This window comes from Acinonyx jubatus, chromosome E4, assembly GCF_027475565.1.
Source record: "Acinonyx jubatus isolate Ajub_Pintada_27869175 chromosome E4, VMU_Ajub_asm_v1.0, whole genome shotgun sequence".
Classification (NCBI taxonomy): Eukaryota; Metazoa; Chordata; class Mammalia; order Carnivora; family Felidae; genus Acinonyx; species Acinonyx jubatus.
In genome coordinates, this window is record NC_069395.1 from 33,427,768 (window position 1) to 33,497,633 (window position 69,866).

Genomic DNA, 69,866 nt, shown 5'->3' on the forward strand with positions numbered 1-69,866 from the left:
AATGTGAGCCTGTGTCCTAAAAGGTATTTAACCTAATATAATGATACGTAAGCACATTCTAAATGTTCTTCTTACATAGTGTAGTATCTTTTTGCTTAAAATCTTTCTTCTGTGTTGTGAATTACCTCCTTAGGCTACTTTCCGAGATAACAACCTTTAAGGAAACCAATGGAAAATGAAACGTGAACAGTTTAAATATAACTTCTACTTAAGTGAGGATGAAACAGTTAAACAGCAAAACCTTAGCAAGGCATCAAAATGACTGTTTTCTAACCACACTGCTGCCCCTGAAGGACAACTGATAATGACTCTCGGGAAATAATCATAGCATAGAAAATATCTAAGGAAGCACAACTAGGGCTCATCATGAACGGCAGAGGCACACTCTAGTTATATCTATATTTGTGTGGTTTTATGTTGCACTTAAATGTATTTACATGTATCGACGCTTAAGTTAACTAGGAGTATGGACATCGTACATTCTGAAGTATGGTCGTTAATTTTTCTTAGTTCATCGTGTTGTTGTTTTAAATTTTTGAATTTATAGAAATGGTAGACGTTATTAAGAAGAGATACCGGAGCCGGTTAGCAGCACCTGGCTCTCATAGAGAAAATTCTGGTGCCAAGTAACCAGACTAGGTACGCAGCACCCTTTAATAGATGGTGCCTGTAGGGGTCGGCTCTGCTTTTTGCGGTATGTTGGAAGTGTGAGTGGCGAGCCGCGCAAATCACAAAATCTGCAGTCAGATGATTTGGGTTCAAGTTTCAGCCTGATCATTACCAGATGTACGACTGTGGACTAGTTAGGTAATCCTTGAAATTCACTTGGGAGATGGTCCTGATACCTACCTCACAGACTGGAGCTGCGGATCAACTGAGATGTCAGTGAAAAACACCCCAGGGGCAATAAAGTCCTGTGCATACCTAAATTGTTGCTGTCATTACTTCTGTCCTCTGCATCGTGCCAGCACAAGGTTTATGGGGACTGAGCAAGGGAGAGGTCATTGGGAAAAGAGCCAGAAACTCTCCTCACTAGCTCTGAAAATATACTCAGCTGGAGTGTTAAGAGCAGACGGGGGTTGAAACCATCTGGATCATGGAATCTCTTTGGTTCTTCTTTGGTGGAAATCACACTGGAAGGTCCCCTAGTTGTCCTGGCAACGGTGAGCATTCTGATCTGACCCTGTGCCTCTCAGAATATAGTTAACAACCAACATTATGCCATCCAAATCAAAAGGTTGATCTAACATGCTTGTAATTATTTTTAGGGGCACCCGGGTGGCTCAGTTGGTTAAGTGTCCAACTTTGGCTCAGATCAGGATTTCGCAGTTTGTGCGTTCGAGCCCCGCATCAGGCTCTCTGCTGACAGCTTGGAGCCCGGACCCTGCTTCAGATTCTGTGTCTCCTTCTCCTTCTGCCCCTCCTCCTCTTGCACTCTGTCTCTGTCTCTCTCTCTCTCAAAAACAAATAAACATAAAAAATTTAAAAAAAATAATTGTTTTTGTCCTATCAATTTCCTGGTATATATGTAACAATTCGGTTTTTTTGGAAGCCAGTAAAATGCACTAACATTGTTCCATATAGGCTAAGATTATTTCACAAGCAAGGTTAATACTACTTAAAACTGATCTACTAAATTAGGAGGCAAAAAGGGGAAAGGTATGTTTGTGCTATCCTTGGCATAATGGCTTATTTGGATCTTTGTAGCTAAAGCCCACAAACTCCAGAAGTGAAGTCTTTGATCTCATTTTATGGTTTTTAATCAACTTTAGGTGTAATTTACATGAAACAAATAGAAACATTAAAAACATACATTTTTTAACTCGAGTAGGGTTGACACACAATGTTAACATTAGTTTTAGGTGTGCAACACAGTGGTTCAAGAAGTTTATTCATTATGCTATGTTCACAAGTATGGCTATCATTTCTCACCATACAGCACTATGACAATATCATGGACTACATTCTTTATGGATTTTATTCCCACGACTTATTCGTTCCATAACTGGGAACCTGTATCTCCCACTCCTCACCCATGTTGCCCATCCCCCCCACTCCACCCCTCTAAGCAACCATCAGTTTGTTCTCTGCTTTTATAGTTCTGATTGTGCTTTTTGTTTGTTTGTGTTTATTTTAGATTCGACATATGAGTGAAATCACGTGATATTAGTCTTCCTCAGTCTGACATATTTCATTTAGCATAATACCCTCTAGGTCCATCCGTGTGACCACAAATGTCACGATCTCATCCTTTTTATGGCTGCATAATATTCCACTGTATATAGGTACCACATCTTCCTTATCCATTCATCTACCAATGGATGTTTAAAGTTTTCAGTTTGATGTGTTTTGATAAATTCATACACATGTAATGTAACCCAAACCTAGTCAATATAGAGAATATTTTTGTTGTCCCTAAAAGGTCCCTCTTGCCCTTTTGTAGTCATCCCTCCCACCCCCCTGAACTCCCTATTCTAGACAGCCACTAGTTTGATTTCTGCCATTGTAAATTGGTTTTGTCTGTTCTAGAACCTCACATAAATGGAACCCTATGGTATGTATTCTCATCTATTTAGCTTCTCTTGCTCAGCATGTTTTTAAGATCTGTCCATATTGTGTATGTAGCTAATTTGTTTCTTTTCAATGCTGAGTAGTTGTATGGAAATTTCAATGTATGGAAGCATCACAATTTGTTTATCCTTTCAGCTGCTGATGGACATTTGAATTGTTTCCACTTGTGGCCGTTCCACTTACGCACAAGTCTTTTGTAGACAGGTTTTCATTTCCCTGCATCAATCCTTAGAAATGGAATTGTTGGGTCATAAGGTATCTGTTTAATTTTATAAGAAGTCACCAAAGTGTTCTCCAAAGTGGTCGTATTTTCTTACATTCTTCCTAGCAATGCATGAGAGTTGTTTCCGCTGTTCTATATCCTTACCAACACCTAGATTTTTTTCAGGCTTCTTAATTTTTTTTAAACATTTATTTATTTTTGAGACAGAGAGAGACAGAGCATGAACGGGGGAGGGTCAGAGAGAGGGAGACACAGAATCCGAAGCAGGCTCCAGGCTCTGAGCCGTCAGCCCAGAGCCCGACGCGGGGCTCGAACTCATGGACCATGAGATCATGACCTGAGCCGAAGTCGGCCGCTTCACCGACTGAGCCACCCAGGCACTCCTTTTTCAGTCTTTTTAAATATTAGTTGTTCTAGGGGGTGTTCAGTAGAGTCTCATTGTGCTTTTGATTTGCATTTCCCTGATGAATAATCATGTTGAGGCTTTTTCTCCCCGCTGTGCTTCTTTTGGCCATTCCAATACCTTCTTTCGCAAAAGGTCTTCAGGCAACAGATGTGGAGACACCTAGGTGTGGGTGGAGAATGGTACCATTCTTTGAGGTAAAGCAGGTTTGAATTAGAGACAAAGAGGAAGAGAATATGGAAGTGAACTCACTTCCATATATTTCCTATATAAACTCAAAATCATCTTATCTAGGTCTTTTATTCTGGGAAACTGGTTCCTCTCTTTTCTACCTATTAAAATTCAGATCTGGTATAGAGGTCAGGGAGAGTTTACCTAAACCATAGAGAAAGAGACAAAAAGAGCCAAAGGTTGAAACAATGTTTTCAGTGCTAATGCAGGATCCTGTCTGCAGGATTTATTGAATGAGTGAGTAAGTTCTAGGGTCACAAAGAAGGCAGACCAATAACTACGATTTCACAAACATTTATTCAGGGCCTCCATTAGCCATGGTATTGCACTGGAGAGTAAAAGACACAAAGATAAAACTCAACATTACACTTGCCCTCAATAAATTCATATCTCCCTGGGATTTAGATTTGAGCCTCAGTTGGCCTAGATATGGCAGAACAAACTAAGAAAGTACCAAAGGAGAGTCCAAGTGCTCTGAAACACAAGGACTGGCATTCAGGAGAGGGCAATAAAGGGTATTGCAGAAGTCTTTGATTAGAGATGGAGGTGGTAATAGATGGGGACCTTGAAGAAGAGAGTAGCATTTTCAAGAGTAATTGCAACTATTGCGTTTTTTTTTTTTCAGGTAAATTGCCTTCTTTAAAGCAGACTAATTGGTTTTGTACAAGAAATTACAATTTATCCTAGGGAAGTGCTCATCATTTGGCTAAATGGCTTTGATTTGACAACTGAGAGAGAAGTGTTACGAGAATATTTACCCATTAATGAATACTCCAGAGAAATATCAAGGAAACGTTTACTTTTAATTATGCACTAACAACTATAAGGGGACGCATGTACTGGAAAGAGCATGATTTCAGAGCTACTTTGACCTGGGTTCAAATCTTGGCTTTGCTATCTATATCCTTTGGTCTGGTCACTTCCCCATCTGAACCTCTGTTTCATCAAGTGAAAATGGATGTGATAATAGTTTAAAAATGGCACTGATGTAATGGCTGAGCAGGAAGGGTTGGTCTCAAACTAAGAGCACATGGTATGTGATCCTTAAAGGCAAATTTCTTTCTTCTGTCCCCACCCTTATGCGATTCTCATGAGGGTAGTTCTTCTTAATCTGAAAGATCATAAGTCAAGGCAAACAAAATGCAGATGGACTGGAGGGAGGGAAAGAGGACAATGTGTAAACAAATCTGGACACTTTGCAAATCATCTAATCTTTTCCAAAGAACATATTCCATTGGGTGGGGAGAGAATGGAGATTAACCAAATGATCTCAACTCTATTAGCATCTCCTTTGGACATTTTCCATTTCTTTTATAGATTTTTTTTCAGATTCTGCATCACGACACGTCCCTTTTTATAGATTACATGAAAAGTGGGCAAGTTCTGGTATATGATGTGTTCATTCATGGCCATCATCGCCATCAATTATTGCTACTATTTCTTGGGTATTTACAGTGGGCCATGCCATGTACCAAATGCTTTACGTATATCATCGAATTTATCCTTCACGGAAACTCTATGAGGTGGGTAATACTATCACACCTGTTTTAAGAATGAGGAATGTGTGGTACGGAGCAGTTTGAAAACCAAGCCATACAGAAAGGAAGAGGGCAATGGAGTCAGTATTTCCACCTAAGTCAGGTAGACTCTCAAACCTGCCCATTCAGTCCCAGTGCTATGTTGTCACTCACCACACACACACACACACACACACACACACCATACGCTCACATTTACACACATACATACACAACACACACACACACAGACACACACACACACACACACTAATACATACACACACATACACCCCACGTAAGTTTTCTGGCTCCTGCCACCACTTCCTCCACTTTGGCAAAAATTCACTGCAATCTCAGAAAATTAGGGCTTGGCAAAGAAGTGTTTGCTCATGTGAGTCAGGCATTGCCCTTCCATTTGGCCCGTGAGCCTTTCCTCACATACCGGGAAGCCAGAGGGAAGGCAAGATGCCATCAAGTCAGGTAAAGGTATCACATGAGAGGAGGCCATTTTACTAGGTCCCGCTACCCCTTTACCTCATGAGGAAAAAAAAAAAATACTGTATTTGATGAAGTACACTGATAACTTGATTAGTGAATTCCTAGAGAATTAAACTTTCCTTACGAAAAATAGGAGTCTGCTAATTTGTTTTTCAAAAGTACACCACACTTATTCTGCAAAGTACAACTGCCCTCATTTGCAAACATACCTCGGTTAAAAGTTTTTTTTTGTTTGTTTGTTTTTCCTTGGCCATGTCAAGATTAGTTGGGAATAATTCTAGGCTGAGCTCTGAACGTGAGTATGAAACAGACGAATGTCTTAGACTGGAAGACGGACGGACGCATAGAGTACTTTGGGAGGGTAGAGGAAGGGACAGGGTCTGATGTCGTAAGCAGGGAGGCTTCCTGGAGGAGGCGATGCCTGAGCAATGTACCAGAAGGGGTAAGATCTTAAGCCTAGCTCCACCTCCACAAACCCTGTGGTTTGGGGCTAGTTACTTAACTTCCCTAAACACAAGTTGCCTCACCTATAACTGCAATGATAACATTTGGCTCACTATTTCATATCCCTGGGCTTTAAGGAAATTGCACTACCCTCCTTCCTTTTCCACTACCCTCTCCTTCTGCTTTATTGTCTGAACTCAGTTCCGTGTGGTTGTGGGGAGTACCCAAGGCTCACCCTTTGGGTCTCTTTGAGTTTTGGTTTACACTGTCTCCGTTGGTCACCCTGCCTGTAGCCGTATCTCATCCAGGCTCCAACTGAGTCTGCCCACGTGTCATCCCATGCTGTGCATCTGCACACAGACACCTGCCAAGCATTTTAAATTCAACAAGTGTGCGGCCAAATTTGCTATTCCTTCCCTAAATCCTTCCCTTGACTTTGGAATGGATAGTTCTTCTAAACAGGGCCCCTGGTCTCACAGACACCAAACTTCTGAGTCATCTTGAACACTTTCTCCCCCACTTGTTCCTTATCTAATCAGTCACCGAATTCTGTGAGTTCTTCCTTTGAAACTTCTTTGATCAGAACAGACGCAGACACTTCCATGGCTATAGTAATCGTGTCAGGGGTTTTATAGAGTAACAAGGCTATTTTGTCATTATAGATTTATTAGTTTGAAGACGAAAAGACATTTCTATTCTCCAATCTTAACAGCCTGAACTATTGCATAGTTAGTAAAATTGGGTCTTTGCTCACGGTCACCTTCGCTGCGGCATCTTGCACACAACGTCCAACCTGTCCTTGGACTCCTCTGCTGAAGGTGTTCAACAGTCCATCAACGCTTCTGAGTAGCAGAAGAGGAAGAAGCCTTGTGTTTAAGGCTCCCACGTGTCTTGCCAGACCATCTCTTGCCCTCTTCACCACTTCCTCCATGGTTGTAGTTCACTCCCCCATCTTCTCTGTAACCTTACTGTTCTTGGAAGCAACTAACCTTGTTCTGACTGCAAACATGTGCTCATACCATACTTATCACCTCTCATATTTTTTCCCCATTGCACTGATGATAGTCATTCGTCATATTTAGCTGAATCACTAGGCTGTTGGCCTCCTCCACCCTGGTGGCCATGGTCTTTTCTCTCTTTTTGATCCCGCCCCCCACTATACCAGCTCTGGCATTCTCATAGCACTTGTCTCATAACACCTCCGTCGTAGATCACAGAGTCATGAACACAAGTTTTGGCACTTTCTTAATGCGCTTCGGAATACTATGTGCACCTCAGTTTACTAAACGTCTTTGACTTAGTCATTGTATGGTTTCCGGGACAGAGTGACAGCCATGTTCCCTAACCTCTGCCAAAGTCATAGACTTATGTGCTATTTTTTAAAAATGTTGTCGACCTACTGACACAAACCTACCATTTTGGAATTGGAAAGCTCTGCAGAGACTATTTCATTTCCACTCCATGCTCTTTCTAAGTCAAAGTGGGGATGAGGCCTTAAGGGGCGGAGTGACTCATTGAGAACACACAGCTAGTTTCAGGAAGATCAGTTCTGAAGACTTGAGTCAACTGTTGACACCAGAAGCAGCTGGATTCCCTAAGCACCTCCCAAAGGTCCTAATTCAGCGTTCTCTCTTTAGAAGAAATCTTTGCCAACTGGTCCCAATAAAAAGAACGTTGTGTGGTAGAACTGGAGAAGTATAGGTTTTGGAATCAGACAAACCGGATGTAGATTCGGGCCTGGTCACTTGTTGGCTGCATGGATTCTGGAAACTTACTTAACTTTTCAGCATCTAAAAAAGTGGACAATGATTTCCACTTCTGGAAATGGTGTTAGTAAAATGGGGTAATGTGTATGAAGCGTCTGGAACACATTTATTTATTTATTTGTTTGTTTGTTTGTTTATTTATTTATTTATTTATGTAGGTATGTTTATTTATCTTTGAGAGGGAGAGACAGAGTGCTATCGCAGAAGGGACAGAGAGAGAGAGAGGGAGACACAGAATCCGGGGCAGGCTCCAGGCTGTCAGCACAAAACCCCCAAACTGTGAAATCATGACCTGGGCCAAAGTCAGATGCGTAACCAACTGAGCCTCCCAGGCACCCCTGAAGCCATTGTTTAAAAGAATCCTTGTAACTTACCAAATTGCATATTTCATTTTTCTCAATGCATAGGTTTTTATAGCATCTTTTTTCTAAGTTGAGTAAATGGGTACTGGATTCCTTTCTTTCCCTTTGCCCTCAAAATGTTGAAATTTTGGGTGGTCACAGTATTACCCAGTTGTTCTTGGAAAAGTTCCTTTTTTTTTTTCTTTTTTATCGAGAACAATATATTTTGGAAGGTGAGTGTAGCTAAACTGGGTGTTAAAGATCTTTTTTAGAAAACCCTTTTCAGAGCTCATTGTTTTCCTGGATAAAAAGGTATTACGTTCACTTAATAAACAGAAAGTTCTAACGGGCCTCAAAGTTTTCTGATAGGTCTTAAGGTAGTGGCCTTGACCTTCAGATCTTCTTATGATGCCACCTTGCCTTTCACACCAATTTGCCTATAAATGTAGGACAGAAGGGGATGGTGGTTAAGGTCACGGGAGCCTCTTAGGGAGAATACACAAAGATCTGGTATGAATTCCAGAACACTGCTGGGCCCTGATATACTTTGTTTTTATTTCACATATGGGAGTAAAACCAAGGTGTTTTAATATCAAGTATGAGGGTCACAGTAGATAATTTTAGGTGTCCCTGCCCAACTTTTAAACTCTACAATGTTTGGGCTTTTTTTTTTGTTTAAGTTTATTTATTTTGAGAGAGAGAGCGAGAGAGCGAGAGAGAGAGTGCAGAAACGGGGGAGGGACAGAGAGAAAGGGTGAAAGGGAGAATCCCAATCAGGCTCTGCATTGTCAGGACAGAACCTAACTCCAACTCAGGGCTTGAACTCACAAACCAAGAGATCAAGAGTGGACACTTAACTGACTAAGCCACCTGGGTGCCCCTAAACTCTAGAATGTTTTAATACTGATAGGTTTCCGTGAAAGCCTACAGGACTTCCTTTCCTGGAATGCCCATACAATTGGTTCTAGCACTGGGTGACACTGGGTTCATCCAGTTCACTACACTAAGCATGAGCCAGAGAAACTGGTATTGTCGAAACTGTTGTTTTCCTTCTTATAAATCTCGTACTAACATAAAAAGAGTGATCAAAAGCATTTAGGAAAGAGTATCATGACAGGATGCCACAAATACCCCCCCCCCCCAAGCTGGTCCACGGACCAAGGCACATTTCCAAGTCAAGGATTTCACCTAACAAGGTAAGATATTTGAGGGAATAGGAAAACCTAGGGTAGGCCTCTGCTAACCAGATCCAGGTGAATTACTAAAGGAAAATGTTCTTGGGGTTACTCTCCATGAAGAGGAGTAACCAGCCTTTCCATCAATGTCCTTTCCTGTTTCTGACAGGGACAGTGCTGGCCTGGCGAGGGTGGGAGTCCGGGGGGGATCATTACTCTGACCACCACCATGTAGATTTGTGTTTCTCAAACTGCTGCCCAGTGGAATCACCTGGAATGCTCTAAATCATCCTGCTGCCCCCTTCCGATCCCCAGACATTCTAATCTAGCTAGTCTGAGGTACAGTTTGAGCATCTGGAATTTTTAAAAGCTACCCACGTGATTCCAATGTGTAGCTAGTATCGCAAAGCACTGGCATATACGTAAAGTCTTCCAACAAACTTTCCTCTTAAAACCACCACCCTATCATTTCGTTTTCTGGCGTTTGGTTTCTGTTTCGGCATTTTTCTCCCCACCCAACACACACGCACACATACACACACACCCGCAGGATGGTGAATTTCTCCCAGCAGTCGGACTGAAATCGTCCCAAAGTGGAATTCATGAGCTGTCCTTGGTAAATGAGAACGCTGGCGAGGAAAGTGATTCCCGCCCAAGCATAGTATGCACAATGGCCACTCCTTGCTGTGCTGCTCGACCTTCCTTGGGCCATTTCCCACTTGCAGTTTTCAGATTAGGAACTGTCCTGGGAGACCACACAACTTTTTTTTTTTTTTTTTTTTTCTATTCTGGTTGGCATTTGACAGACCTCTAGTTGAAGGCACCAGGTCCCTGGGCAGGCACTCTCTCAGCCTCCAAGAGCTACCTCCGAATCCCAGGCACCTTCCTTTCCGCCTCAAGACCGCTTACTTTCCTGGTAACCTAACTGAGATTCCTGGGGAACCAAGCCAACGCCACTCGCTTCTCCTCCGTTCCCCCCAGTTTTTTACTTGGAAGGCAGATATTTACATTTGCAGATGGGAGCTCACCGCAGGCCCCACCCCAGCAAAGAGAAAAAGCGAGCCCCTCTCCCGGCCCCTTATCCGCCTTTCCAAGTCTGGGATCCCTGGGGGCGGGTGACGCGAGAGCCCTCGCCCTCGCCCTCGCCCTGCCCGGCACCTGGTGCAGCAAACTCCCCCACCCGTCTCTTTGCCCCACCCTTGGTGATTCAGAGCGCCAGCCCCGCCCAGGCGCTAATTTAACTCGCCCGGCGGAACCTTCGGGCGCTGCTGCTACTTACGGCTCCTTGCTGGAGCCGCTTGGACTCGCTCCGGGTCCCCGTCCCCGCGCGCCATGGGTCCCGCACGGCGGAGCGTCCCCGCAGCGCTGCGTTTCCTTGGCGGGCTGAGCGTGCCGCTGCTGTTGCTGTGTCCACCCGCCGCGCAGGGTGAGCGGGGGACCCGGGTGGGGGGGCAGGCCCCCTGGGTGAGCCCTTAGTCCGCGTGGGAGGGGCTGGATCCGTCTCCGCGGAGACCGGGAAGTCTGGGGACCCGGGGGAGGTGAGGAATGCGGGCACGGGTAATTGTTCCCGTAATCCTCTACCCTTGAGGCTCAGAGCTCCCACTAGCACGACCCCTTGGGGACAGGGAGAGGATCGCCGCTGCTAAACTGCAAGTTTTGGGGTCTTGCGGTGCCGGCCCCCAGCTCGCGTGGCTTTAGGAGTGAGGCGTGGACGGTTGAGGAAGCGCGGGCTGAGTCTGCGGAGCAGCGGAACACGGGGAACCCAAAGGGCAGGGCTCAAAGAGTGAATGCTCAGCCTCCCCCCCCCCCCCAAAACATCTCTTTAAGGGTGGGTGGCCAAAGAGTTGACCACTCTCACCTCTTACACAGTTGGGTGCTAGCTACAAGTTTGCGCGTCTTCTTTGGGTAGCAATGTCCGGAGGGGGCGTCTGTCTTCATTGTGCGCTTAGCAACTGTATGCGTGTTCTAAACCACTTTACAAACAAAATAATGAAGGGAAGGGGTTCCTTCCTTATTTTAGCACTGAATTAATTGACAAGAATGGCAGCCTAGCAAGTTCCTGGGTGGAACTTGGAAGTTCAGCGCTGGATGGAACTGTTACATGTGTATCAAAAGCCCTTGCCGCTTCCCTTACTCCTCTGGGAAAAGGTATGTTGCTGTGAATTGAAAAGTATTAATTCCTTCAGTGCTTTTTTTTTTTTTTTTTTCTCCCTAGGTGACTGCAGCTTGCCCCCAGAGGTACCTAATGCCCACCCAACTCTGAGTGATCATGATCTTAAGAGTTTTCCTGAAGGAACCACAGTAACATACAAATGTAATGAAGGCTTTGTAAAAGTCCCTGGCAAGCCAGACTCCGTGATCTGTCTCAGTAACAATCAATGGTCGGAGGTGGCAGCATTTTGTAACCGTAAGTTCTTAATTTTTTTGTATGTAAGTTATGGGAATGGCATGTATCTTGTTAGTTTAATTTTATCCCTCTTCGCAGTGACTGGTAATTGATAGTTTTCAAGCATTATTAAACCCCAGGGTATAGCTGGCACTTTACCCTGCAGCTAATTGACTGTCATTACTTCCCAGAATAGGTCCTGCTTTTTCCTTAACAGGTTTGGGGTTTCTGTTGTTTTTTGTTTGTTTGTTTGTTTTGTTTTTTTGTGGGTTTTTTTTTTGTTGTTTCCCCCTAATGCTGTACCTCCTGAAATAATAGAGAAAATAAACAATAGGTACAACGTAGGAAGTAAATTATATATGTTTGGCAATCACCTTGAGACAGGTAACAGAGGTCTGTTTTCTTAAATTTCATTTTGGAAGGTAGGACTTAGCGAATACCACTCTGTGGTGGTGTTACAAAAAGTTCTCTGTTTTTACCTCCAAATCTATCATTAGAGGCATAGTCCTGCATTAGCTTTGACATATACAAGTAAACATAAAGGTAAGACTTGGTTCCTAGCTTTGGACAACCTACAGTAATAGCAGGTATATAAATACAGAACCTGCCGCAAGTGTTTTTTGCAACCAGATGTGAAATCAGCTTTAACTTTTTGTTTTTACGTATCCATGATTTCAGAAGGCAGTGTGTTGAAGTAAGTAGGCCTTTGAGCATGTATCAAGTTTTAGAGTTTATAACCCTTCTACATATATTGAGTTGGGTGGGGACTCTTCCCCCCATTTTACAGCTGGAAAACAGTCCCCCAGAAGTGAGATAACTTCTTGAGATCAGCAGTTCTAATGCACGAGACCCAGCGTCTGAACTTGAGCCTTTGGACTAGACATCCAATGTCCCTTCCACGATCCCATGCTTCTCCAAATTCACAACTGCCCAGACATTTACAGTTAATACTTTTATGTACATTATTGGCCCATCTGATCCTTGGCCTCCTGGGTTGTTAGGATTAAGTGAGTTTTTACACGTATAAGACATTTAGAAGTATTCAACAAATATTAGTTATTATTGTCACTGGTATTGTCATTGCCCAGGACATTAGCCCAGGAGTCTGGAAATACTGGTTTTCATCTGATCTCCTTCCCATCCTCCAAAGGGCAAATAAGTGTCAGTGCCAGAACTGTGCCAGCAATTTAAATGGGTTCTACTTCCTGCATTGTGGGCATAGTGATATCTACATACCCAATTTACTTCATAAGCATACGTGTGAATATGCTCGATATGCTGTAAATGTCATAGTCATATTAATATGGTCAAATACCAAATATGTACAAAGAAGTACCGAAAAAGGCGTGATGTAAAGGATCAAATAATTCTGGATAATTAAACATAGATTATAAAACAAAGTGATGTTACCTATGTTGTTGCTTTTGTTCATACTTTCAGGTAGCTGCGATGTTCCACCCAGGCTACGTTTTGCATCGCTCAAGAGGTCTTTTAGCAAACAGAATTATTTCCCCGAGGGTTTTGTTGTGGAATACGATTGCCGTCCGGGCTACAGAAGGAACCAAACTCTCTCAGACAAACTAACTTGCCTTCAGAATTTTATATGGTCCACACCAGATGAATTTTGTAAAAGTGAGTATAATTTTACAGAGTATTCTCAATCATATGGTATTTGGGGAAATAGTATTTCTTCCTTCATTCATGCCAGAAGTCTACGTGTGCCTGTCATTATTTAGAATTTCTGAAAAGAATCATTAATTTTATTTTAAATTAGGCAAACTAAATACTCGTGAGATAGGAATATTAATTAACTCACACATTTCACATTTAATTAGTTTAAGGCCACCTCAGATGTAATGAGTGTATATTCTAAATATGTTATTTGAAACTTACCATATGAAAGCAGGGTATGAAACGTCTACGGATAAGAAGTGACAATGCATTTGCATAGATGTGCCTGATAATCTAATAAAAAAATAAATTTGTGCTCTCTTCTAGAAAAATCCTGTCCTACTCCTGGAGATATAACACATGGTCATGTCAGTGTAACAACTGACATATCATATGGTGCATCTATTTCCTTCTCGTGTGACACAGGGTACGTCTGGGCATAGTTTGTATTTATACTCTATATTTAATTAGTGTGAAAACAGGATGGAAGGTATAAGTGTTTACATTTGTGGTCAGTGTTTTCAAGCTAGTCTCCATAAAACGAGTCCTCTGCTCAAAGATCTTTCATCATGAGCTCATCACAGTTACGTGTAATAAAATGGGGCAAGAAAAGACAATTTCTTGTAACATCAAATTCCCTCAATTGCTAGATTTCAGTACGTCTATGATTCACTAGAAACATTTAAATGTGATTGGCGAAGGAAGAAAAACATGTTTGCACTTGCAGAAATTAAGTCCATCAATGGTTCAAATGAAACCAGTCCTTAATTTGCCTAAATTTACCATATTTTCTTCTATATGCAAATGGCCTGTTAGAAAGTATGATGTGTTAAAGACATTTATTCCTAGTGTGGAAATACCATTCTGCCCTGAGGTCTTTTCTAAGTCCCATACGTACAGAAGAGGAACTCACTCATTGAGTATCATCAGTGTCTCAGACACTTCTGGAAACTTTATGTTCATTTTCTCATTGAATATCTGCACATTGAATTATGATATTTTACTCCGTGTGTGTGTGTGTGTGTCCCTGCTCTTTAGAAAATAAAAATACCAGCATCACTTGTCTCCTGTATGAAACAGAGATGTTTGGATCATTAATATGATTAATATCAAATCTGGGGAGTACTTTGAACCCTTAAAATATGTTCTGTTATTCTGTGAACGCCTTATTGATCATTGAGCATTCAGAAATATAAAATATCCAAACATCTGTATCACCGTAAAATGTTTCAAAACACTTTCATGTTCTCTCACACAGACTCCACCCAAATCAAAAATGTTTTGCCTGTCTCCTACCTTTTTTTCGTTTGGATATCACCTTTTTCAAAGTAAATTTTTCTTTTCCTTTACACTGCCATGTAAACTTTGATCAACTATTGTCTCGTCTCCATCTACGGGGATAGTAAATATTTTAAGGTGATAATTCTGGAGAATTTAAACGAAGTCAAACACGTGCGGATGAGACCTAACTTTTCTCTCCATTCATTGTTTTAGGTATAGGCTAGTAGGTTCAGCTTCTAGTTACTGTTCCCTTGTAGACCAGGCTGTGGAGTGGAGTGACCCATTGCCAAAATGCCAAGGTAAGACTGAAAAAAACCTAAGTGCTCTGGTGGTAAGGCTGAATAATCAGTGGTAAATTACGCTCTTATTTCTTTTTTAAGTTTGTTTATTTATTTTTGAGAGAGACGAAGACAGCGCAAGTGGTGGGGGTGGGGTGGGCAGAGAGAGAGGGAGAGGGAGAGGGAGAATCCCAAGCAGCTCTGTGTTGTCAGCGCAGAGTTGGATGCGGGGCTTGAACTCATGAAACTGGAAGATCATGACCTGAGCCGACACCAAGAGTCGGTGCTTAACCGACTAAGCCACCCAGGCGCCCCTGCGTTACTTTCTCTCATTAAGAATTATCCACAGTGTATATTTGTAGTACCCTTACTTTCCAATGTAGGAATGTCTTAGCTACTTTATTAGTAATGTATCTTACTTTATTAGTTATGGAGATAAAGGATTAAAAACCCAACAAACTCCAACACAAACACAAACACACACACACACACACACACACACACAAAAGCCAACAAACTGAGATATGTATTGTGCTCAGTTGTTCATTATCCTACCTTTCCTTCTAACAATCAAGCAAAATAGATACAGAGTTTTTCTTCCCCCACAATTTTTAATTTTATGGATTAAAATACTTTTTATCAGAGAATCTATATGATCTGACCCTACATCCCAACATGAGTGGCAAGAGAAGGCATTTAACCCAGACTTCTGGATTCAAATCCATTATTTTTCTAAAACCCAGTGTTGCCTATCTGCCTCTTTTGGGATTATGAGCTGAGCTAATTATCAATAAATGTTTTCAAGTGTGATTTATTTTTCATCATTAGAGAAATAAGGTTATACGATATAGAAGAAATATGATTTCTGCACTTGAGGATCTTATCTGCTAAAAGGGAGGTAGGGCACAGAAATAATATCATAAATACATGTATCAAGCCAAATTTATATCCACTCTAGACATAGGTCTCCTGAAAATTGAGAGGGGTAAAATCCATGGAACATATTTCTTTTTTCTTCTTAAGAAAAAATGTAGCATTTAAAAATGTAGACTTGAGGGGTACCCGAGTGGGTGCAGTTGGCTGAGTTCTGGCTCTTGACTTTGGCTCAGGTCATGATCTCACAGTTTGTGAGACTGAGCCCCACATCGGGCTGCATGCTAACAGTGCACAGCCTGCTTGGGATTCTCTCTCTGCCTCTCTCTCTGCCTTTCTCTCTGTCTCCGTCTCTGTCTCTATCTCATTCTCTCTCTCTCTCTCTCTCTCTCTTTCAAAAATAAATAAACATTTCTTAAAAACTTTTAAAATGTAGGCTTTATTTCTCCCATCTTTGCTAAAATCATTGCTAAGTTCAAGTTTTTGGTGTTATTAGGAGCAGGAAACTAGAATAGACTTAGCGTAATTTGTCCAGCACGTATTGATGGGCACACTGTAGGAGGCAATGTGTGGGGTCAGTTTATATGAAGACAAATAAATTGAAGCCTTGCCAGCCAAGAGCTTACAGGAGTAAGCTGATCACACCCACACCCTCCTTGCACTCACTCCACCCTCCTCTCTCTGCTACATCTTTGTCTCGTTGTTATTACTTTGAAAATTTTAGCATTACTGCCCCCCACCATCTTTCCCATTTCCACCATCCAGCAGGGGATGTTGTGCATGATACTAGAGTAAGTTTGGACGGCTAAGAGGAACCAGACTGTATTTTTTTCCTGACACAGACAACTTGTCCAGGAGTCTGGACAAGCAGTCTCCTGGTCTGAGGCTGCGATCTTCACAAGCAACTGCTGTCAGGAACTTCACAGACATGTGGACACCAAGCACGTAACCCAGCACAGTAGAGCTTCTGCACTGCAAACACACTTTCTCTTCATGTTTGGCTGGGGCTGGGCCACAGTCCTACTCCCTGTCTGGTAACTTGAACTCCATTTTCCTCTTTGACTGGGGTTCCTGTTTTCCTCTTTGATTGTTCTATCCATTTCGCAGTTCAGCGACCACGGACACCTGTGTCTTGCAAAAAAGGAGCCCTTTTTCCTTAAATAAACCTGTGCCTTCAGCTATCCCGATAAAGCCCAGTTCTTTTAGGCTCTGATTCTGATTTTCCACGTGACTTAATTTTTCTGTTTGGACAATGCCAAAGGATGAAGTGGAAAATACACATTCTTAAACAGTGAGCTGCCTCACCTTAAGTACACAGCCGTGGCCTCTGGACACACCAGAGTGCTTTAATGTCAGCATGTAGATTGAGGAAGGAAAGAAAAGGTTAAGGTCAAGATGTGTCCTTGTTATACATCAAACTTCGGTAGTGCTTGGTCCTTTCTGAATGAAGCTTCAATGTCAGAAGGATCTGTTTTCTTATCTTTCTCCCAATGTTTTCTTTTGTTTTTAAAAAAAAAATTTTTTTTATTGTTTATTTCTGAGAGCGAGAGAGAGAGAGAGAGACAGAGTGTGAGCAGGGGAGGTGCAGAGAGAGAGAGGGAGACACAGAATCCAAAGCAGGCTCCAGGCTCTGAGCTGACAGCTCAGAGCCCGACGTGGGGCTCAAACCCAAGGACCGCAAGACCATGACCTGAGCAGAAGTCGGACACTCAACCGATTGAGCCACCTGGGTGCCCTTCCCAATGTTTCCTTTTTTCAGAAGTACCTTTAGTGAACTGCTATCCCCTGCAATCCTGGAATATATCTGTATAATATCTGCCATCCAAGACCTATCCCATTATCTTCACCTCCCACTTCTAATCACTAAATCGTTTTGCTTTATCTCCTTAATATACTTCCAAACCTGTGTCTTATCCTCCATCTGTATGACTTCTGTGTGGTTGATTATCCTTCATCTGGACTCTTGCAGTAAGGGCCACTCCTAACATTTTCAAGGGCCCAGAGCAAATCTAAATGGAGGTTTGTGACCTAAGACCCAATCTGTCTCAAATAGGTATCCCCTTCTGTTGCTGTGAGAAGTCTCTGATGCCTGTCAATGGACCACTCGGCCCACACACCCAAGCCATGCGCCCTGTGACCTTTTTTTCCCACTCCACTGAACTTTGGGCTGCAGATGTACACATCGACAGTATAGACCATTCTCAACAATCGGGACCATGTGATTGCTTCCACAGCATATATACTAAAATTGGGACGATACAGAGATTAGCATGGCCCTTGCTCAAGGACGACACACAAATTTGTGAAGTGTTCCATATTAAAAAAAAAAAAGAATACAGACCAGGAGAAGGGACCTTTCAGGCCCTGCAAAGGGTGCTGGCACAGGGAATTCTGGGCCAGTTCCTAGAGCATGATTTACAGCGGGAGTGGAGGGGGAGCTCGCAGTGAGCACGCCTTCGTGCCCTGCAGATATCCCACCCGGTAGGGAGAGGCACAGTCAGAGGAGGGCCACAGCGTAGCATTTTAAAGTGTGGGAGCCAGGGGCGTCTGGGTGGCTCACTTGGTTCAGCATCCAACTTCGGCTCAGGTCATGATCTCACGGTTCGTGAGTTTGAGCCCCACATCTGTGCTGATGGTGCAAGGCCTGCTTGGGAGTCTCTCTCTCTCTCTCTCTCTCTCTCTCTCTCTCCCTCTCTCTCCCTCTCTCTCTGCCCCTCCCCACCCTGTCTATCTCAAAATAAATAAAACTTAAAAATAAAATAAAGTGTGGGAGCTAGGGCAAGAGTCCCCACTTGCCTGAGCTCAAAAGTGACACTGTTCGCAATGGCCCCATCCTCTATTCTTGTAGTATTTCATTCACACGCTACCCAGAGTGATGCATCTGAAACACAAATGTGTCTCATCTCTTCCTTCTTAAAGCTGATCCTTGTCTCCTCGTCACATACAACGTCCAGACTCCTTGGTGAAGCATACAAGGCTAGCCGTGGCCTTCCTACTCCGTGCTTATGTCTTGCCCTCATACTTCATGCTGTACCCACACTCACTGCCCTCCCACTTTCCTTCTGTGACTGCCTCTGCCTGGAGTGTCCTTTGGCCCCTTCAATTGCAGGACTTCTCTTTTTTTTCTTATTGAGGGTTTGCTTTGATAGTCCTTCTAGAAGTTTCTCCTGACCTTCCAGCTGGTTAACTGTCCTTCTTCTCTCTTTCCACACCACGGAACACACTTCTGCCGAAAGTCTCCCTATCTTGTGTTAAAATTAAAATCTTTTGTATTTAGTTAAAGATCAAATTAAAATCTTTTTTGTCACTCTGCTTGAAGACCCAGGACTTAATATCTTCTTTAGTTTTGCAATTCTGTTTCTAGAACAATGCCTGGTATGCATTAGGCACTCAGAAAATATCTGAACTGTACCGATGGTGATATGTATTGTTATCAGACCCAAGCCCAGAGCAAAGCAGACTAACTTGTTTTTGCTCCTTGCTTTGATCGATGGCCTAAAAGTAACTTATAAATTTTCTAGTATTCTCTGGTTACTTAAGGCTGCTCGATGTATACAGGTGATCACATTGCTTTCCTGATTCAAGGAAAAAAAAATAACAAACAACGTCATGGCTCTAGAGAATGTGGAACCATTGCATTGTTTTTTTAATCAGGGCAACTTCTAGAGAGAGGTCTCTTTTTATAGTATAACCAAAGAGACTCTGCTTGTATTTGTTTGACATATTCCACTGCTCAATAAATTTACGTGAAGTAAAAGGCTGTGAGTCAATACATGCTTAAAAAAATTTATCCTAAAGGTTAAAATGTAATCCTGACATTTAAGGTATTTTGCTCTGTCAAAATAATCTATTCCTATTTCCCAAGTATGCCACTTAACTACTTTATTTTTTTAAGGTTGATTCATTTTTCAGAGACAGACAGAGCGTGAGTGGGGGAGGGGCAAAGAGAGAGGGAGACACAGAATCTGAAACAGGTTCCAGGCTCTGAGCTGTCAGCACAGAGCCCATTGCAGGGCTCAAACTCACAGACCATGAGATCATGACCTGAGCTGAAGTCTCAAAAGCTCAACCGACTGAGCCACCCAGGCACCCCGCCTCTTGACTTCTAAGCTCCTTTCATTTAGCATCATTTTTCCCTGGAATAAAGAGCAATGCCCTCTTCTCTGCTGTCTTCGCAGAAGGGTACATCTCAGTATTAAATTCAAGTTCCATATCCTCCTTAAAATCTCTGTCCTGCTTTCACTTCTGAACTCTGGCAGTACTTACTTTTTTCTAGCACAATTTGATCTGGAATATGTGCAGACTTTATTGTAATTTTTGCTTTACATATATGTTCTAAATCTTATTTCTTTTTTTTTTTTAAATATATTTTGAGAGAGAGAGAGAGCAGGGAAGGGGTTTGAGACAAGGGCAGAGAGAGAGAGAGAATCCCAAACAGGCTCCATGCTGTCAGAGCAGAGCCTGATGCAGAGCGAGATCCCACAGACTGTGAGATCATGACCTGAGCCAAGATCAGGAGTCAGATGCTTAAATGCCTAAGCCAACCAGGCACCCCTGTTCTAAATCTTATTTCTATACGTTGGTCTCAATGTTAGCATTCATGTTTTACAACATTTGCATCCAAAGCTCCAAATATATTCTCATTACTTAATATGTATTTATAAGCATCCCTTGTTGATAATGCTGAATTTAGAGAAATGGTAGATTTTTAATTCTTTAAAATAATTTAACATATCTTAGTCTTATGTAAAAATACCTTGGCAGTTTTATTAATTTAAAATATGTTGGAATTTTTTAAAGAAATTGTTTGTCCAGAACCACAAGAAATTAGCAACGGAATCATTCAAAATCCACGGAAAACCTATGTGTATCAGCAGTCTGTAAAATATCAGTGTAATCCAGGCTTTACCCTGATCGGAGAGAACTCTATTTATTGTACTGTCAAAGATGACCTAGGAGAATGGAGTGGCCTGCCCCCTGAATGCAAAGGTAATCAGTTTGCATAGTTATGTTTTTGTTTTATTTTTACCTTTAGGACTATATGTGGGCTACAGAGATTCCATGAACCCCCTGAGAAATGAATGTACGATGTTGTACGTGTGCATATCTGCATTTTTCTGGGGGACACAGTTTTTTATCAGATCCTCAGAAGAGTCTATGGGTTACAAGAAAGAAAGAACTACTGATATGGAGAACATATGATAATGTATAAATAAATACATACATATACACACACAGCATATACAAATACACAACGCGTGCACACACACACACACACACACACACACACACTGTAATGTCTCATGCTATAGTGAATTAGCTTAAGTTTGCTACTTCTTACCATATTACTTTCAATGAGTTAATACTCATACAAAGGTCCGTAGCGTGGCTTATTTTATTCAGTTAGGAGGGAAAGTTAGATAGTTAGACTATCTAGGATCTAGATAGTAGTCCCAGTAGGTGGTATTTGTTTTAGCAATGTCATGTTTGAATGCCGGTATAACTCAAGCAAATGCTACTTTTATAATTATACTTGGAATTGCATTGGCATGGATTTTTAAACATCAGTGTTTGTGAAAAGTAGGTTTGTGTTATAAATGGTGTACATTAACAGAGCAGTAATATTAAAACCATGCAGACTAGTATAAAATGAGAAGTAAACCCTCAGAAGTGACTGCTGTTCACAAATTTTCGTGTTAGATTCTAGAAAATAAACATATATACGCATATTTTTTTACAACATTTATTTTTTTAATCATAGCTGTTGTATGGATGTATCATTTATTTAACCTGTTGAGGGGAATTTAGTTTTTGATTCTAGTTTGCTTTGTAAATTATTATGACAAAAGATGCTGCAAGGAATATTATACATCTGGAATTGCACGTGTGGGCAAGTACATTTTGTACAATAAATTCCTTGCAGTGTAATTACTGAAGCAAAGGTATACGCATTTGAACTTTTGATAGATGTTATCAACACTGTTTCCAAAGAAAATGTAGCAATTTACTGTCCTACCCATATCGCGTCATTGTGCTGGTTCTCTGCACAGTTAATGAGCATGGTTATTATGATGTGGAGATGAGACAATATAAGCAGTGAACATTTCATTTTATTGTTTGAGTTAATTTAATTATGGGTGAGGTTTGATATGTGTTTTTTCCCCCCCCTAATCTATTTGACACATGTCATGGTTACTTTACCCTGCTTTATTAAATTATCAGTTATTTAGAGCTTACAACTCTAGGATAGTGCCCAAGTAGGCCATGGTAGGCTAATGTTTCTATTACCATAACTGCCAAATCTGGATCCATTATCTTAAGTCATATTTTTTAAATTCATTTTTATTATTATTTTTTTTTTAATTTTTTTTTTAATGTTTATTTATTTTTGAGACAGAGAGAGACAGAGCATGAATGGGGGAGGGGCAGAGAGAGAGGGAGACACAGAATCGGAAGCAGGCTCCAGGCTCTGAGCCATCAGCCCAGAGCCCGACGTGGGGCTCGAACTCATGGACCGTGAGATCATGACCTGAGCTGAAGTTGGACGCTCAACCGACTGAGCCACCCAGGCGCCCCCATTTTTATTTTTTGAGAGAGAGAGAGAGAGAAAGAGAGCAGGGGAGGGGCAGAAAGAGAGAGAGGAGGAGAGAGAATCCCAAGCAAGCTCCATGATGCGGGGCTCAAACTCATGAACCATGAGATCATGACCTGAGCTGAAATTCGAGAGATGGCCACTTAACCGATTGAACCACCTAGAGACCCCCTTTTAAGTCATATTTTTAAAGGCATAAGATACAAGTCCTGGGAACAAGGAGGACTGCATGAACTCGAATTCCTGGGGGTGGTGAGTGAAGGCAAGATGTTCTGAGGTACACCTGGGCTGGGGATTCGTCGCAACTCACATAAAAAAAACCACTGCCAGGAAAGAGAGAAGTGGGCAAAGCTTTTATTTATTTATTTTTAAATTATTTTTTAATGTTTACTTATTTTTGAGAGAGAGAGAGAGACCAAGCATGAGCAGGGAAAGGGCAAAGAGAGAGGGAGGCACAGAATCCGAAGCAGGCTCCGGGCTCTGAGTTGTCAGCCCAGCGTGGCTTGAACCTACAAACCACGAGATCATGACCTCAGCCCAAGTTGAACGCTTAACCGACTGAGCTACGCAGGTGCCCCAAGAAATGGGCAAAGCTTTTAATGGTTCTGGTGGGTTAGGAAAATACACGGAAAATTGAGGCCCTCACATGCAGTGCTGGTTTCTCCAAAAGGTCATTTGCTGATTTCTGGGCTGCAGGGGAGACTGGGGTGTTAGACCCAGAGCTTCCAAAGTACAAAATGAAATTCCTCAGATCTTAATGGTATTTGAGCAATGAATACCTATCTGAGGAAGAAGCTTGGATCAAGCACACAGCCAGTCTCCCCCTTAAGATATTTGTGACCATTTTGAAGCTGTGTGGGGAAGGAGGCTGGATTGTTGGGCTGGGGACTCTGAAGGACAGACCTGGGATCCCCCACAGTTTCCCAGCGATGAGGAAACAAAGATCTTCCAGGTTGTCCAGGAAAAGCCCACAGGGGCCATCCCCAAGGATCGGAGGCATTGGTAGAATAGACTGAGCCTTACTGAGGCTGAGACCCATCTCAGTTCCTCATGGGCTGAGGAGGTGATCACCTCCATTACCAGTCTGCCTATCAGAAAAGGGGACCTGTCTTTGGAAGATCATAGCTTCTGAATGTTTTAGATACAAATATCTATAATACAATAAACAAGTTATTAGGCATGGTGAGAAGCAAGAAATTATAACCAAACCAGGGAGAAATAAATCCAGACAAAGGAGATCCAGATAATTGAGTTAGCAGGCAAGGACTTTAAAATAAGTGATTAATATGTTTAAGGTATTAAAGGAAAAGATAAATAGAGAATTTCAACAAAGAACTGGGATCTGTAAAAATGGAGTAGACTTTCTACAGCTGAAAAATACAAAATCTGAAATGAAGAGCATGATAGATAGGTTTCACAGTGATTTGGACACAGCAGGAAACAGTGTTAGGAACAGGAAGGAAGATTCATTAATAATGCCCAGAAGCACAAAGAGGGGGGAAAATGTAAAATAAAGATACAACTTTAGGAGATATTTGAGACATGTGAAACTGTTCTACCCTATGTTAGCTAAGGAGGAGAGACAGAGAAGGAGATAACTAGGAATAGAAATATTCAGAGAAATGACACACTGTTCCAAAACTGATGAAACACATCAACATATTGCAAAAGTTCTCCGGACTCTAAACAGAATAAGAATAAAACCATTTCCAGGCATCTCATAGCAAAAAATTTGGAAACTTAAAATAATGATAAAAGTAGCAAGAGACAAAGAGACACATTATCTTCAAAGGAGCGGCAACTGATCACGGACTTCTCGACAAAAATTATGGAAACCAAAGACAACAAGAAATCCTTCAAGTAAAGGAGAGCTGCTCACCCCGGGCTCTTTCCCTGGTGAATACATCCTTTAAGACTGAATGCAAAACGAGTATGGTCTCCTATGAAAACCAAGGGAACTTGTCCCCAGCAGACCAGACCTGCACCGAATGACACAGTAAAACTAGTCCTTCAAGCAGAATGAAAATAATCCCAAGTAAAACAGGAAAATGCAAAAGGAAATGAAGAACGTTACCAAGATTATATACACAACCATGGACTCTACAAAACCGTAAACGTAGTGCCTCCTGGGATGTGACTTCTGTGTCAAATACAAAAGTGTAATAGCAAGTGAGCAAGAGACAGAAGGAGGTCAATTAAATTCAGATGTTACAAGGTTCTGGCAATACTAAAAAGTGGTAAAGATGTTAATTTGCATAATTGACCTCTAGTCTAATACATGCCATGCTCTCTGGGGCCATCATGAAAATAATAGTGACAGAATGTAGAAATCATAAGCTAATAAGGGAATGTTGATGAATAGTTCGTCCAAAAGGAAACAAGAGAGGAAGGGAAACATAAAATGATGGGTGGAATGGCAAACTAAGAGTCAGGTGTTTGATATAAACCCAATTGTATCAGTAATTATACTAAGTGTAATTAAGATTGCCAGACCGGATTAAAAAAAAAACAAAAACAAAAAACTATCTGCTTTACAAGAGACCCAATTTAATGATAAGAACACTGAATGGTCAGATGTAAAAGATGGAAAAATATACTTTGCAAACAATTACCAAAAATAAATCAATAAATAAAAACAGCTCATGCAATTCTATTAGTATTAAGGCATACATAAGGTGAGAGAGTACATAATGACAAAGGGGGTCAGTTCAACAGGAATCTATCACAATCTACGATCCATGAACCCTTGAAAAAAAAGCTTCAATCCACACATTGTTAAAAATGGACAGAAAGAAAAATAGACAAATCCATGATTATAGTTTGAGAATTCTACATACCTGTTTCAATAGCTGATAGAACAAGCAACCACAAGGAATATAGAAGCAACAGTTAAACTTTAAAAAACTGATATATTTTCATATAAACATATTTCATTCAGTGCTCTTAAGAGCACGGAACCCTGAAAACCTTTTTTTTTCAAGGGTGCATGGAACATTGATTGTATTCTGGTCACAGAATATCGCAGTATATCGCAGCAGACTGAAATAATTCGGAGCGTGCTTTCTGATGGTGAGGGAATTAAACTAGACACCAAATAACAAAGAGGTAACCGGAGAAGCACTTTCCAGGAAACTTAAGCTCCACTAGCACCTAAGTCCCCTGGGTCAAAAATGAGAACTAACGTGGTGGAACAAAGGATAAATTTTACATGTGAGCATCTTAGAGGAAAAACCCATGTAAAAGCTTTACTGACTCTAAGAGCACCGTCTATCATTTTTTGAGTGCCTAAGTACTGTGCCACTGGCTAGGTATTTGATGTGCCTTATCCTTTTTCCAGCATCATTTGAGGTAGATACAGGAAGCAGAAGTAAAGGACACACAACCTGTGAGTGAATGTTGCAAAATGTCTGTTGGTGGAACTGGCACTATGCTAAAATGTGTTGCTTCAGGGACAAGAACTGTGGGGAATAACTTACCTCAGTTAGACCTCTCCTTCCTTACAATAATGTCATAAAATCTGCTTTGTTTTTATCTTCATTGCACACATGAGAACACCGAAGCTTAGCAGAATTAGAGAACTTGACCACAGTTTCTAGTGTGTGGTGAAATGGGTCGCCCTACTCGGCGCTGCCTTAGGAAGGAATTTGCAAGCCACGCGAAGTCAAAAAGGCACTGAAGACCTAAAATTGTGCCAAGTTTTCAGATTTGTGATTCTCGTAATAGGATCTTAACGGAAGCTGCAAATTCAGATATTTGTTACCTGACCTAAAATCCAAGGAGGAACTAAATTAGGATATGTAAAGTTGGTAGCCAGCACAAGAGGAAAAAGTTATTTTATTCAGGTTGACTTTATTATGTGAAAAAAGAAGTAAAGCAAAGACGTTTCCGAGGTCGCTAACATGCCAGAAAGCATTGGAAAAAGGAACTATGTTGTGATTATCTCTGTCTGTCCAGTGTTGTTCTTTGGTCTTGGCATAAGCAAAGGAAGACATTTTGTGAGAGAAAACATCTCAATTTGGGGTGTGTCACAGGCTGAGATTACTACCAACTCTGACTTTGGTTTCCTTTCTTTACACAGAAAACAGTTTACGAACCTCAGTACTACTTTGGTGCAAACCCACTTTAACTGGCTGTGGGTATCATTTATATCAGAGCAAAAACAATGTGGCATTTCAGGTCCTTGGGAAATTCACAATAAGACTTGCTTTCCTAAATGGCAAATTTAGGTGTTTTTAGGAAGAAAGGGAGAAGTCACAGAGCAAGCAGTTGGTTCCTAAATCTTAACTTGACAGCATTATTTAGCTAATTTTTGTACAATTCTCTTCCGCAGAAAATTCCCAGATTTCTAAGGGCATGCCAACAGTTCAGAAGCCTTCAATGGCAAGTGTTCCAAGTACGAAAGTCCCATCAGCTCCTCAGAAAACCACCACAGTGAATGTTCCAGGTACTAAAGCCCCATCACCTCCTCATAAAGCCACCACAGTGAATGTTCCAGGTACTGAAGCCCCATCAACTCCTCAGAAACCCATCATAGAAAATGTTCCAGGCACTGAAGCCCCATCAACTCCTCATAAACCCACCACAGTGAATGTTCCAGGTACTGGAGCCCCGTCAACTTCTCAGACACCCACCACCACAAATGTTCCAGGTACCAGAGTCCCATCAGCTCCTCAGAAACCCACCACCATAAGTGCTCCAGCTGCAAAGGCCCCATCAATTCCTCAGAAATTCAACACAGTAAATGTTTCAGCTACAGAAGTCCTTTTACCTCCTCAGAAATCCAACACAACAAATGCCTCAGCTACAAAGTCCCCCTCAACTCCTCAGAAACCTGACACAATAAATTCTTCAGCTACAGAAGCCCTACCAACTCCTCAGAAACCCAGCATAGTAAATGTTTCAGCTACAAAGGCCCCATCAACTTCTCAGAAACCCAACACAATAAGTTCTTCAGCTATGGAAGCCCTACCAACTCCTCAGAAACCCAACACAATAAATATTTCAGCTACAAAGCTCCCATCAACTCCTCAGAAACCTGACACATTAAATTCTTCAGCTACAGAAACCCTACCAACTTCTCAAAATCCCAGCACAGTAAATGTCCCATCAACTTCTCAGAAACCCAACACAATAAGTTCTTCAGCTACTAGAGCCCTCCCAACTCCTGAGAAACCTACCACTGTAAATGTTCCAGGTACAAAAGCCCTACCAACTCCTCAGGAATCCACCAAAATAAATTCTTCAACTACAAAGTCCCAACCAACTCCTCAGAAACCTACCACAGCAAATGATTCAGCCACAGCCAAAAAATTCCCTGTATCAAATGCTGTATCTACAGAGACCCCACCGGCAGCCCAGAAGCCCATCGTGGCAAATGCGTCTGCTACACAGGCCATACCAGCAACCCGTAGATCCACCACAGCAAAAATTTCATTTACACAGAGTGTTCCAGCAACACAAAAGTCCACCGCTGTCCATGCCCCAGTGACTAAGGGTTTCCATACAACAAAAAGATTGACCTCTGCTCATATTACAGCAAAACAGACTTCAGCTGTTGTTCCCAGGGCAACCACGCACTTTCGCTCAACAAGCTCGCATAAAGGAAGAGGAACTCCTTCTTCAGGTTAGTTAAGACTGTTCAGGTTTTCCTGAGTATGGATCTCATGTGCTACGGTAGAAGGAGTTTTTCATGCTAACGCTCTTGACTTTCTTCAGAGGCAGATTTGGAGTATGCTAGGGCAAGTTGTTTAAAAAGACACATTTTACAATAACATAGAAAAAGATTGTGGCTCCATAAAAACAATGCGAAATTAAGATTGGTGAAGAAATTCTGTTTTCCATGTTAGCTTTAGGGAGTCGTTGACTTCTTCAAGACCCTTCTGAGAACCAAACATGTACCATCCTTAAGGTTGATTTCTGGGTCTGGTTGATTGATAGAGGTCCATCCCTTAAGCATGCTAAAGGGTGTTCCAGATTCCCTAGAGTTGGTAAAGCATCTCAACAGTGTCTTCTAAGTAAGGGAAAACACAGAATTCTTTGAAATAGTCTATGTTAACACAAGGCTCTTTAAATGACAGTTTTTATAAAAGTGGAGTAAAATAGGCTGTAGACTTCAGAAATACCTGTTGAGTGAACCAATGAAACCCTTCTTACTAGTTACTGCTGCTTCAGGCTACTGGGATGTCCTTTTGTCTCATAACTTGTCTAATGTGTAGCCAAAATTTTTATGGACGTTCTTGTTCCGTATGAGAGATGTCTATTTTTTTTCGGTTCCTTCGAAAATCTCAATAGGACTGTGAGCCAAGAGATAATTTTTTTTTAATTTTTTTTTTCAACGTTTATTTATTTTTGGGACAGAGAGAGACAGAGCATGAACGGGGGAGGGGCAGAGAGAGAGGGAGACACAGAATCGGAAACAGGCTCCAGGCTCTGAGCCATCAGCCCAGAGCCTGACGCGGGGCTTGAACTCACGGACCATGAGATCGTGACCTGGCTGAAGTCGGATGCTTAACCGACTGCGCCACCCAGGCGCCCCGATAATTTTTAAAAAATTGTTGTAAATTTTTGTTTGAACAAATACACACACACACACACACACACACACACACACACTGCATAAAATACCCATGTGTGGCTCAATAACTTTTCTAAAGCAAATATTTGTGTAACTACCACAAACGTCAAGAAATAAAATCGTAGAAATCCCTCAGATTTGCCCCCTCCCTTTCCAGATGCTCTGTCGATCCTGAACTCCATCCACTGACTTATCCAGCCAGTAGGCCCCTAGCATTCTGGCCCTTACACCACATGGCCAGGGATTTCCTTCCGGGCAAACACACAAACCACGTTCCAGGCAGTTCTTCTCCCTCTTTTGGTCTTGACCAATTTCTGCCTGTCTTCCTGTGCCCTCTGGTGCCATCAAATCACCGTCATTATGTTTTTGCATATTTTGTTCAGGTTTTATAACTGCTATGATGAGGTCTATTTTGCCATCACCCCAGATGATTCTTAAGAGCTGAAAACATTACAGATATCATTGTTGAAATTTCCTTTGTATATTTCTTGATTCCATTAGGTAAAAAGCCAAATACGTGCAAATACACAGAATCTTAACCCATTCCTACCTGCTTTGAGTCATTCCTCAATGGCATCAAATAACTGTGTTTTTTCAAAGACAGTTATACACATTGTGACCATATTTTTGTAACAATTTCATACAGTTCACAGTTGTTGTCTTGAAGTCTTTCTTGCCATTACCTGGGTATTTTTAAGAATTTGAACATTGCAGACACTGTTCTGTGTCACCATTTCTGTCTCCCTCAAGGCAATTACTGCCTTGAGGTCTGTGTGTAAGCATCCTATCTACGTTTTAATTCTCGTGTTGTATGTGTATTTCCATTAGTGGTACATGATATTGTTTTCTATGTTTTTATAATTTATGTAAGCAGTATGGCATATATTTCATCATCTAACTTGACTTTTGGTACTCAATATCGGTTTTATAGCTTACGTTGACACCTTTATATTTAGTTTGTTACTTTCAACACTTGTAGGAAGTTATTTGACGTCTTCAATCTAAATGGTTTAGGTTGAATACATCCAATTTTTCATAGAGCATGGAAAAGGGAAATGTTTCACTTTATTTTTAATTAAAAAAAATTTAACATTTGTTTATTTTTGAGAGAGAAACAGAGCATGAGCAGGGGAGGGGCAGAGAGAGAGGGAGACACAGAATCCGAAGCAGGCTCCAGGCTCTGAGCTGTCAGCACAGAGACCGATGCGGGGCTCAAACCCTCTAACTGAGAGATCATGACCTGAGCTGAAGTTGGACACTTAACCGACTAAGCCACCCAGGTGCCCCTTAAATTTTTTTTTAAAGTTTTTTATTTATTTTGAGAGAAAGAGAGAGCATGAGCAGGGCAGGGATAGACAGAGGGAGAGAGAGAATCCCAAGCAGGCTCCGCACGGCACGCAGCCCAAAGCAGGACTCTATCCCACGACCTGAGCCAAAATCAAGAGTCAGACACTTAACCAACTGAGCCATCCAGGTGCCCCATAAGTTTCACTTAAAAAAAATTTTTTTTTAAATTTTTTATTTATTTTTGAGACAGAGAGAGACAGAGCATGAGCAGGGGAGGGAGGGAGAGAGGGAGACACAGAATCCAAAGCAGGCTCCAGGCTCTGAGCTGTCAGCGCAGAGCCCGATGTGGGGCAAGAACTCACGAACCACAAGATCACGACCTGAGCTGAAGTCAGACGCTTAACCGACTGAGCCACCCAGGCGCTCCATAAGTTTCACTTTATATAAATTTGTTATAGAGCTAACTTTGTTGAAATATTTCTTTCTGCCCCCCCCAAAAAAAAAATACAAGATAATTTAACAAACTTAAACTAAATCTGAAAAAAAATAAATTAAACCTAAGTCAAACATTGTGATAAAAATACAACCAATATTTGGGGTCAATTTTCTCTCTTTTAAGTAATTAACTTACTCTTTTTTTTTTTTTTTAATTTTAACGTTTATTTATTTTTGAGACAGAGAGAGACAGAGCATGAATGGGGGAGGGTCAGAGAGAGAGGAAGACACAGAATCTGAAACAGGCTCCAGGCTCTGAGCAGTCAGCACAGAGCCTGATGCAGGGCTTAAACTCACGGACCGCGAGATCATGACCTGAGCCGAAGTCGGACGCTTAACCGACTGAGCCACCCAGGCGCCCCATTAACTTACTCTTTAAATATCATCTACCACTTTTTGCTCATATGGAAAAAGAAAGTAGCTGCTGTCACTTAACTGGGTACTTACGATTACAGCATGTACCATGCACTTTCCATTTCTGGACACTAGTCCTTATAACAAGCTTGCAAAATAAGTCTTTTTAGCTTCGTTTTATAGATGGTGCATTCAAGGCACAGAAATTAATTTGTAGGATTCAGACCGTGCCTAGTACTAGGGAGAAAATTTGGGGGGGGGGGTATACACCTGTTTGCCAGCTCTCAGTCCTGTGCTTTTTCTGCTGTGTAATATTGCCTGTTCTCAGTGGTCCCGTGAGTAAATTTGTTCACTACTTAAGAGAGCAGAATATTACTATAAATATATTTACTTGAAAGTAAAGTTTACTTCATTGCCTTCACTTGCCTCATTCACAGTCATTGAAAGGTATAAAAACTAAGGTGCTATGGTAATTTGAGTTTTGATAGAGTCTGCTGAAAGAGACTTCAGTTTCTGATAGTTTCTCGGTCAGAGGATTGGATTGCAGTTTACTATTTAAGCTTTCAAACTCGCTTCTTGCCATCAAGTCCCAAATTATATGGTGTTTGTTGCAGTATTCTTAGTCATGTGTCATATTTACAGTGTTGACTCTGCTGAATAGATACGCACTGTGGTATATGTCGTTTGATTAAGTTAATACATAACTGTTTCATAAATTTACTTACAATTATTTCTTTTAGTTACGAAAATCTGAGTTACTTTTGAACTTTGGAGTGCATTTTGTTGATAAATAAAATTGCTAGGAAATCATTGACTTTATTTAATTTTTTGTTTGTAATTCTTTTTGTTTTTTTTTTTCTTCTTTAGACGCTAACATCGCTGCAATTGGTAAGTTTGGTTCTTCGGCAGTTAAAAGAAATTGTCGTCACTGTGGGATGTACAATCCATATTCCTGGAAGAGAATCTTGTCTTTTAAGTGTCTTAGGAATACTATTAAAATGCAGTGTTTAAGGGTATCGAAGAGAAAACAGGTAAATGCATTTTATCGACGTATTTGGTGGACACCATTAGGTACTCGGTATGTTCCTAAGTATTCCCAACCGTGTTCTTGTTCCAAGGTAGTTTTAGGGCAACTTCAAATCATGTGGCCAGTCAATCAGGTATTATTGAATGCTTATTGTCTCAATGCATCGTCAGGCTAGGGGCCAAAGAACAACAAAGAAGAGGCAGGTACCAATACAGTTTTTAAGCCTCTAGTATTCTACAAGTAATCATAAACTACTCCTTGACTGTTTCTAGACTTCTGTCCCATTCCAGAGACAGCAGAGTACCTTTGGTTATATCCTCTTCCATTTCCCTGCCCTGTCAGTGATGTAAAGCAAAGTTAGCTTTAAAAAATATCCCGTTGGTGTAGACCTAAGGACCTACTGTGTCGCCATTTATTCTAGTTTTTGTCCCAGTTCTTTTTTGTTGTTCTTAAATATATTATCTGATGTTATACCTTTTAACAAGAAAATTAATAACTCCTAACGAAGATGGTAAAAGAAATGTTTGTTCAAAAGCAATACAGCTAAGTTGGCATATTAATCATACCCACTAGAAGATACACTCTTATAAAGAAAGTATTTCAAAATTATGTCCTTATAAGCCAAAGTCTCCTATCTATATATGCATTAGTGAGACAAGGGGCTAAAGCTGAAAGCAGGTATTTATTATTATTATTTATAGTTCTTTTATATTTTGAATGAACCTCTCCTCAGCTAAAGTATTTATCTTGAGAGATTTGAACAGTTGGAATTCACTTTGTCTGTTTGATATTTTAAATAGAAATAAACGTATTCTAAATGAAAATCTCACGATTTCATGATTTAATGTTAAGAACGGTGAGTCTAACGGGTGGGCTTTTTCTCAGCTGCCCAGTAGCATTGGATGTAGGTCTGAAGTGCTTATTTTCTCTGACATTCTTGAACTGTGGACTGTGCGATCTTCCAGAGACTTTCTCTCGGGGGTAGTTGTAATCCCAACTTGTGCTCAAAAATAAAGAGGAGCTCTTCCTTTCTTAAAGAAGATCTGCAGCGCTCGTTCTCTTAGGGATCCTAGCTTTGTAAAATATAAACCTAAACGTTATCCTTATTTCTTCAAAGTGTTCTGTGAATCGGGCCGCTTTTCTCATTCTGTTTATTTATATTTGTGCGTTGTTTTTATTTGAGTGTAACAGACACTCATTTTCCCTTAGTCTCAGGTATACAATACAGCGATCCCGCAAGTGTATACGTTATGCTTGCTCAGCACTCGTGTAGCCAATCTTTTTTTTTCATTATTGCCTTCTCTCCCTCAAGGAACAGTTTAGACGTTTCCCCCCACTAATGGTCTCCCTGTGACATTTTACTACCACAGATATAATGCAAATCTATTTATATACTGCATTTATACCTTTACTTTATACATAAGAAAGTAAGATTTTTTTCAGCCTCTTGGGATGATACTGCACCCCACTGAGAATACATTCTCTTCATAGTTGTATTTTGTTTTCGCTCTTGTTTCTGGTTTTGTTTTTTATGCTAACATTGTATAGAAGAAGACAGGCTTGGGCTTTGGAGTCAGGCAGACCTTGGTTTGAATCCTGGTTTGTTTTGGTTTGTTTAATTTAGTAATTATTCAGCCCCAATGATTGAGCTTAATCTGAGTCCCGGTTTTCTCTTTTTATGATCCCTGTTTGAAGTCTTTGAAGCCGAATGAGATGGTAGAATATGAAAACTCCCCGCACGGTGTTCAACATTGAATAAATAGTAGCTTAAAGAAGTCCTAGAATGCAGTCACTGTTGTTTTCCTAAGATGGTGTTCTGACAGTTTTAGCAATTCCCTCTGGCCACACCAAAGAATAAGAACAGTCCTTTATTAAAGTAATATTTGCGTGTTGGCTGTGTGGCAAGTCCTGTCGTAAGATTCTTATATGTATTATTTTATTTACTTCTCAAAACATCTTACGGTGTCTCTATGTCCCATTTTTTTTTAGCGGAAAGAACTGTTTTTGCAAGACTTGTAACTTACCCGAGGTCACACAGCTCTTAGGTGCTTCAATGGAGGCTTGACTTGTTTCTCCAGCACTAGGTACTCAAAAGGATAGAACGATTCTTGTCCTATACAAAAACCTGCACAACTCAAATTTGAAAATTAATGTGGTCTTGGTTCTTTACTTCTTTCCCCCGTCATTGCTGAAATCCCATATTGTGACATTCATAAATTTCTCATGGTGGTGAACAGGTCCACTGAAGGAATATTTAAGAAAAAATTAGAGACTCCCCAGTGAAATATCTAAAATGCTTTTTCTGTATCCTTTAATATCACATGCTTATTCATTTATGCTTTATACATATCCGCCTGCATACGGCATATGTTACAGACTAGCCCAAGTGGAAGTGTATTTCCAAGACTCGTGAATCATCAGTAGTAATTTGAACGGCATCGGATGCTGTGATACGAGGTCTTCGGTGTGTGCTATTACCCGTCTCTGTGTATGACAAACTTAAATCCCATTATAAAATGACCTCAATTGTCTATAAGTTACTCAAAGTTAAGAAGTCAGGTGGCATAATTATAGCATTTTTCATTGATCTTCTTAGGCTGGCAAGAGAAGTGTGAACGTCTCCCACTTAAAAAGTACGGAGGCACAGAAAAGCCATTGATGGTAGCAAAACCCTAACAGGGTCCTATGGATGTTGCTGAGGAAGCAGTGTTGAATTCTGGTTTCTCAATCTGGAAATGAAAATTTAAGGTTTAATCAAGCACATTCTTTTTCCACCAAAAAAAAAAAAAAAAAAAAATCTCTTTCTGTTGTGACTTCACTTGTCCGCAGACGTCAGTTCCTTTATTCTGTTTTGTTAAATAGGATTAGAAGGAAGAACAACCCATTCACAACTTTTTAAGTTTTTTTTTTTTTTAATAGCATCTGGACTACATTTCCACTTTATTAACAATATAAGTGAGACCTTTTGAAGTGAGGAGACAAATTCACATTTCTTCAGAAAAAGCATCACTAAATTAACATCAGATCTTGTATGTGGAATCTGACTTGGGTTCTTCAGGAATGGAGAAGGCACTCCATCTGATATAAATTGGGCTTGAATAACTTCAGGTATTTTTACTGAGAATACTAGAAACAGTTAAAATCATGACCAGAGCCTGGGGTTAGAAATACGTTTTTCTACAGTAATAAACCGATCACCTCACCGTTTTTTGGTCTCGGTTTTCTCTTATGTAAAAAGAAGATCCATCATTCAGCGTAATTTAATAAATATTTACTAAACACTTCCTACTATTTGCCAAGTACTGCACTAGTTATTGGAGTAACGGGATACAAGGTGGCAAACTGCTTTGTGATGTTTTAAACACTAAGTATCATTCTATACAATGAGGACCATTGCTAAAACACTCCTTTTACTTGGCAGAAACCCATTTTGTAAAATTATATAATTTTCCTACCTAAAAACTCTTCAGTTAATGACTAAGAATGTGGCTGTCATAATCATAATCTCAATGCCTCATTTATTCCAAGTGGTAAGTCTTAACACCCTTGGGTTGGTTTTCTGTAGATACCAAGTGAATTTTGAGAACGTAACTATTGCCTTTATACCTGAAAGTTTTCTTTGCTTATAATTTGGAGGGTAATACTCTTATTATTTACTAAAGAATCATTTATGTAGGATCCTGTTTCTCCTATTTCTGTATTTTATTCTAGTCCCCAGTGAAAACATGAGTCTCCACACACATTGTTCTAGAGTTACATGCGTTGATCAGTGTTCTAAGAGTAAGATTTTAGTTCTGTCGTCCAGATACTCTGGATCACTTTAAAATTTCCTAGCTTCATTTATCATTCAAATTGAAAATGGGATGGTTTTTCAACAATTGAAAATGGCAGAGGCTAATGGGGAGTGATGGAGGGAAAAGAAACCCCAAATTTTTGAGGAGCCATGATATATTTTATGAATACAGTCTTTCCACGCTAATGATGTGGTAGAGAATCAGTTAAAGAAATTGATTGGGTAAAATACTGTAAAAACTTAGCTGTGGTAGAAATAGCTGTTTTGTTAAATCATGTATCCATACGGCAGTGTGATTGTGTGACATCTGTATTTTGCTGATTTGGAACTGATTTGTGATTTGGCCACATTTAACCTCACTCAGTTGCTTTCCTTTTGTTATCTGTAGTTTCCTATGCAATACAGATCTAAATAATAGATTTCAAGGACCCTAGAGGGTGAAGTAGGGAGGAAAAAGGAGACCAAGAATGGCATAGACAAAGGGCAAATGGGTGGGTTTTGAGAAGAAAGATTATGTGTAAAAATCAAACTATAAAAAGTATTGTTGACCAATTTATTTGACCAATTGTTGTTCTGTCGTTCAACTCAAAATAGTGCATTTAATCCTGAAAGTAAATATTAGCTTTCCTGACTGAAATTTTATCTACAAAAGACTAAACACTGGAGGGCATATTCTGTAAGCAAAGTAAATATGTTGTACCCCCCCATGCACAGGTGATCTTACCTTTCCTGTGATGGAGAAAGGCCTACATCTCTTATCTTCACTATGAACTAAGTGGCCTTCCCATTAACAACCACAGATGTAACTCTCACCTTTCTGAAACTCAAATTACTCATCTGTATAATGAGAGGGAACTTCAAGATACCTCCTAGTGCTAAAATTACATAAGGCAGTCATCATAAAATTGGACATGGTCAGGTTGAAACACTTCATTATCCTCTCCAACCCGTTAAACAAATTTTATTTGAGCACGGTGATACTTTAAATATTTTATTTCATTTTGCTTTGAAAGAAAGCAGGATAAGTACCATGCAATTTTTACTGTCAAACGTGACATAAAAAAGCTATACACAAACTATCATTCATGGTCTCCTATTTTTCTTTAACTTGTCTCATATCCAATGTATTTGTCATTGTGAAACTGCATTGTATATGTAATTGTTCATGTTTCTATTAACTGTGTTACTAAATTTTTTCCTCCTCAAGGACTTGTTGCTGGTACTGTAATTGGTACCCTAATTCTAGGCAAAATTGTCTGGCACTATGGAAAATCAGGGTGAGCAGAAATTCTGATGATTTAAAAAAAATTGTTCTTAGCTTCTTTCCAGTAAAACCTGACACTGTATCAGAAGGTAACTTTCTTAGCTTAATTGTATGCTTTGAAATCTATCTCTATTCCTTTTCTCTGTAATTACAACCCTGGGTCAACAGACTTTGTGTCTTTTTTTTTTTTTAATTTTTCAGTAAATTCAAGGACATTAACATTTCAAAGGCAAATGATTTGAAAGCCAAATTCTCACTTTGCCATCCATTAATCAAATCACCTTGTGTCCCTACTCAGTACAACTTATGATAGGATCTGTGTTACACAGAGCAAAACCCCAAGAAAAGTCAGACTCTAACATATTATTAATGTTGTCTGTGGGTAGCCTTTTTCTGAGTCGTATTTATTAAAACACACCAAAACAGCTAAAAACAGCCCATTGGTTAGGAGGGCGGGCTCAGGAGCCTGACCACTGGCTTTGAATCCACCTGGCTCTACACTTTATGTGCTATGTGACAACGGGTAACTTCATCTCTCTAATGCCTCCGTTTTCTTATTTGTGAAGTGGGAGGGGCATAGTACCTGCCTCAGGGGATGGTAGTAAGGATCGAATGAGTTGCCCGCCATAAAGAAGAAGGTAGAATGTTGCTTGGCACATGGAAAGCCCTCAGATGGTAAAACAGCAACACATTAAAAAAAAAAAAGTCAGCATGATTTGGAACATCTGACCTGCACTAAACGTATTTTAAGTATGATGCCTTGGTTGGCTCTGACATTTCCTGTCAACAGAGGATTATTTAACTTGACCCTCCTCTGTTCAGAAACCTTACTGTAGAGTTCATATAAACTTGAATTATTTCTAAACTGCCCTGATGCCTATCTATTTTTTTATCAATTCAAAACAACCATATATTTTTTATTAATTCAAAACAACCATATATATATGTATATGTGGTATATGTATATATATACTTATGTACATATACATAGATACATATGCATTACATATGTATATATATACATATACATATGTATATATATACACATATACCACATATATACATACCATATATATACATATTACCACATATATGCATATATATACATGTATGTATACATATATATATGTATACATACATGTATACATATACCACATATACATACATATATGGTATACATACATGTATACATATACCACATATACATATATATGGTTGTTTTGAATTAATAAGAAATATATGGTTTTGAATTGATAAAAAAATAGGCATTAGGGCAGTTTAGAAATAACTCAAGTATACATATGTATACATGTATATATATATCTATATGTATCTATATGTATATACATATAGATATATATAGATATATATGTTATTTATTTATTTTGAGAGAGAGAGTGCAAGCAGGGAAGGGGCAGAGAGAGAGGGAGAGAGAGAGAATCCCAAGGAGGCTCTGTGCTATCAGCACAGAACTGGATGTGGGGCTCAATCCCATGAACTGTGAGACCATGACCTGAGCCAAAATCAAGAGTCGGATGCTTAGCCGACGGAGCCACCCAGGCCCCTCAAAACAACTATATTTTAATGCTGTTACTAAATGGCTTGTTTTAATTTGGGGGTTGATGTGAGCTATCTACTTTTTACCCTCTGTAACTCTTACCTTTCTCCTTAAATTAACAATATGATTTAAGCCTATTATAAGCTAAATTATGTAAATGTTCTTTAAAACACTGAATGGTTCAGTCTTCTGGTAAAATTATCTGACCACTGGGTCCTGGGCTTCGTTTTTAAAATAGTTTTTACAGCTATTTGTTTACTGCCAATAAAGTATTCTAGATATATATATATATATATATATATATATATATATATATATATACATATATATATATTATATATGTATATATATATTATATATGTATATATATGTATATATATATACATATATATGTATGTATGTATGTTTTATTGCTATAATAGCAAATGTAGTAAAAGAGTTCAGATTTTTCAGAAGCTTTTTAAGAACGTGGTTTAGAGTTCACCAAAAACATACAGAATTCTAAGACCTACTAAGTGAGTTGCATTGGTACAGATGCTTTAGCAAAACTACTGTGGCAAAAACAGTAGACTGCCCATCTTCTGTACTTCTTTGCCCTCATTCCAGCTCTCCTCTTGAATTAGAGCATTATCAGTTTGCCTTCCAAAGCCAGTGCTTGGTAGGTGAGAGGGGTGGAAGGGAAGGTGGAGTGTATTGGGCGCTCTCTGGGCTGCTTCAGTTTCTTTACTTACTTTAGTAAAATAATCAGCCATGATGGTTTTAATAGGATGAAAAGTGCTGAGACATAGAAGGAGAAAATACCTGTTTTGAATTTCACTGGGGTTTTGCAATAAACCTAGTTCCCCTATTTCTGAATCAGAGAAATTTGCGCAAACCCCTGAGGAGGAATTTGCCTTTTTCAAGTGCCCTTAAAAAAACACTCCACTTGCCTAGTTTTGCAAGTATAAGCTGTTGAAGGTAAGAGCAAAGTTCATACATTCCTGGTTACACTCCAGATCTCATACTGATTTAATTAAACATTGGATCTTGGGGCGCCTGGGTGGCTCAGTGGGTTGAGCGTGCGACTTCAGCTCAGGTCACGATCTCGCGGTCCATGAGTTCGAGCCCCGCGTCAGGCTCTGGGCTGATGGCTCAGAGCCTGGAGCCTGCTTCCGATTCTGTGTCTCCCTCTCTCTCTGCCCCTCCCCCATTCATGCTCTATCTCTCTCTGTCTCAAAAATAAATAAATGTTAAAAAAATTTTTTTAAAAAAAACATTGGATCTTAATAGGGACTGGGAAAAGGGTTAATGAGTATGAAGATGATAATGTACCTTCACCTGGTGATCCTTCATGTTTGCCTATCAAAGGATTTGCTTACTTCTTTTTAGAAATGTTGGGTTTGGGTGATGAGTTTTAGTTCAAAAGAGGGACCCGGTTGTAAGGGAATGCTGATCTTGCTTTTCGGTTGAAATTACCATTCTATAATTCAATTGGTGTTTTCCTTCTCCACTACTCAGCTCTTATTACATACATGAAAACAGAAAAGCATGCAGTTGTCTTTCGTAATTTCACCATGATTGGTGATACCTCAGAAGTCAAACCTCTGGTCAGTTCTAAAAGGTATATGGTTTTATAAAGTCGCATCTCTGTGTCTTGCAGAATGTCCATCAGTACACTGGGGCGGGACTTAACCTGTGACTGTTCAAGGACCTGTCAGAATTGGTTTTCATTATTGAGTGACTAACTCATTGAGTCTCTCATTCGCGTGCCGTGTCCTCCATTCTGTGTTCATCGTCTCGCCTTGGGTTTTGCACTCAACTTATTGTAATGACTGGATGCTAGCAAAACCACAAATATCTCGTCAAACAAAAGGTGGATGCATTAGGACTTACAAATAGGAATGCCTTTCTTATGACTGTTTGCATCGTGAGATGATTGGCTTCTAGTGTATTTGTATTTGTATTTCTCCGGTTTCGTTGGTGGCTTTTAGAATTTCCAGTGTGTAGGAAATATTAAAATTGGTTTTACGGTATCTTTCATAAGTCACGTTTATAGATCTTATAGCCTTTTTATATTATACAAAATTATGATGCAAAAATACCATAATATAAACGTATCTGTGAAATTTTTTGGGTGTCTTTTTCTAGGTGTCTTTTGATGAAACTTTCCTCTATTGCACATGTAGCAGGGGTTTTCATTGACTTTTATTCTGAAAGTATCTTCATTGAGTCTAATTTGACTGCTTATTTTCAAGAAACTAAAAAACTCAGGTATCCTAGTTTAGTTGGTGTTGCTATAGCAACTAAATACTAAAGTCTACCCTGGCTGAGGTTGGATAACTTACTAATTTCCATTTGTTTTGCATGCTACATTAACGGATTAATTTTCATCATTTATCACATAATAACCAAAAGATTAATGTGTATCATCAGTCAATAAAATTATTTTGATTTTAATTTTCTTTTTTAACTTTCAGGACACACATGTATAACATTGACAGTTTTGCTTATGACGCTAGTAACCATTGGCTAGCTGACTTAGCCGAAGAAGAGATCAGAAGAAAATATACACAAGTGTGCAGAATATTTCTAGTTTCTTAGAACCTTGTGGAGGAATGGACACAATAAATGTAATAGTGCTCGTCATTTTTCATGTTATCACTGTCTTTACGGGGCATAGGAAAATCAATGGAGCAAGTCTGTCCGAAACCTCTTGAAAATAGAACCACTTGCAAGATTTAGAGTGATTACTTTCCTTAAAGCGTAGGAAAGTGCAGAGGTTTGTTCATGCTTAGAATGTGAACGTGAATGTGAAGGAAATAAGTGAGTTTTTTCACTAGATGTGTAATGTTACTTTTGTTTACAAAGAAAATTAAATATTAAAAACAGTGATTGGATATTGAAAACAAAAAACCGGAAGTCTCTTCTGAGCAGACTTGCCAAAGAGAGATGAACCGTATTGTAAAATAACTCTTGACTATTAGGCATTGTCCTGTTTTCTTATTCCATTATAATGAGGCTGAAGGCGTTGGCAAAATTTTTTAAAGGAAAAATATGCTAATGACCCAAGAGCATTGATTTTTCTGGGGTTAGTTGGTGGAAATGGGGGAACACAGAATGAAGAAGTAATTCTTTGGCTATAATTTTGTTTAAAAACAATCTTTTTTTTTTTTTTTTGGAGAAAGACCCCTGTGAAAGGTTGAAAGGTATCTTCATTGACTTAATGTCTTTAAAAGTATATTACAACATTAACATAAGAGTCTATATTTCTGAAGTAGGGGGTGTTCATAGCCAAATCCTAAATCTTATTCTTTTGTAATATTAAGATTAATTTATTTATATTTATTCATGTCAATGAACGCATTGATTTTACATGTATAGCAAGAAAAATTCAAGAAGATATGTAAAGAAAAATTTATTTTCCCTAAATGGAAATAAATAATGGATTGCATTTTTGTCTCATGTAGTACTTGAAATTTATTTTCTTAAATATAAATATTTATTTCTAAATAGGAGATTATTTTCCTGCATCTCATAAGTACTTAATAATGCTATCATTTGGTTCTCCTGGTGCGAAACATTTTCAGTTACTTTTATTTACTTATTTATTTATTTAGAGAGTGAGCGTGAGCAGGGGAGCGGCAGAGTTAATTTCTTTTAACATTTTTTAATAAAAAAAAAATTTTTTTTTTCAACGTTTACTTATTTTTGGGACAGAGAGAGACAGAGCATGAACGGGGGAGGGGCAGAGAGAGAGGGAGACACAGAATCAGAAACAGGCTCCAAGCTCTGAGCCATCAGCCCAGAGCCCGACGCGGGGCTCGAACTCACGGACCGCGAGATCGTGACCTGGCTGAAGTCGGATGCTTAACCGACTGCGCCACCCAGGCACCCCAACATTTTTTCATTTTTGAGAGACGGAGAGAGACAGAGCATGAGCGGGGGAGGAGCAGAGAGAGAGGGGACACAGAATCCAAAGCAGGCTCCAGGCTCTGAGCCGTCAGCACAGAGCCCGAGGTGGGGCTTGAACTCACGGACCGCAAGATCATGACCTGAGCTGAAGTTGGTCAGTTAACCGACTGAGCCACTCAGGCACTGAGAGAGAGAGAGAGAGAGAGAGAGAGAGAGAGAGAGAAAATCTTAAGCAGGTTCCACGCTCAACACAGAGCCTGACTCGGGACTTGGTCTCATGACCCTGGGATCATGACCTAAGCCAAAATTTCAGCAAGAGTCCCATGCTAAACCAACTAAGCTACCCAGGTGCCCCTTAAGTTACTTGTAAATTACGCCATATTGTACTACCTCAAGCATGTCATATTCTCATATAAGAGTTGTGTCACTTGTTATTAATTTACCTAAGGACAATCACATTACTTTCTAGATGATTATCCATTCTTCTCATCTTACCGATTACGTTTGAAGGGCTGGAATAGACTAGCATATACATATAACTAAATTTAACAATAATTATTTTGCCATATTGCTTCATCCATTTTGTTGTTAAAGTATTTTAAAGTAAACGTCATATGCATCATGGTATTTCACTATAAATACTTCAGTATGCATTTCTAACAAGAAGGACATGTTTTCTACCTAACCACAATCATCACAACTAACGAGATTAACAATAATTTCCTAATAGCTTCTAATATTAGGAAATTTTTTGAACTTTCCTAGAAGTTCTGCATTTAGCCACACATAGCTACTAATCCATTTGTTTGTTAAATAAGAGGGCCTGCTCCGCCTACTTTGTGACAGTTTGGTGCTTCCTGGGGTAGCAGCGAGCATAACACTGATTCAGTTATTTAGAAAAACACCTGAGCGCCTACTATGTGCAGGTAACCATGTGCTAGGTGTGTGCTTACCAAGATCTACAACACAGTGGCTACCCCCAATTTGCTTATGTTCTATCACAGGAAAAGCAAAACTAACACAGTGAGAGAAAAAGTGTAGAATTAACAAATATTACAGCAATCACCTGTACAGAGTACAGGGAGTATCTAAGCTATCTTTGCTACACGAGTGCGTGGTGGGCAGGGAGGCGTTAGAGACAGGATGTGAATTAAGGAAGGGCAAATAGATGAGATTCACATAGCAGGAATGGAAAGTGCAAACGCAGTGCGCCCAAAGTAGGAAAGGCTCACGGAGAAGACTTGTGTTCAGTGGAGAAGTAAAAATGGTAAGTTCCGCATAATTATTCTGTATGATTAAAGTGGAATCAATGGACACAGGTTTATAATCACAGGAATTTCAGATATTGGGAAATATTGAACTTCAGCAATACAATACACTGAGTTAACCTTTATATCTTATTGTTTAGATAAAGGTAAAGCTGAAAAAATATTTAATAGTTACCTTGAAGAAAATAAACAGTAGGCATATTGGGGCTAATGGCATTGTCTTACAGGATTTATAACTACTTTGTGTCCTGTTGTCATGAACTTGAATAATTTTATGTTTTTTCCCCAAGGTAAGCTCTCCTTTGAGATGATACTTTGATTGCAAAGATGGTATTGCCTTTACCCTTGACACTGTTGCTGATAATCCATGCAGGAAATTATACTTGCTTACCACAGAAATTTGTGTAGTATAATATTTAACCTACTATCACTATCACGTTTCTTAGAACACTTAAATATTTTTTGTCTTATCACACCCTACTACTTTTTGTTGGTTAACGCCCAAGGTGGAAATGCCTTTTTTTCTACTCAACCAACTTGAGCGTCCCCTCCACCCCCTTGCCTAAATTAAAAAACAGCTCCCTCCATGGGGCGCCTGGGTGGCTCAGTCGGCTGAGTGTCCGACTTCAGCTTAGGTCACGATCTCGCGGTCTGTGAGTTCGAGCCCCACCTCGGGCTCTGTGCTGACAGCTCAGATCCTGGAGCCTGTTTCAGATTCTGAGTCTCTCTCTCTCTCTCTGCCCCTCCTCCGCTCATGCTCTGTCTCTCTCTCTCAAAATAAAATTTAAAAACTTAAAAAAAAAATGGCTTCCTCCCTAGTCAATGCTTCTTTTGCAAACTAGTCCAGTGGTGGCTGGTTCGTTTTCATGCTCCTTGTTGTCTCAGTGTTGAGAGGTGGTGGTATTCTTTTCCTTGCTTCCCATTGCCTCTACTTCATCCATCTCAATATATTCCTTAAATTTTCTTTTAGTGTGTATTTATTTCAGAAAGAGAGAAAGAGAGAGCATGAGCTGGGGAGGGACACAGAGAGGGAGACACAGACTCCGAAATGGGCTCCAGGCTCTGAGCTGTCAGCACAGAGCCCCACTCTGGGCTCGAACTCATGAACTGCGAGATCATGACCAGAGCTGAAGTGGGATGCTTACCTGACTGAGCCACCCAGGCGCCCTTCCCATATATTCTTTAAAAGTGTATCTGTTCTTTACTCCGGTAGGACAATTTACTAATATATTAAGTTTTTTCCCTATAGTTTTCCCTTTCTCAACTCCAAGCGGGTAGCAAATTTTGGTCTTCCTTGCTCTAGGGGAACATCCTGACTTATGGGAGCAGAACCACTAAAAGACATCTCTCTTCCTTGCTGTTCTCTGAAATCCTATACTCTCATCATAGACTAACTAAGCTGGTGGGGCGGGGGGGAGGTAGAAACAGAACCAGGAAGAGGGAAGATTCCTGTGAATAATAAGACAGATGTTGCTAACAACCTCAAAGTCTCTGAACCAGGCATCCTGACAGCTTCTGGAGTGAAAAGGTAAGGACTCAGAGGTATATGATGGGAAGCATAATGTTATATTTTGAAGTTGAGACTAGCAGGATTTGTTAAAGGATTAGGTGTGCAGTTAAAAAGGCAAGAAAGGAATTAAGGATGACACTAAGAGCTTTAGCCTGAGGGACAGAAAGGGGGAGGTTGCACTTACTAAACCTTAACTCCCTTGGGGAAGACTTTTGTAACAGAAAGGTCAGGAGTTTGTGTTCCTACATGTAAGTTTAAGATGCCTTTTAGGCATCAAAGTAGAGATGTTGTATAAGTAGTCAAAAATACAAATCTGGAACTCTGAAGCGGGGTTCTAGGCTTGAGATGTATATGTGGGAGTCATCAATAAGAGAATATGTGTCAATGAACCCAAGTGATGAAAGCAAGAGGAAGACAGATTCAGCATTAAGGTTTACGATATGGACATCATTGGTGGCCTTGAGCAAAGCTCTTTCAGTACCGTGGTTGTGAGTCAAAGCCTAGGTTAAGAGGCCAAAAAGCGACTGGGACAAGAGAGATTAAAGATGGCCAACACAAGTGAATACAGACAACTTTTTTGAGACGTTCTGCAGAAAAGTTTGGGCAGAGAAATGTTCGTTGGAACATACTGGGAGCTTAAGAAACATGCCATTTTAAAATATGGGGAGAAGTATATCATGGTATACACTGATGGGTATGATGCAGGAGAAAGAAGGAAAGATTTCTAGCTCTTGAGGAGGCGAGAGGTAATTGACTCCATCCGGAAAAGTGGTATAATTAGTGGTCAAGAGCATGAATTACGGAGACAACCTGCCTGCGCTCAAATCAAACTCACGCCATTTAACAACTGTGTGACTTTAGGAAAATTCCTTGCCTGTGTACCTTATTTATCTATCTATAAAGTGCCTTTCCATCTGTGAAGTGGTGATACATAGGATGCTGCGAGAAGTAAGTTGATAAACATAAAGGGTTTAGAATAGTGCCAATCACATAGGAAGTGCTCAGGAAGCTTTAGCTGTTATTAGTGCACAAATGGAGAGCCTGGCCTTAGATAGAAGTAGATAGAGCAGATCATCCATAGTTAATAGGAAGGAAAGTAGCATATAAAGTTTCATCTGCAGAAGCGTGTGGGATGCCATGGTGGCAACTTCTGCAAATTTCCTTCTACTTTTTTATCGACATAGAAAGCAAGGTCATCGCGAGTATGAAGTATGTGAGGAGGTGTTATACATTTGAGGAGAGGAAGAGAAGGAAAAGACTGGAGACATTTAGTAAAATTAGTGGGCGAGTTGGTGTGAGTGCTCGTGAATCGAGATTGCAACCATTGAGCTTGGAGTGGCCCAGACATCTAAAGATGACGGCAGAAAAGAAGGTAGCAGGTGATGTATTCTGATGGCATGAGATTCGAAGGAAGGGGCTTTGTGGTGAGGGAGGAGGGAGATTGGCCTACAAGTATCAATAACGAAAAACATAAGGCACCAAGTTCACATCCAGGCCTGGTAATATGTGGAGTGAGGGAGGTCAACAAGGGATGCTTTTGCCCTACCAGAGATTTGTGTGCAAGTTCAAGCGCAATGTACATTCCTCTTCCACTCCTTGTTATCATAATCTACTTTCCCATCCCTCACTCATGTTTACTGAGGGTCTTCTACGTGTCATACATTAAATATACATTAGATCTGGTCTGCTCAGAAATCCTAGATGCAATGAGACTCCAGAACGAGATTTCTAAATATCATCGTCCAATAAAATAAATCCAAGTTCCTTGGAGAAAAAGGCCGATACTAGTGCTGGGGCAGGGAAAGTAGAGGATGACCCTGAAACATCTTGTAGTATCCGAAATTGATGGGTTCAGAAAATAAATGCTCAAAAAATGATGGCAACCTGTCAAAAGGACTCAGAAGCCAGCTTGAACAAGCTCCCTTTGACCAAATCTGGGACAATTAGAAAAAAAAAATAATGGCAATGGATTGTAATACATAGGAAAAAAGTGAAAACTTGAGTGCATGCTGGTATAAATAAATAAATGGGAAAGAAAATTCCTTTTTTTTTTTTACAGCAGAATTCCAATGAATACATGTACAAGGAACGATTTAACTAGAAAATCAGCATTTGGCAGCCCTCGTTGTAACGATACTTTCAGGCAAGAGTCCTCAGTGGATTCTGCAATTAGTGAGTGAGGGAAAGCCTGATGAGAAATAAGAGAAGTATATAGTCTCCAAATTTTCCTCACAAGACACATTACAATAACTTCCTCACAAGTAACTTTATAGTAGAGAAACCTGACAGACACTAATTCAGCCAATTGGTCAAAATTAACATTCCCAGTAATGGACATGAGGTTCCTCCTGATAGGACATGCTGAGAAAAATGCAGCATCATTTCTGGGTTATTTCTGCCAAACATTGCATAATCTGGATCGAATTATGAGGGAGCACCAGAAAAAAAGTAATTTGAGGGACATTTTTACAAAATGGCCTGCCTGTGCTTTTCCAAAGCAATAAGGTGATGAAAATCAAATAGAAGAAAGAAAAAAATGAAGATAAATGTAAAAATCATTCAAATGGAAAACAGAAAAATAAGAGAAAACCAATGAAACCAGAAGTTAGGTCTTTAAAAAACAATTGATGAACTTCCATTTGGCTGGTAAAGAATACAGAGAAAAGACAAAAATCACCAGTATTAACAATGCAATAGAATACATCACTCACTACAAAGCCTGGTCATTAAAATAAGCAAGAAGAGCCCCCTCAGTGGCTCAGTCAGTTAGACGTCTGACTTCTGCTCATGTCATGATTTCATGGTTTGTGAGTTCAAGCCCCCACATGGGGCTCTCTGCTGTAAGCACAGAGTCGGCTTCAGATCCTGTGTCACCCTCTCTCTCTGCCCCTTCTCCGCTCGCTCTGTCTCTCTAAAATATATTTTAAAAAGAAACATTTTAAAAAGAATGTATAAAAGAACAATAAGAATATCAACTTTATACCAATAAACTTAACTTTATATCAATAATTTAACAAATTAGATGAAATGAGCAAATTAACTTGAAGATATTAATTACAAAGTCTGACCCAATAAGAATAGAAAACTTGAATAGACCTCTATTAATTGAAGAAATGGAATTTTTAGGGGCGCCTGGGTGGCTCAGCCGGTTAAGCATCGACTTCAGCTCAGGTCATGATCTCATGGTTCGTGGGTTTGAGCCCTGCATCGGGCTCTGTGCTGACAGCTTGGAGCCTGGAGCCTGCTTTGGATTCTGCGGTTCCCTCTCTCTCTGCCCCCTCCCCACTCACGTTCTCTCTCTCTCTCAAAAATGAGTAAACATTAAAAAAAATTTTAAATAAAAAATGGAACTTTTAATAAAAAATCTTTTCAAAGAGAATATTTCATGCTCAGATGGCTTCTTCACTGGTAAAGTCAAACATTTAAGGAAGAAATTATACCAATCCTACACAAACTCGTTCGGAAGGTAAAGATACTTGCAAACTTACTTTATGAGGCTAAAGACATTCCAAGAAAAGAGGACTATAAACCAATATCCCTCATAAACATAGACACAAACATCCTTAAAATTTTAGCAAAGCAAATCCCACAGTATATAAAAGATTTATGGTACATCACGATCAAATAAGTTTTTTTCCAAGGAGTAAAAGTTTGGTTTAACATCCAAAAATCAATGTAATTCACATACTCATAAAATAAGAAAGAAAACCACATTATCATTTCAGTAGATGCAGAATGAGCATTTGATAAAATCCAACAGAAATTCATGTTAAAATCTCAGCAAACTGGGGCGCCTGGGTGGCTCAGTCTGTTAAGCAACTGACTTCGGCTCAGGTCATGATCTCAGGGTTTGTGAGTTCGAGTCCCGCGTTGGGCTCTGTGCTGACAGCTTGGAGCCTGGAGCCTGCTTCAGATTCTGTGTCCCCTTCTCTCTCTGTCCCTCCTCCACTTCTGCTCTGTCTCTCTCTATCAAAAGTAAACAAATGTGATTTTTTTTTTATTCTCAGCAAACTAAGAAGAGAAGGGAAATTTCTTAATCTAATTAAGGGCATCTTCCATAAACCTACAAATGTCATCATACTCAACAGTGACAGGCTCAATGTTTTCTACCTAAGGACAAGTCATGGATATCCACCCCTTCTATTCAACAGTAATCTGGAGGTTTTAGCCAGTTCAATAGGGAAGAAAAAGAAACGAAAGTCAATGAATTGGAAAGGTAGAAGTAAAGTTGTCTTTATTGGCAGATGGCATGATTATGTACCTAGAGAAGAATCTACCAGAGCTAATAAGGGAATTTAGTAAGGTCACAGGACACAATGTTAATACACAAACAACAATTTTACTTTGATATATTAACAACACACAATTAGAAAATGAAATTTAAAAACAACTGTTTCCAATAGCGTCCAAAAATGTGAAGTATTTAGAGATACATTCTTTACACCGTGTCAAGAACTCTACAAAAATTATAAAACTTTACTGAAATTACATCTCCACACATCAATCTATAGTCCCAGCAGGGATTTTAAGAAACTGATCCTAGAAGTGCCTGGGTGGCACTCAGTCAGTTGAGTCCCACTCTTGCTTTCAACTCAGGTCATGGTCTCACAGTCTGAGATTGAGCCTCATGTTGGACTCTGCTGGGCAAGGAGCTTGCTTAAGATTCTCTCTGTCCCTCTCCCTATGCCCCTCCCCTGCTTGCACACCCTCTCTCTCTAAAAAAAAAAAAAGAAAGAAAAAAAGAAAAAAGAAACTTATCCTAAAATTTGTGTAGAAATGTAAATTTCCTCTCTTAACCCTGTTTTCACAGTTGTTTTTTAAAAAAAATCAGAAAACTAAAATCTGTATTTCTCCCAGTCCATGGAAGCTAGGAGTCTAATTGGGTCTACCATGTAAAAGCAGTCATATAATATTTGGCAGAAAATGGCATGGAGACAAAGAAGCCTGATTCACCCCAAACGGGAACAATTAAGAACAGATACTTCAAAAAGATTTGTGGAACCCTTCCTCGCAGCAGTGTTCTATACTCTCTATCTGACCAATTTATAAATACCTTAATTGGCACTGGAACGAGATTCATTGTTAAATTATCTTCCACGGCACTTGGAGCCCTGCCGGCCCAAACATGTCTATCTACAGAATATCAGTAAGGATTTAGGAATTCCGTATGCTCTGCTTTCCCTCTGATTCCTATATTGTAAGTCTCATTACAGCCAACACCACTGGTCACTAGTATTGTGGATCTGCCCCGGGGAGGTTGCTTTTTATTCATTTATCTCCTGGTCACTTCAGAATGACCGTGAATGGAGGTCAGGGGCTCTGTTCTCTTTGACACGTACAGCTTTTGCAGCCCACTTACTGCCCATGAAATCTGGGGCACCCAAAGGCTTGAACAGCCAAAGTTTTTCTAAGTCCAAGATCTTTTTTTTTTTTAAATAAACTCAAAATGGTTTATTTATTCATTTTTTAGTATATGATAATGACAACATTTTATTTATTTATTTATTTCAATATATGAACTTTATTGTCAAATTGGTTTCCATACAACACTCAGTGCTCATCCCAAAAGGTGCCCTCCTCAATACCCATCACCCACCCTCCCCTCCCTCCCACCCCCCATCAACCCTCAGTTTGTTCTCAGTTTTTAAGAGTCTCTCATGCTTTGGCTCTCTCCCACTCTAACCTCTTTTTTTTTTCCTTCCCCTCCCCCATGGGTTTCTGTTAAGTTTCTCAGGATCCACATAAGAGTGAAAACATATGCTGTCTTTCTCTGTGTGGCTTATTTCACTTAGCATCACATTCTCCAGTTCCATCCACATTGCTACAAAAGGCCATTATTTCATTCTTTCTCATTGCCACGTAGTATCCCATTGTCGTGCAGAAGATCGATTCAAGTTACGTCTGAAGGGAGCTCTCTGTGCCTCTTGGATTTCAATGCCTTTTTCCTTCCCCAGATCAGGGAAGTTCTCAGCTATGATTTCTTCAAGTACAACTTCAGCACCTTTCCCTCTCTCTTCCTCCTCTGGAATACCAATTATGCGTAGATTATTTCTCTTTAGTGCATCACTTAGTTCTCTAATTTTCCCCTCATACTCCTGGATTTTTTTATCTCCCTTTTTCTCAGCTTCTTTTTCCATAATTTTATCTTCTAGTTCACCTATTCTCTCCTCTGCCTCTTCAATCCAAGCCGCGGTCATTTCCATATTATTTAGCAGCTTGTTTATCGCATTTTTTAGCTCCTCATGACTATTCCTTAGTCCCTTGATCTCTGTAGCAATAGATTCTCTGCTGTCCTCTATACTGTTTTCAAGTCCAGCGATTAATTTTATGACTATTATTCTAAATTCACTTTCTGTTATATTGTTTAAATCCTTTTTGATCAGTTCGTTAGCTGTTGTTATTTCCTGGAGATTCTTTTGAGGGGAATTCTTCCATTTGGTCATTTTGGATAGTTCCTAGAGTGGTGTGGACCTGCAGGGCACTTCCCCTGTGCTGTCTTGAATAACTCGCCATGGTGGGCGGGGCCACAGTCAGACCTGATGTCTGCCCCCAGCCCACCGCTGGGGCCACAGTCAGACTGGTGTGTGCCTTCTCTTCCCCTCTCCTAGGGGCAGGATTCACTGTGGGGTGGCGTGGCCCATCTGGGCTACTTGCACACTGCCAGGCTTGTGGTGCTGGGGATCTGGCGTATTAGCTGGGGTGGATCCGCAAGGTGCACGGGGGTGGGAGGGGCAGGCTCAGCTTGCTTCTCCTTCGGTGATCCGCTTCGGGAGGGGCCCTGCGGCAGCGGGAGGGAGTCAGACCCACCGCCAGAGGTGTGGATCTGCAGGAGCCCAGCGTTGGGTGTTTGCACGGTGCCAGCAAGTTCCCTGGCAGGAACTGGTTCCCTTTGGGATTTTGGCTGGGGGATGGGCGAGGGAGATGGCGCTGGCGAGCGCCTTTGTTCCCCACCAAACTGAGCTCTGTCCTCCGGGGCTCAGCAACTCTCCCTCCCGTTGTCCTCCAGCACTCCCATTCTCCGAGCAGAGCTGTTAACTTATAACCTTCCAGATGTCAAGTCCCTCTTGCTGTCGGAACACACTCCGTTAGGCCCCTCTGCTTTTGCAAGCCAGACTCGGGGGCTCTGCTTGGCCGGCAGGTGGCCCCTCTGCCCCGGCTCCCTCCCGCCAGTCCGTGTAGTGCGCACCGCCTCGCCGCCCTTCCTACCCTCTTCCGTGGGCCTCTTGTCTGTGCTTGGCTCTGGAGACTCTGTTCTGCTAGTCTTCCGGTGGTTTTCTGGGTTATTTAGGCAGGTGTAGGTGGAATCTAAGTGATATGCAGGACGCGGTGGGCCCAGCGTCCTCCTACGCCGCCATCTTCCTCAGGTCCCTAAGTCCAAGATCTTAATTTTCTTAACTACACAATCCCCTCAAAAACTCAGAAGGCTTCGGATCTATTTGCTTCCTGTGCATACTGTGGGACAGATGCCTCTGCCAAATAATTTACTAAATTGAATTCTTCTTCTTTATGTGTATTTATTTCTTTTGAGAGAGAGAGACAGAGACAGAGACAATCTCAAGCAGCCTCCACCCTCAGTGCGGAGCCCAATGGGCAGCCTGACCTCACGACCGTGAGATCACGACCTGAGCCAATGTCAAGAGTCAGATGCCCAACTGACTGAGCCACCCAGGTGACTCTTCAAATTGAATTCTTAAGCCTGATCTATTTCTCTGACTCCTATTCACCATTTCATTCTTTCCCTTGTTTCTGCAGCTCTTATTCATGGGGGCTTATTTCCTTATGTGCCCAGTTGCCTTTGATTGTGCTACTCATTAGTCTTTGCAAAATTACTTGCTGGGATTCCGTAAGGCATAGGGTGAAGGTACTCTCTCCAGAGATACTTGGTTTTCCATCTACCAAATTTATTTTACACTATCACTTGGGCACTACCTTAAACCACGTTTAGGGCGTGGGGTTTCCTGACCCACTCAGGTCTCCAGAACTTGGGCTGTGAATCCTCGCAATGACTGAGCAATGGTCACAAATTCTCAAGGTTAAGTGTGTATATTTCTATTCATTTTTAGTTTTTTCTGCTTCATTCAACACTATGGCAACTTTCTCTGCAATCCTCCAGGGTTGGGTTCAGAAACAGCAAGTTGACTTTTGGTTCATTCTAAGCCTGAGGGTGGAGTCCTTTGCAAGTCCATGGAAAAGCTGGGACCACATCTGGTAAAACTTTCCACCTTGGATGGGCCTTGGAAAATGACTTCTGTTCCTCTTGCCCCATGAAATTAAAAAGATAAACGTAAGTTTCCTGCTATCTGTAAACAACCCTAGGGCAGATTTAATGTTGTTGCCAATATTCTCCCTTTCTTTTCTGGGTTCAGGTTTTCTCCCAGAGTTTTCTCTGGTAATCCCCACTCTATTTTGTTGACTTATCAATGGGTGTAAGATAATTTCTAATGCTCTAAATCCAGGTACATTAGTTTCTCCTCAGAGGGTAATTAGCCCCAATTTTAGGCCACCACTATTGAAAAATAGAATTCCTAAGCACAATGTATGTTCTTGTCATATATTCCTATGAAAATTGAAACGTTGAAAGAAAAAAATGGACACGTCAGAATAATACAATATAAGTAAATTTAAAATATTAAGTCAAAGAAAAATATATACGGTAGACCCTTGAACAATATGGGCTTGAAGTGCAAAAGTCCACTTATATGTGATTTTTTACAGGACACTACTGCAAATGTATTTTCTCTTCCTTAGGCTTTTCTTAAATTTTCTTTTCTCTAGCTTACTTATTATAAAAATACAATATACAATACATATAGTATTCAAAATATGTGTTAATTGGCTATGTTATTGGTAAGGCTTCTGGTCACCAGTAGGTTGTTAGTAGTTATGTTTTGGGGCAGTCAAAAGTTACATGCAGATTTTCTACTGTGTAGGGAGTCAGCCCCTTACCCCTGCCTTGTTCAAGGTCAGCTGTAATTTAAAGTGTTTTAAACTGTTCATAGTTGGGAAACCTGGGTGACTCAGTTGATTAAGCATCCAACTCTTGATTTCAGCTCAGCTCACGATCTCACAATTTGTGAGATCCAGCCCCACATTGGGCTCTGCACTGAAAGCATGGAGCCTGCTTGGGATTCTCTCTCTCCCTCTCTCTCTGCCTCTCCCCCGCTCATGTGCCTTCTTTCTTTCTCTCAAAATAAATAAATAAACTTCAAGAAAAATAAAATAAGAAAAATGAGAAAAATAAAATTTTTAATAGTTAAAAGCATTTCAAATTGTACAAGAAAATTTTCTCATTGATAGTGACCATCAAGATTTTCAAAGGGTCATTAAAGAATCATGATCAAGAATTATGTGGTACATTTCAAGAACAAAATTCTATATAAAAAGTTATACAAGGATACCCTTGTATAACTTGTATAGCCACCCTTGTATAGCCCTTGTATACCCTTGTACAGCCTTGTATAGCCACCATTGCGTGGCTCTGTGCCTTAAGCATTTGACTTTGGTTCGGATCATAATCTGATGGTTCATGGGTTCAAGCCCTGTGTTGGGCTCTGTGCTGAAAGCTCAGAGCCTGGAGCCTGCTTCGGATTCTGTGTCTCCCTCTCTTTCTAACCCCTCCCCTGCTTGAGCTCTGTCTCTGTCTCTCTCTCTCTCTCTCAAAATAAATAAACCCTAAATTTTTTTTTAATTTAGACAAAAGCTACAAGAGTGAGAAAGCTGACGTTTCTAATTTAAAAATTTGAAAATATTCAATTTGGTAACTTCACATATACTCAATATACAAGGTCTTTCCTAATTCTTGTATTTTTATTATTCTTACCATAACAATGTGGTATTTTAATGTAATGAATTTTTTCATCATGCCCTAAATAGGGGCTCCCAGATACCTTCAGTTTATCATAGGATGACTAATGTTTTCTATTCATGCCCGGATATTAAGACAGTTGAAAGTACTGGGAGAGAAATCAAGACCACAGGAACATGCTAGTTAATAAACATAGAATTAGCTGGTTTTATTTTTGAGTAAAGCAAATATAATACAGGTAGGAACACATGCAGGTAGCCAACAGATGCCCACAGAGCTGCAGAGGACTTTCGACTCCATTTTACACAAAATTAAAACTACTGTGGCTATACCGTCCTAGTTGTAGCAAACAGCCCGCAGGGATTTATTTTGTGTCACTGGTTACATGGCACGTATTCGGACACTCCAGTCTTTCCTAATTCTTTATCAGGCTTGCTCTGATGTTCTGATCTTCATACTTGATCAAAGTCTCCTACTTTTGCCCCTAAAGGTAGAACTCGTTCGTCGGTTTCGTCATATGCTTCAACATTCTTTAGTGAGGTCAGATGAAGCCCAGTTTCCTCGCCGAGGCACTATCCGAGGCAGCTGTTCTGAGCCCGGCAGCGCAGGAGAATAGCAGGACAGGGTCAACTCTGACTTGGAGGAACATACGTCTCTAGAGAGCGCTATTATTTCCACCCACGGTTTAGAGATTGCTGGGCGCACATCTGCTGTATAATCTGCTGTGTAACTTGGATGAGGTGCCAACACCTGCCTGTTTCAGTTTTTAAGTTGTTTGGAAGGTAGAATGCCTATGGGAGCCTAATAGGACTGATGCAGTGCGGGGAAGGGGGGGTGTTGTAGCCTCAGCTGTGCACAGAGGCAGCATAAAGACATGGAGCCATTTTTTCCTGCAGAAAACTAGAAAGATTCCCACACTGGAGCTGGCAAGCACGGAGATAGGGACTGGGAAATGGAGCCCAAATGAGGCTGACCCATGAAAGGAGCCTCTATGGATCATGATGCTGGTGATACCCCTTCTCTACCCCACCAAGTTTCAGGGCCATGGGCAGATGCAGCATTTGCCTTCCTATAAACAGGGCTGCACCGAGGGTGGGCAGGACCCCAAGCAATTTTTTTTTTTTTTGAGAATCCCCTGTCTATAACAACAATCTGGCTTAAAACTGCATTACAAAATCCATGGTCCCCGTGTAAGGTAAAGTCATTTATTGATGGAAATCTAGACTACTAGGTAGAGGAAAAGTATGTATTTATGTGTTTGTTGTCTAATCAATGCACATGGAAGTTATTTATAGTGTCTAGGTACCATATCTATTGGTTTGGGTCTTAGATCTCCCACATTTTTTTTGTATTGCTAAATGTGCCCAGTGTGCTATTTCTGGGTAATTTTATATCTCCTAGTGGTGGGAAAACGATGGCACCATTGTTACTATTCACAATGCCCAGTTCTTTAGAACCCATTTATATGGATATTGGTCATCTGATTCCTGTGGTTCCCTAATACTATTTCCTCATTTTTAATCATATCGTTATTTGTTACGTTGATCATGCATCGGGCTACCCGTGAACACTGGCTTCCAAGGAGATGTTCAACGGTTGTTCCTGTGCTTCATGGATGATAACCACAAATGCAAGAATTACCCATTTTCCAGGCAGTGAAAATGCAAACAAGACTTCATTTTCCAGTTGTCCTGCATTTACTTTTTGGAGTTGATGGTGTGTGGTATGTCTTAGCCTATGGTGCAACTCATAATCACTGCATTTGTGGAATGGGGTCTCTTTCAACGTGGGCTGCATCTCTGCCTTCCAGACCTTGCCACCTGTGGGGAGGACCAACAAGACGCCTGTGGATGGAGTGAAAAAGCAGCCCACTAATGCAAAGTTCTCCCATCTCTGCCCAGCATGCCCTGACACTGGCCAAAGACAGCATGGCATCTCCACATGAGTTGAAGGTAAGAGAGGACATTGAAAGAAAGGGTCGTTGATCTTGTGGAGCAACAGTCTGGAAAATTCTGAGGGGGAGACAGAAGTGGTCATCCCTGGAGATCTGCCTTCACACGGGCCAACAGAAGGTGTGGGTGATGGTCCTGGGTGCCACAGACAGTGGCACGGAAGATAGAGGTCATCTACTACCACTCTGACCATCCTCAGGTGCCATATTCCAAAGGTGCCAGAGGTGGCCCACAGTTGAAACAAAGGGGTGAGAGCTGTCCAGGGGCCCACAAGCATATTCGCCAGCCCCAGGGCTGGTGACGGTTGGTAGTCCAGAGCCCTAAACTAGAAGGATGTAAATAATCTCTGGTAGATCTAATCCAAAAATTATACAAGCCCAATTTCTTCAATGCAGTATTATAAAAAGAAATACATGAGCTGTATAGTTACATACAAACTTTACCCACAATAATCGGGCCTTTACTGATTCAGGAGGAGCTACAGAACCCGGTAGAGGCCCAGTGGTCACTCACTATGGGAGTGTCAAATTACCGCTTGCAAAATAGCTGCTATGGACTGGATTGCGTCCCCTCCAAATGTCATATGCTCAATCCCCAACTCTCCAGTGTGGTGGTGTTTGGAGATTGGGCCTTTGGGAGGTAATTAGGGTTAAAGATGTCACAGGAGAGGGCCCTCATGATGGGACTGATGGCCCTTATAAGGAGAGACAGCAGAACGCAAGCGCTCTCTCGCTCTGTCTCCCTCACTGACCGCCACCAAATGAAGACACAGTGAGAGTGGCCAACTGCAAGCCAGGAAGAGAGCCCAACCATGCTAGCGCTTTGATTTTAGGCTTCCAGCTTCCAGAACAGTGAGAAAATTAATTTCTGCTGTGTGAGTCTACGGCATCTTGTTATGGTAGCTCCAGCTACTAGAATAGCTAAATATCGCTCTCTATTTTGTGTTTGTTTCTACAACACTAGATAAATTTACTTTAGTTGTATTTTAAAAGGGACATTTTATATATGAATTATTTTTAATTTTTTAATGTTTATTTCTTTTTGAGAGAGAGGCAGAAGGAGAGCGGGGGAGGGGCAGGGAGAGAGGGAGACACTGGATCCTAAGCAGGCTCCAGGCTCTGAGCCGTCAGCACAGAGCCCGACGCGGGGCTCGAACTCATGGACAGCGAGATCATGAACTGAGCCGAAGTCAGACACCCAACCAACGGAGCCACCCAGGTGCCCCTATATTAATTTTTAAACTGAAAAAGTATATTGAGATCTTCATCAGTGTGATTCTGTGCAAGTTTTTTTTTAACCTTCCTGTTTCCTCATCTATAAGTCTTATAGTGGAACCTTATAGGGTATTTATAACGATGAAATCCGTCAATATTTGTAGGGTGCTTAGAGTACTGCCTGCCCGGCACAATATGCTATGTGTTTATTAAATTAAATATAAGTAAAAATAAAGTGCATTCTTAGCATTATTTATATGTATGTTATATTTTTAAATGTTGTCTTTTTACTATAAAAGCCAATTTAGGCCTAATGCCTTCCATGTTTGTTTTTCTCTTTCATGACTATTAATTATTAGAGTATTGCTGATTAATATATTATTTTCAGTAGAAACACCAAAGCCTTTAAACCATAGATTTTCCTTTTCCTCACTCAAAACTCCTAAAATATAGCAAGTATTTATAGCAGGACAGAAAAACATTTTAATTTTTTAAAAATATAATTTATTGTCAAATTGGCTAACATACAGTGTGTGAAGTGTGCTCTTGGTTTTTGGGGTAGATTCCGTGGTTCATCGCTTACATACAACACCCAGTGCTCATCCCAACAAGTGCCCTCCTCAGTGCCCATCACCCATTTTCCCCTCTCCCCCACCCCCCATCGATCCTCAGCTGGTTCTCTGTATTTAAGAGTCTCTTATGGTTTTTAATTTAGATTTTTCTGGGAACGCAAGCTGGTGCAGCCACTCTGGAAAACAGTATGGAGGTTCTTCAAAAAACTAAAAATAGAACTACCCTACGACCCAACAATTGCACTACTAGGCATTTATCCAAGGGATATAGGAGTGCTGTTTCAAAGGGACTCATGCACCCCCGTGTTTATAGCAGCACTATCAACAATAGCCAAAGTATGGAAAGTGCCCAAATATCCATCAATGGATGAATGGATAGAGAAGAGGTGGTATATATATACAATGGAGTATTACTCGGCAATCAAAAAAAAATGAAATCTTGCCATTTGCAACTACGTGGATGGAACTGGAGGGTATTGTGCTAAGTGAAATTAGTCAGAGAAAGACAAAAGTCATATGACTTCACTCATATGAGGACTTTAAGAGACAAAACAGATGAACATAAGGGAAGGGAAACAAAAATAATATAAAAACAGGGAAGGGGATAAAACAGAAGAGACTCATAAATATGGAGAACAAACTGAGGGTTACTGGAGGGATTGTGGGAAGGGAGATGGGCTAAATGGGTAAGGGGCACTAAGGAATCTCCTGAAATCACTGTTGCACTATATGCTAACTAATTTGGATGTAAATTTTTTAAAAAATTAAAAATAAAATTTAAAAAAAAAGAACATAGCACTCAATAAATAGTAGCTATTTAAAAAAAGAAATAACAACTAAAAAAACAAATACAAACATGGATAATATTTTGAACAGGTCTTTCAAAAAGAGAATACTCAAATGGCTAATAAACATTTTTTCATTAAAAAAAACAAAAACCAAAAAAACCAAAACAAAAAAAAATTTAGATTTTTCTACACAGCTAATGTTTATTTTATTTCTCCTCTCATCAAAGCATACTATTATCATTAGCCACTGATGTTAGAACATTTGAACAAGTCAATATTTTTATTTGGAAGGCAACATTTTCAAATAGAAAAAACATTGTAAGGTGTCATCCCCTGAATAATGATTTCTTTATCATATATAAATAATTATTGTCTTTGCACACAGTGACTAGAAGGCAGTTACCTCCATTTTCTTCAAACTAGACAGGTTTGTGCTTGTTTTATTATTTTTGCTTTTCTTTCAGAAATAGCACATCTAAAACATTAGGAATATTATCTTGATTTCTTATGTTTTTTGGATCCTTAGAGACTCTACTCCCATTTATATATCATTTAGTGTTCTTTTTGTACTAACATACCATTGCATTTGAAAAACATTACTGTCTTTCTATTAAAGAATTAGGTACATAAACTTTTCTCGATCAACGTTCCCTCCATGGGACCTGGGTTATATTCAGAATATATCAGGGTTGTCTTCAACATGTCCATTTCACTTCTCAAGAAATATGTGGATTCTGAAAGCAAAGTGCTTCTAGAAGGCTGGAGATCCTGTTTAGGATTTATGAATTTCACCCGGATTTCCCATTCCCTGTCTTTTAATTCATGGGCTTTCATTCAGGGAAGAAACAATGGATCATCTTCAGTAGCAGAATTTCATCAAATGCTTGGGCAAAATGGAGGTTTTGGTCATCCTTTTTGTCCAGAAAAGAAAAGAAAAAGAAAAAGATAAAGAAAAAGAAAAGGAAAAGAAAAGAAAATAGCGAACTATGAACCAGGGCAGGGAGAGCCTCTGTTCAACCCAGAGGTGCCTGTCACTGCCCTGAATGAGCTTCAGGGAACAAGACCATCAACAAGACCATGCTTACCTCTGTTAGCATGCACTCCGCCTTAGCTGAATCATTCAATCCCCAAACAGTTATTCATTCAAAAGAGACAAGGATTCTTAACTCTCTGTTTGAATAAAGAATCCAGCAAGACTGTGGATTTTACTTTATCTTTTGAATAATGGGGAAAAAGAAAATTTCAAAGCTCTTCCATAAAAATAAGGCTCACAAGTATTTATATCTTTGGCAAAGCAGATATATGAATTTAAGCATTACAGCCAGGGCTAATATTATTAAAACAACCAATCAAAAGCCCATACTTTAAGGGAATATGTTCCAAACCATAGGATGACTTTTACAAACGCAGTTCTGCGACTCTCTGTAGGAGAGATTGGGAGAAATACATTCCAATCAGGCGAGCATACAGTCAAGCAGCTGACACAGGCTTTCCCCTACTGAAAGTCCCACTCAGAGAGAGAGAAAGGTCTTGCTAAGTGAAGGTAATTTATAATAGGGGACAGTCTGCCATGCTGCTCCGAGAAAACAGTTATTTACTGTAAGGAAAAAAAAAATTCAAATCAAGACAATGGAACTATTCATCACGGAAAATTATTTTTTAAAAAAGCCCTGTGTTGTATTTAGGTTTCAGGAAAACTAGGAATCACCAAGATTTATCCTCAGAAAGAGGAACATGTGAGATTGCTTATTCTCATTATCAGGAGTGCATTACACTGATTTTGAGAGTTACTGTAATTTTCACAATAACCGTTGCTCTATTTCTTTAATTATTCAAAACAAGATTTGTCAAAGTATAAAATTAAATTCATCATAAAAAGGTACTAATCTATATTTCAGAATAGATAGACCAATATAGTGAAATGTTTAAATGCAGAAACAGATCTAACATCATATGGAAACTTGATTTAGGATGAATTTGATGTCTTAGCTCAGTAGAAAAAGAAAGGTGTATTTAAAAAATTTTTTTTTACATTTATTCATTTTTGAGAGACAGAGACAGTGCACAAGTGGGGGAGGGGCAGAGAGAGAGGGAGACACAGAATTCGAAGCAGGCTCCAGGCTCTAAAGTGTCAGCACAGAGCCCCACGCAGGGCTCGAACCCACGAACCGTGAGATCATGACCTGAGGCGAAGTCAGTCGCTCAACCGACTGAGCCACCCAGGCACCCCAAGACTAGGTGTATTTTATAAAAATGAGGCCAGCATAAATGCATATTGTTCTGGAAGAAAAAAAAGATAACTGCATACATCATTTACATAAGTAAAATCCAGGTAGATGAAGTATCTACCATTTAAATATGCATATATCATTTTATTGTTTTTTTGTGAAAGCATACATATATCTGGTAAGAATTGAGAATAGCAATTGAATAAACTTGAACAATACTAGAAAAGCAAAAATTCTAAAGAAAAATATTTGATTAGCTTTGAAATTACATGTGGCAAAGTCACTATAAATGTACGCTAGAGGGGCGCCTGGGTGGCGCAGTCGGTTAAGCGTCCGACTTCAGCCAGGTCACGATCTCGCGGTCCGTGAGTTCGAGCCCCGCGTCAGGCTCTGGGCTGGTGGCTCAGAGCCTGGAGCCTGTTTCCGATTCTGTGTCTCCCTCTCTCTCTGCCCCTCCCCCGTTCATGCTCTGTCTCTCTCTATCCCAAAAATAAATAAAAACGTTGAAAAAAAATTAAAAAAAAAAAGTACGCTAGAGAGAATATATTTGCAACCAATATAATAGATAAAAAATTCATATCTAACATAAAATTAACTCTATAACTAAAAGGCAAGCACTCAAACAAGAAATTGGATAAGCCAACAAATAGGCAGTTACAGAGGAAAAGTTCCTTATAGCCAATAGCAATATGAAAAGAAGGTCAATCTCATATGTGTTCAAAGATGTGCAAATAAAAACTATAAGTTGATTTGCATTAATCAGCCTGGCAAGATTTGAAGCATTCAGAGTTAAAAAGATTTTGGTAAAGCGAAATTATACATCAGTGACAGAAGTGTCAGTTTCAACAATTAGATAGTAATCTGGCAGTATATGATCACATTTAAATACATTTAATATTTAACCTAGAAATCTTACTTTTATGATCTATGTCCTATAAAAAAGATAGATATAGATATAGATATAGATATAGATATAGATATTAAATTATAAAATCATATATACACAGGAGTGCCTGGGTGGCTCAGTTGGTTAAGCGTTGGGCTCTTGACTTCAGCTCAGGTCATGATCCCATGGTTCAGGAGTTTGAGCCCCGGGTTAGGCTCTGTGCTGACAGCTCAGAGCCTGGAGCCTGCTTTGGATTCTCTCTCCCTCGATCTCTGCCTCTCCCTTGCTCATGTTCTCCCTTTCAACCTCTCTCTCTTTCTCTTAAAATAAGTAAGTAAGTAAATAAATAAATAAATAAAACTTTAAAAAAACAAAAAACATATATACACATATAAGCACATAGTAATGTACTTAAAAATACTTTCATTGTAGACAATAACTAGAGAAATAATAAAGGAAGCTGTTTCTGGTTTGAAAATTGTCTTGAATATATAGTATGACAATAGTTACAGAATTTTAGGCAGAATTGATGGAGCAAATGCATCCATCGAGGCTTATTCTGAAAAAAAATCTTTTTTTTTAAATTCCAAGACAGAAAGTAGCTCTATATAATAGCTTTTATTAGCCTGTTTACCAATGTTGAAGAGAAAACTAGGTTCTAAACACAACTGACCATCTTCTGTTATTCAGTCCCAGAGATTTGAGGTAGTAATATGGCATCTGGAAATTACCTGGAACCTTTACATGTGTCAAGCTTTAGTATTAATTACGTATTAAAAATTTAAACCAGGGGTGCCTGGGTGGCTTGGTCGGTTAAGCGTCCGACTTCGGCTCAGGTCATGATCTCACGGTCTGTGAGTTCGAGCCCCGCGTCGGTCTCTGTGCTGACAGCTCAGAGCCTGGAACCTGTTTCAGATTCTGTGTCTTCCTCTCTGCTCCTCCCCTGTTCATGCTCTGTCTCTCTCTGTCTCAAAAATAAATAAACGTTAAAAAAAAAAAAAATTTTAAAAAAAATTTAAACCAGCATATTAAAATATCAAAGAAAATTATCACATTGTATTAACCAATGTATATGTCCCTTATCTATAAGCAATTATTAGAGGATGAGGGGTTTTTCCTTCTTTTAAACAGGCAAGTGAACTTTGATCTCTTATGGTTCTATCTCCCTCTAGTGGTAGAAATGTATTTCAAATATTTGCACAATAAGTAAGGCCATCGTCCCACCATGAAAGATCAGAAGTGTCACATACATAGGAATTACTGCGGCTGTTATTGTGTACGTGTCATCAGGGAGGAAATAATATTTTCTACTGTGTGACAACTTTATTTAAATTTTACTTTATTTGAATTAGTAGCGTCAAGTTTTAAAATGGTAACAAGATCCTTTTCTATAAAGTCTAAAATTCTAATATAAAAACATTCTCAGGTCGGTCTCAACCTAAATTGTAGAGCTGAGGTTATTCACACGTACATATAGCTCTCAGACTTTCTTAAAAATAAAAAGCTTTCAGTATAAACTGTAGATACCTTTGTAATGACTCTCCTTCATTTACTAAGTGAATCTTTCTGAGCCTTCATTTCTTTATCTGTATCTCCAATCCTTCCTGCATTGATGCCCAGGATCTCACTCAACACCTCCCACAACTTTGTCAGGAAGATAGGAAAGGTGTTTAATGTCTTTGTCTTATGATGAAGGAAATGTGGCGTCAAAAGATCTTATAGTTTATCCAAACTCAGTAAACAAATGTCAGAGGTGGAAATGTACCATAGATTTCCTGATTCCACATTCAGTGCTTTTTATAAGACCTCCCCTCACTTGCAATTATGATAATGAAGGGAGCTAATATTTGCACAAAGGCTTAAGTCCAATAGGAATATGTCATTATAAAATTACATAATAAAGAGAACAATGAGGTTTCTGAATGTGAGAAAGTAATGGGGAGATAAGAGAAGAATACTTCATGAAACTATATACATCAGGGGCACCTGGGTGGCTCAGTCGGTTAAGCGTCCGACTTGGGCTCAGGTCATGATCTCACTGTCCGTGAGTTCGAGCCCTGCGTCGGGCTGTGTGCTGACAGCTCAGAGCCTGGAGCCTGCTTTGGATTCTGTGTCTCCCTCTCTCTGACCCTCCCCCGTTCATACTCTGTCTTTCTCTGTCTCAAAAATAAATAAATGTTAAAAAACATTTTTTTAAATAAAAGAAAAGTATATACACCAGGCTGAATTGAACTGCCCATCAAAATGAAAAATATCCAGAAATCTGGGAGGCTTTATATACATACAATCTGTACAAATATATATTATTCTACCTCCCCACACTTTTTCTACACCTTCTTCTTAAAACACCATGGGAGTGAATTACTGTCAAGTTAAGATTTCTGCCATGGATTAGAAGAGCGACAAAGAGATGCTACATAGTCCAACAAACATTTGGTTATAATGGCAAAAAGAGGGAAAGAAACAGGCTGAGCGTATAGATTTGTTGGTTGTATTTCTAAGGCGCCAGCTGTATGGAGTGTGCACGTGGGGCTGGAGGGTAGCTGTGAAGACCAGCTCGGGTTCTTTCTCTTTAAAAGTTCTTATTTCTCCTGTTCCTATGCTTCCCTTTCCTGTTTCATTCTGTTCCCATCAAAGCAGTTGTGGCCTGGGTAAAACAGTGAGACAACGGGAAAGGAAGAGAGACAAAGCTGGGTCACACCTTCCGTGATCCCGTCAAGGTTCTCCAACATCTGAACAAGTAGCCCCAAGCCCATCTGAAGGCCCACTGTACTTAGGAGCCTGCCATACAGATTTGTAAAAAAAAGCATATTCAGAACATATACTCTCCGTGGAAGAGTAACTGAATTGTAACCTCATTTTCTCTTAACTTCTGCCACGCCCCCCCCCCACCTCATGCCCTCCTTTAAACCATAATGAGAAGCAAAACCCAAAGATCTCATCTCAAGCTCGCTCTTCCCTCTCAGACGGTACTGAACACAGAGAGCGACTAGAATTCCTCGTGCTTCTCATAATTCAACCAGACTCACTCAAAATTAATCACAGACTCTTACTTTAGAATAAATAGGAGGCCTGAAGGGGAGTGTGGAAACTTAAACTTTCTTCCTTCTTATAACGGGGAATAAGTAAGTACAAACTGGTCCATATCTATTTTCCTGCCTCTGGACAGATTCCATTATGTCGGAACAAGTTACTTCCCAACCGGAAGTCAATACCTTAGTCAATTACCTTAGTCAATTACTTTAGTTAATTACCTAAGTCAATTACCTTAACTGTCTTTCACAGGTGAGCCAGCTCTGAGCATGTTCTCCAGCCCAGCAGAGCTTTTGGGTTGTTCTGAAAAAAACAAAACAAAACAAAACAAAACAAAACATTAGTTTTGGTGTCAGGAAATAAGATGGCAAGGCCAGCTGTCACTGACTTGTATGATCATCCATCTTTCAGGACCTTAAGGCCCTTTCCTGCAAATTAAGCGAGTTAAACTGAAGAATAGCAAAGGTTTCTTCTAGAACTGGTAGACTGACTCTACAGTCTAATCAAGAGCTGGAAATTAATCCCTAGCCTTTCGTTCAAAAGTCCCTGGTACTAGAATGACTCAATTCTCTGGGCAATCTCTGCAGAAGAACCTGCTGTAAAAATAACTGAAACAAGTTGATGTAAGTTCTTCTGAGAAAGGATCCCTCCTTTCCTTTAGTTTAACATTCTGTCAGCAGAGTTAATTTTTTGCCTTACAAGTGCCAAAAGGATAGACTCAACTCCAGGGACATCTCTACCTGCATCTGGAGAATAACCATTATCATTGCTGGTTTCCTTCTTTCTTTTTTTTTTTTTTTTCACATAAAAAATAGCTTATTTATTTATTTTCAGAGAGAGAGAGAGAGAGGAGGAGAGAGAATCCCAGGCAGGCTCTGCATTGTCAGCGCAGAACCTGACTCTTGATCTCACAAACAGTGGTATCATGACCTGAACTGAAACCAAGAGCCAAACACTTAACCGACTGAGCCACACATGTGCTCACCTCCTTTCTCAGTAAACTTTAAATTTTAAGATGTCCTGATACTCACAGATGTTTGGGTACTTTTAGCTTTTTTCAACATACAGCTTGAGTTTTTTCTTTATGATTTCCTCTAGAAGCCCTCTCTGAAGGAGGGGTTGCCCTTGGGATGGAACACTGTCCTCAGTTTGGCAATAAGATCTGTTAAGTCTGTTCTGCTCAGCGCTGAGCCCGCTTTGTTCCTAAAACCTGTCCTCACCCCTCGCTGCTGCCCTTCCAGGGATCTTGGATCCTTTTGGAGAGAGGCTTTCCTAAGATCCTGATATAGGAAGGAGGCAAGCAAATAAATGATTCCCCGGCTGTGCTTCTCGGGTTTTTCACATTAGTGTCATGCCCCCATTCTCTCTGTGCCCGCCTCTCCTTAGAAAAGTCTTCTGAGGGAATATCTAGAGTCCCAAGTTTTCCAAATGATTCATTTCTTTGCAAAAGCAACAAGAAGTTCCTCCTCCTTCGGGAAGTCTGGGGCAATCCAGTTGTGTAAATCCCTAACTAAGGGTCTCTTGGGGATTTTCTAAAACTGAGGAGGAATGGGGTGCCTCCAACTACTCCTAAAGTCCTTGGCTGGGAGGTCAACCAGAGGCTCTTCTAGTCCCCACTCCATACATCTGTCCAGGAAGCACCGCCCCTTGTGGAGCTATAAGCAGCAAGTGTAAGGGGGTTTCAGAGCATCTTCCTGGCAGAAGGAGCCCTTGCACCCACATCTCACTCTGCTGTGGCTCCAGATCCCAAGGCTGTCCCTGGGTGGTTGAGTAACAGACTCCCAAGAGAGAAAGTGCCACCACTCACTCCTTCCAGACTCCCTGCCCCCATTGGGAAGGCTTTGTTTCTTACACTGTTTGCTAGACATTTATTAGGCATTCTTTCTGCATCTTCATATAGCTAAATTATTTAACAACAACCAACAAAATTTAAAAGGGTTGAATCCGGGGCACCTGGGTGGCTCAGTTGGTTAAGTGTCCGACTTGGGTTCAGATCACGATCACAGATTGTGAGTTTGAGCCCCGCGTCGAGCTCTGCACTGACAGCTCAGAGCCTGGAGCCTGCTTCGGATTCTGTGTCTCCCCCTCTCTCCCTGCCTCTCCCCTGCTCATGCTCTCTCTCTCTCTCTCTCTCTCTCTCTCAAAAATAAATATTTAAAAAATAAATAAATAAAAAATAAAAACAAATAAAAAATAAAAGGATTGGATCCATTTTGTCACTTCCTGCTTTAGCTAATTGAAGCATTGCTTCTTTGAAGAATTATATTTTTATTGAGCTTTTTTCTAATGCTGTATTTTCTTATCAGATTAATAAAGAAACTAAAAGATAGCTACCGGTTGAGGGGTTGTCTACCTACTTCAACATTCAACAGTTATCTTCAGTCAAATAAAAAAGATGAAATTTTGTCTTAAGTTTCATTTTAGAGAAGTTGAACTTAACGAATACAAGTTCTTAATAAAGTTTCAGAACTTTTCCTTCTGTTCTTTTCAACAGATACTTACTCAGCAATGTGTTAGGCTGGTGCTGTATCAGGAGTCCGGGAGTATAGAAACTAAAATAACACACTCTGTGCTACATACGTATTTTATAATCAAACAATGAATTCACCACTAGCATCTAAATTGTCTTTGGAATGAAGCATGGGATAAAAAGTACATTCATTAAAAGTTAAAGAGGATCAAAATTAGAAAGGCATTTCAGTATAGGGGGAGGGGCCGAGATGGCCGAGCAGCATGGAAGGTTTTTTTTTTGCCTCTCTCATCCCTGAAATGCAGCCAGATCAACACCAAGCCATCTTGCACACCTAGAAAAGTGAGTTGAGGATTAACACAACAATCTGCACAACTTCAACCACAGAACTCAGCAGGTAGGTGGCATGGAGAGGTGAACTGGGGGAGAGAGAAGCCACAGAGGGTAGGGAGCTGTTTTTGCTTGTGGAAAGAGGTTGGAGAGAGGGGGGAGGGTACAGGAAAAGCACCCCCCATGAAAGCAACTGGAGAGAAAGAGAAAGAGTGGAAACACCCACAATGGATTGAACAAGAAAGGGAGAAATGAGAAGAGAGTACCTAAATACCATTTAGAGTACCATTAAGACTCTATAAACTGGGGAGCACAGAGTCTGAAACTCTGCAGCTTGATACTAGGTGGAGCTCTGGTGGGGAGGGCGAATCCCCAGGAGCAGACAGTGAGGTCTGAGGGGTCCTCGGGCCACATGGGGAGACGCAGTTCCCCTGCTGGGAGGACATTTGGTAGAGGCTGTGTGGCATCCCTACAGGCAAAAGTCCCAGCAGAACCTGGAGAACAACCACGTTCACTGGTGTTGGAACAAGGACATTAAGGATGAAGCCTGGTGCCAGATATGTGTTGTGATTTACCACAATTCCTGAGATGCTGCTGCTACACCATTGTGTGAATTTTTTCCGGGGTGAGCTGGCACCCAGCCTCAGTCTCTGGGCATCTGCAGCAGCCCAGTTGTGTGAATGCTCCTAGGGGAGGCGCAGGCATCCAGCAATTGCTGGATGATGAGACCCTCCCCCAGAGGGTCTGAGCATGTCAAAGCCATGAGGCCTCAGAAGTAAGGAGTTGGGAAAGACAGTCCCATCTGAGATAAAACTCAGGAGGGAGATGCCACCTGGCATGCTGATGGCTTGGTCACAGACAGTGTAGAAGCATGGAGTGGATGGAAGCCAGAGACAAAGGGGGGGTGGCTTGACTGCTGGTGGGCGAGAGCACAGAGTTCTGATACTAGAGACTGAGTAGCTGGGTAACACCATTTTCACCTCTCCTGAGCATGCGCATACATGTGTCATACTGAGCCACATCAGTAAACTAAGCAGCGTCATCTAGTGGAGAATGGGGCCATTACACCAAGCCCCGTTCAACTGGGGCAACGGTGCTCTAGAGGAACACTACAAGTCTCTGCCTGCTTAGTTACAGACTATAAAGTGCCTCATAGTTTGACTTCTAGGGGAAACTGGATGTAATTTCAATCGTATTTCATTCTGTTAGCTGGTCCACCTATTCAATTTTTTTTCTTTGTCTTTTCTTTCCTTATTCTTGAATACAGAGAAAATTTTGTTTTTATTTTCCAATTTTATAAAAACGTTTTTATTT

The 69,866-nt window shown here is 40.3% G+C and overlaps 1 protein-coding gene and 1 pseudogene across 16 annotated transcripts; both read left to right on the plus strand.

The window, feature by feature from the left end:
- Window positions 1-10,402: 10,402 nt before the first annotated feature.
- CD55 (CD55 molecule (Cromer blood group)) lies at window positions 10,403-57,042 on the plus strand. Of its 16 annotated transcripts, XR_008292935.1 has the most exons (12): window positions 10,406-10,598; window positions 11,388-11,579; window positions 12,999-13,190; window positions 13,557-13,656; window positions 14,724-14,809; window positions 20,462-20,650; window positions 26,584-26,697; window positions 27,790-27,876; window positions 31,831-31,851; window positions 36,991-37,060; window positions 40,103-40,205; window positions 41,062-41,199. XR_008292935.1 is itself a non-coding variant. In XM_053208868.1 (11 exons), the coding sequence occupies exons 1-11, from the start codon at window positions 10,505-10,507 to the stop codon at window positions 41,183-41,185; spliced, it is 1,506 nt and encodes a 501-aa protein (XP_053064843.1). In that variant the 5' UTR covers window positions 10,405-10,504; the 3' UTR covers window positions 41,186-42,035. The 16 variants fall into 16 exon arrangements, 14 of the variants coding, with proteins under 14 accessions (XP_026930359.2, XP_053064841.1, XP_053064842.1 ...); XR_003425619.2 differs by having other exon boundaries at window positions 10,403-10,598; window positions 26,584-27,876; XM_053208868.1 differs by lacking the exon at window positions 36,991-37,060 and having other exon boundaries at window positions 10,405-10,598; window positions 26,584-26,901; window positions 41,062-42,035.
- Window positions 17,884-17,983, plus strand: LOC113604012 (uncharacterized; annotated as a pseudogene).
- Window positions 57,043-69,866: the final 12,824 nt, after the last annotated feature.

Bases quoted from the DNA above. Each gene is read 5' to 3' on its own strand.
- CD55 (XM_027074556.2), top strand. From the start codon at position 10,505: ATGGGTCCCGCACGGCGGAGCGTCCCCGCAGCGCTGCGTTTCCTTGGC. The intron at 10,599-11,387 runs GTGAGCGGGGGA...TTTTCTCCCTAG, and splicing joins GTGTCCACCCGCCGCGCAGG to GTGACTGCAGCTTGCCCCCA. The intron at 27,877-31,830 runs GTTAGTTAAGAC...TTTCTTCTTTAG, and splicing joins AAGAGGAACTCCTTCTTCAG to ACGCTAACATCGCTGCAATT.